General features: G+C 31.3%; 2 protein-coding genes across 2 annotated transcripts; both read left to right on the forward strand.

The window, feature by feature from the left end:
- The first annotated feature begins 19,849 nt into the window (after window positions 1-19,849).
- Window positions 19,850-24,877, forward strand: LOC123214426 (bifunctional riboflavin biosynthesis protein RIBA 1, chloroplastic-like). The gene is made up of 7 exons (XM_044634181.1): window positions 19,850-20,052; window positions 20,984-21,335; window positions 21,456-21,677; window positions 21,892-22,214; window positions 22,956-23,085; window positions 23,677-23,973; window positions 24,319-24,877. Exons 1-7 carry the CDS (start codon window positions 20,012-20,014, stop codon window positions 24,592-24,594), a joined length of 1,641 nt encoding a protein of 546 aa, XP_044490116.1. The 5' UTR covers window positions 19,850-20,011; the 3' UTR covers window positions 24,595-24,877.
- A 1,991-nt stretch (window positions 24,878-26,868) lies between these two features.
- On the forward strand, window positions 26,869-27,504 carry LOC123214775 (alpha carbonic anhydrase 8-like). The gene has a single exon (XM_044634752.1). The coding sequence runs from the start codon at window positions 26,972-26,974 to the stop codon at window positions 27,362-27,364; it is 393 nt and encodes a 130-aa protein (XP_044490687.1). The 5' UTR covers window positions 26,869-26,971; the 3' UTR covers window positions 27,365-27,504.
- Window positions 27,505-72,089: the final 44,585 nt, after the last annotated feature.

Genomic DNA, 72,089 nt, shown 5'->3' on the forward strand with positions numbered 1-72,089 from the left:
ACAAGCCCTAGTCAACCTTTCCCCAATAGAGTCTCATTTTTAATCATGCCCTGAGTGCAACGTTTGAACACTCATCTCAAGTGTCTCTTATAGGCATCTGTCTCAGATACACATCAAATTGAGCATCCATCTAAAGTACCTCTTATATCCATAATCGAGATGGACACCCGCCTCAGATGTTGCTTTCCTCCTATTAAATAACGAATTATTCTCATTCCACCTCCAAAGACCAAGATGTCTCAACAATCGGCTCATTCATTCTCAATATCAGGATGTCTCATCAATTGACCTTAGATGCAACTCACCCATAGTTATATACAGTTATACCACATTCTCGAACTTGACCCCTTACGATCCCCTTATAAATACCCTCAATGGAGTCTCACTGTCTCACACATCCTTGACGCATCCGATTGGACATCTATCTCAAATGCCTCCTAGGCCTTTGTATTGGATGGGACATCTATCTCAGATACCTTTTACATCCATATTCATCAACTTAGAACACCTGTCTTAGGTGTCGCTCACATCATTATCACATATTGAATTAATTTCTCTTTCCTCTTATTCAAAATCGAGACATCTCATCAATCGGTTTGAGCATTCTCAAGACCAAGTCATCTTATCAACTGACCTCCAATATGACTTATAATGACCTACACTTGTAATTAGGACTATGTTTTTTAGCCCAATCCTTTGCAAACTCTTATAGACACTAAATCCAACCCCTCGCGTATGAATGAAGCAAAAATTACTTTCTCAAGATCTAACACGAGCACGACATGCTTAGCATGAGTGTATTAGGGTTGTAAGAATGTGTTTTAAGTGGTGCAAGTGTACCTTAATTCAAGTGGGTGTGCACACAATATACCAGCCTATGAAAGTGTTATTTAAATGGTGCAGGTGCACCTTGATTCATGCGGGTGCGCACAAAATATAACAGCCTATGATCTTTCTTTCCTTTAATTCATGGCATGCAGTGTTTTTCTTTTCTTTAAAAACGATGGGGACTTCGCCTTCCTTAATAGCGACAGATGTTTGCCCCGTACCAAGCACACAACGGCACATCGGCCCAGAGATTTGGCACATTTGGCGTTCATGGCGCACGTCAAGTGTTCACAGCGTACATCCAGCATGCGCTCTATGTAGTTGCTATGTGTGCTGCTCACAACGGCAGTGCTCCTGCAGGTGCATGTCCGGCGGTCCGGTAAACTCCAGATGTGCTTAGGCTACCAGCCTGGCTCTCAGCAGCGCACAACTACGCAATTCTCATGCGCTTGTGTCCTGCTGTCGACCATCGACTTTCAACGATCTAAAATTCTAAGGGTCCTAACGTCTCTAACCCTCTATTACAAATCCCTATCTATAAGTTCCCATGCTCACACGAATTCCATTAATAACAAATTGCCAAACTCCCTTCCAATACACACACACACACGATATTTCTCTGGTTTTCGTAATCCACACAAACAGCATAAACACATACAATTTCTCACATATAAGGACTAAGCACACACACCACAATATACATAATATGCACTCCCTAGAAATGTACAAAGCACAACATACAAAGATCCTAATTACGAGACTTGGGTGCAAGAAAATTAAGGATTGATGGCCAACCTCTCCTTCAGCGATCATGATGGTCTTCCCGTGGCAAAGGTTTCCATAACAATTTCCTTCCCTGATTAGTGCACAACAGGTTCTCCTCTCTCCCTCTCTCTTTGTATGGATGCTGAGTAAATCCAACAAAATTTGTTAATCTCTTCTTTTTCTTTTTCCAGTGTCGTGGCTTTTGCATATAGGCTGGAGATGGTACCCTTCATGGAAACTCTCCCATATCCACGCTCATCTTTCATGTATGTTTTGGCAATCGTGATCATCATGGGATCATGATTTTAATTCTCAAATCAAATAGGCAATACATGGATAATTTTCCAAATCCAATATTATATATATATATATATATATATATATATATATATATATATATATATATATATATATATATATATATATATATATATATATATATATATATATATATATATATATACACACATATAAATGTAGAAAGATATTTATAAATATATAAATATTCCAATAAATATACGACATAGACAATCCTTGGATATAGAAGCATACACACAATTTAAAACCAAAAAATTTGAATAATAAAAATGTAGTACAGAATAATAGAGAAGTGTCCGAATTGTCCTTTACACTACGTAGGGGCATTGCATCCTGAAATGCACGGTTCAAGGTTACTAGTTTCTCCATGGGGAGTCCATGCCTGGTCAACTAGTTCTGATTTCACCAACAATCAAAAGTTACACGAGAAATTATAGAGCAAACTGCTTCCAGGGAGTTGGGAAAATCTATCCAGCTTTCAATCAAATAATTGTAGCTGATAGCCACTGGCCAATACATGTCTCCATCCCCAAGAAATATTGGAAACAAGATATGCATTGAGAATAGCTAGTTCTTGGCAAACATAAGTTATTTGGAATGGTTCAAGGATTTTGCAAGTAGTCGAAATAACCCATAATTTGCATGCTAGAAATAAATAAAACAAAATATTCAATATAATCTATAATAGGTGTTATCCACTTCAATGAAATAATGGAGGGATCACTGGTCTAAACTTTTCTCATTTCTTTTACACATTGTTCCCAAAAAGGGAGTTAAGCACATATTAGAGTATCTCTCTAATAACTTTGCTGTATAGATTTTATTTTGACCCCAGGTGAACTAAAAATATCAACCTTACAAAGAATCTGGGACCTGCCGATCACTCTAGGCTCTAGCTAGCGCAAAAGATGAGTTAGAGGCATCATCAATTAACCATGAGAAAAAGGATTTACAAGAGGAAAAACTTGACCAACCCAACATCCAGTGTATCCCATTTATGCTCATTAATAAACACATTATCCATCATAACCAAGATATAAGCATACAAGAGCCAAAAAGGATAATATAGTCCTTCATTAACATAAGATTTATATCAAATTATTAATTATTAATAGACATACATAAATCTGAAGCATAACGAAATCGATTGAGGATCTTACCAATAAGTCAATGAAGGTGAGCGAAAGAAAGAGACGACTGTATTCGAAATCCAGTTAGTGATGCTGCTTGCTTTGCTTGAAAGAGTGTTTGAATTTAAATTTCAAACTTCATGTGACATATGGCTATCCAGCTTATGTAGCAGTTTTAGATGTAGTGTATAAGTTTTGAAGATAAGGATTGTTGTTTTGCATGAGGATTAGAAAGATCAACTATATACTTCTTCAGTGACAATCAGATGAGTGGAGGCTACGGGATGTGGTTGGCAACATCATAAGTGGAGAGAGACAATAATATTATTTTAAACATATTTTCTGCTTAATTGATGTTTTATCTTTTCGTATCGAAATATATTACATTTATAAATGTAAAGATCGAAGCTCATATTATATAAAATTAATCGGTTTATGTTAAAATTTAATCTATCATACTTATATACTACTCACTTTACTAACTTTTGTTAGGTATAAGACTTTTTTTTTGTTTAGTCTCTAATACCCTTCATCAAGCGCAACCATTAAAGATTATTAGACTTACTGTTTAGTTGAGTCCGTTTTGGATATATATATTGTCACTTGTATTTAGGAACATTTTAAACTGTTACATCTATCGTCTGACTTATGCTCTGATATCATATCAAAATATATTTGACCTATAAGTGTAGATAATAAAACTCATATTACATAAAATCAATTGACTTATGTTAAAATCTAATTCATCGTACTTATATACCATTCACTTTTATTAAATGTGAGAGTTTTTTCTCCTTTAATCTCCAATATTATTCATAGACAAACAAATATAAGAAGTTTTAATAAACGTTACGTTGGAAAACATTTTCAAACGCTTTCAGAGTTGATTTCAACAACTTTAATTTAATTGCTATTAAATGAGATGAGTTACCTTTAGATATTTGAATGTTTCACATTTTCATTTTAATTGAATTTTAAGTCATGTATGTTTTTAAACACCAACTCTCTCGGAATAAATTTTTTAACTTCTCCTCAGTGGATACTTTACTAAAGAGAGCTTTTACAATTTATATTCCAACATTCATTTTCCTCAAACAATATTTACTTAATCAGTTGATGTCCAATACCCAAACCCCATATTCTATGCCCATAAACTTAATACCTTGAGTCTTTTTAATAACAATAAACTTGAACTTCTTTTTCAAAGCCTAAGGGGCATTTGGTTGAGGATACGTTAAAATATTATTTTAATAATTTATATTTTATTACTGAAATTATTTTATTTAATTGATAGATAATAAAAGATTCTAATATTTTTTTATTATCAATGATAATGTGATAAATAATATAAAAATTACCATCTTTATTTTAAATATTAAAAAATTATCAAAATAATTTTAATTTTGTTATAATTTTATTTTTATTTATTAATTTTTTATAACAAAAATATTTTTTTTTAATTGATATAATAAGTAATATGAAAAATATTTTACAATAATTATACCCAAAGATATTGAAGTAAAATAATATTTTAATAGTTTTTTATTACATCCAATCAAATACAATAATTATTTATACTTATTAATTTATATCAAATATAGCAATAATTTATATCAAATAATTTTGTAAATAATATTTTACTTATAGTAATAAAAGATTATTAGAAACAAACAGACCCTCAAAATATTTTCCCAATTATGCGGATAAACATAGCTAGGCAAGCAATTTTGAGATCTTCTTCTCTTAATTATAAGAGAAAAAAAAAAAAAAACATTTCACGCCCTTAAAACTTTTTAAGGTTTTCTCAAGAGAATATATATGTTTTTTTTTTTGGTTGAAAAAAGCAAATTTAGATGTTTGGGGGAGGAAAGAAGACCATAAAGAAGGAGTGAGTAAAAGTAAAATAATGATTAAGAGAAGACAAGTGAAGGTCCAAACTCAGGCATGGGAACAAGCAGCAAAACAATATAAAAAGCTTGTGAGGGATATATGAAGTCACTGTTTTTAGATGGTTTAAATCAATGAGATGTCATTGTTATGGAGCAAGAGCATTTTCGAATAGGGAAAAATAGGATGGCATAAGTTATTCTTCTATAAATTAATCATGCATCAGTTTGGGGGAAGCAAGAATTGTTTTCTAAGTCGAACGTAAAGACACTCAAAACGGAATCAATAGAATTAGAAACTAAATATAAGATATGAGTTATGAGTTAAAAGTGAGTAATGAAAACCTTTTTCGTTATATTTGAAAAATATTAATAAATTTAACAAAAGTAGTGAAAAAATTGATTTTTTAAATTTAAAAAATAAAAAATTACCGTTCACCAAACTATGAAAAATGTTATATTAATTTGATGTGTATAATAAATGTTTAAATTCTTTAGAAATATGGCATCTCTTGACTTGCTTATGATTTATGTATTTTAATTTGATTTGTCAAATTAATCATGCTGTGGATGGAGGTCAACTTACGACAGTTATGGTCAAAGTCAAAGTAGATGGAGCAAGCCAAAGAGAAATGAAATTGTAAACAACGGTTATCTTATGGTTCAATGAAAGGAGACACTTTTATTATTATTATTATTATTATTATTTTTAAATAAAACGCGGGAGTTTGTGGACCATGCCTCCTCTCCTCTCGCCTCTTACTTCTAGCACATGGTTTCTTTTCTCTCATCCCTTCCTTTCCAACGGCAATTTGTTTTTATATTCTCCACCCGGGGTTTGGCTAAAAATCTTTTTCACCCATTAATAACATAAATAATATTTTTCCACCCAAAATCAAACTTAGTTTTAAAATAACTAAAATCCTTAGTGTAAAATAGTAATTTTATCATTCAAAATTTTAAAAAAAATTAAAAGATGATCCTTTTACATATCCTAACATTTAAATTATAACATTTTAACATTTTGATAAGTTTAAAAACTTGCAATTCACCTTGCAAAAGTTTGAAAACTCTAAACCTGGTTGTTGATTGAAATATCAAAAGTATTCTTCTTGTCGTAATCAATTTCTCATCATCTTTACTGGTTATTGTAATTATCATAGTTTTGTCTCTTTGTCATCGTCATTGATTCTTGTCATCATTTCCACTCGATTTGGCCATCATCATCAACATTTTGCTTGTCTCTTCCTATTGTTATCAACACTTCTACTTGTCATCATTATTTTATCTCATCATTGTCTCTTGTTGCTCCATTCATAATCATCATCGATTCTATTGGACTCTTGTAATACCAATAAGTGTATATTAAGGTTATTTTAGTAATTTCATATCTTTTGGTGATTGGATTGAGTATTATGTACATGTGGGTGATGAACAAAACAGTTGTTCTATATTAGAAATTTTGAAAAAATGACATATGATAATGATTGTCCAAGAGCACAAAAAGCTTGTTCCAATGCTATAGAGGGAGAACTAACATTCCATGGTATTGAACATTTTGTTTCATAAACAAGTAAATGACAGTTGTTTTAAATTTATAAAACATGGTCCAACAAGTTGTTCTATAAGTTTAAAAGAACGTTATAAGTACCTAGAAGACAAAACACGTCAAAGTTAATACATGAAGTGAGGACATGAGTCTTGTGTAAAATTCACAAGAGTTAAAAGCGTAGGCAAACCACATGAGAAATTTAATAAAAGGCTTGAGCATGTATTCATATTACACAAAAACATATCAAGTTTTTTATGCATGAGATAAGTTAGAATATTTTATATGTTTTCTAAGTTCATTAGGGTGTTTGAGCCATGAGGAGTTTATTCCCATAGTCAAGTATGCGGGACTCGATCCCATGAGTTTTATAGTTTTATGAACACTCACGAAAGTATGTTTTATCATTAATTTTAGAATATGTTTTCTAGATAGTTATTACGAGGTGGCACCCATGAGATTCTCCTTATACATGTTTGTAATAGGGCACACCTACAGTAGAGGTGTTATGTAATCCACTTATAAAAACCCATAGTAGAAGTGTTATGATAATCCACTTATATACACTTACAGTAGAGGTGTTAAGACAATTCAATTAGTTTGTGTGATTGTGAAAGCTTATGATACTCATACAGTTAGAATGCCAAATCTTTGTCGTAACCTAATCTAATTGACCTAGTCAATACAATTTTCACAAATATATTTATGAGAATTTTCATTGATTTTAAATATGTTTTATCTCATCGATTGCATCTCATGTCATTGTAGTTATGGTCAACATACATACCCTAGATGACGAGTTCATGAAAAATGATATGTAAAATGATAAATAAAGAAAGGAATGTAAAGAGAAAAAAAATATAAGTGTTTAGCAATGTTTTGCTTATTGAGTTTTTAGTATTCACTTGTTTCCTTATATATTTTGGTAGTAATAGATTATCGGTGGTTGTTAAGTTACTGGTCAGTTAAGGACAATCATAAGCAGATTTACTAATATATTATACTTTATGGTTGTTATATTTTACCCCACACACATGATGTTATTGTTTTGTTTGGTAGTTAGACATATTCTGCATGCTTGTTTATGGATGATTAGTTATCATTATTGTTATGATAGATTTTATGTTAGCAGTAGTGAGTTTATATGAGGTTTTTATATTCCACAATGTTGAGCTATTATCATGTTGAGTAGTCAATAGTTAAACATTAACATCTCTCCTTAGTTGCATGTTCTCCTCTAAGAGTAGTTGTAATACCCTCAGGTATATTCCAGGGGTAATTATGTCTTTTGACCATGTTTTGAGATTTTTCTTATTTTAAATATATATATGTAAGGGTGTGCTTTATATATATATATATATATATATATATATATATATATATATATATATATATATATATATATATATATATATATATATATATATATATATATAAATAAATATATATATATATATATATATGTATATGGCAAAAAGGGCAAAAAGGGAAAAGAAAAAAGGGAAAGAGATAAAGCTTTAGATATAAAGAGAAAGAGAAGACTTTTCCATCATTTTACATCTTCTTCCGTAAGAAACTCCAGCAGCCACCATTTTTCATGATTTTCCTTTGCTTTCTTGAAGAAAAAGGAAGGATTTGAGGGAGTTGGAAGATAAGAAAAGAAAAGAAAAGAAAAGGAAGCACTTGAAAGCTTTGGTAACCAAAGATCTCCTTCCTTCTTCTTTTATCTATGTTTATATGCATGTTATGTGAATATGTTAGAATGTTTTGGTATTGATTTAAAGTGATTTTGGTGATAAAGGAAGCAAAACAAAGAGGAGGAAGCCAACTTTCAAAGATTTGGCTTAAAGCAAGGTAAGGGGTTTCCTCCTTGATATGTGATATGTTTTAGGGTTTTGGTTCCTTAGATCTATATTATATATGTTGATTTTGATGTTGAAGAATGTTGTTTTGCCATTTGGGATGTCTATGTATGTGATTTTGTTCATGGCAGAAAGTTACAGAATATTTACAGTTTTTGCCACTGAGTTCGTCCCATGTTTTGGCTGCCTTATTGAATGAATTATGAGTGCTATTATATCTTGTTGGAAAGCTCTTTGAATCCTCTTTCCAATGATATATAGCTTGTATGAATTAGAGATCATTTGGACTGTTAAAGATTGTATAAACCGAAAGGACTGTTTTACTAAAGAAAAACAGGGGAGGCAGTTTTTGCCACTGACTTTATCTGCTGTTTTGACTGCCTGATTGAATGAATTATGAGTGCTATTATAGGTCGTTGGAAAGATCTTTGAATCCTCTTTTCAACGATATATAGCTTGTATGAATTAGAAACCGTTTGGGATGTTAAATTGTATGAAAAAGAAGGTTGCCCTGTTAAATGACTGTTCTGTGAACAGTGTTTCGCAATTCTGGGCAAGAAAGGAAGAAAGAAAGAAAGAAAGAAAGAAGAAGAAGAAGAGAAAGGAAAGAAAGGAAAGAAAGGAAAGAAAAGAAGGAAAGAAAAAGAAAGAAAAATAAGAAAAAGAATTTGGGACTTAAGATTTAGGGGTTGTCCCAAGAGTAATGTCTGGTGAGTTATGAATAAAATTAAATGGAAGCAAATTTAGTAAAATATAAGACCCGTATGTATGCTATAAACTATGAGAGGGCACTTTACACTACACCGCCTGCAGTAGGGCACGTCCGTAGTAGGACACGTCCGTAGTAGGACATAGACCCCCAGTAGGGTCCGCTCGCAGTAGAGCATGCTCGCAGTAGAGCTTAATTCAGAGTCAGAAATAGTGTAGTGAAAGAAAAAGAGCTTGAGCTTAAAAAAAAAAAGTGTCAAATCCCTATAGTTAGCTTCCAGAAAGTATTAAATAGAAACCAGATGGGACAAAGTATAACCCAAATAGTAAAGAGTGAACTAAATTACCCTCACAATCTCTTATAGAGGTTAGGATGTGGGGTTGAGTCCCAAAAGTGAGTTTGAACAAGAAAAAAAGATAGTTTACTTAATTTTTCCCCTTACTGAGTGTTCTTATCACTCACTCCCTTTTCTTTCCTGACTACAGGTACAGGTGATCGAGGTAGCTGCGAGGCAGGGTCAGGTCAGCGTAGGTAGATCCAGCTAGAGCAAGTTATCTCTGGTTTTTATTACATGCATACAGTAGCATGATCTTATAGACTTTTGACTTTTGAGATTATGGTACAGTTACATATGATTACTCCCTATTTTCAGATACTTTCAGATGAGTCTTCATATGAGTATATACATCTTTTGTTCGCTTCTAGATTTTTAGTTTTCTTGGAATACTTCCTAAACACTTTTAATGATGCGTTTATTTTAAAGTATTTTTAAAAAGAAAAAAAAAATAGACGCTACGAATATTAATTCGTAACATTCCTCCTTCGGTGGGTAGTACTTCTAGGGAGGGATGTTACAGTTGGTATCAGAGCATGATTTTGGAACCCAAAAGATGTTTTCTAAAACAAAATGGAGTAATCAAAGTAACACAGAGATGAAATACCCTTCAGCCACGCTGACCACCCTCGCAGCCGATCACTATAAGTTAAGTTTTCATTTATACCTGCTGAGTTTTATGAAACTAATATGTTCATTTTCAGGACCTATGAGTCAAACACCGGTAGATCCCTCTCAGAGGGGCCAAAATGAAGGAGCAACCCCTCAGGTACCCTAGGGGGCACTCAGTGCACATGATGTGCGAGAGATTTTCAGAGAAATGATGAGAGAGCACAAAGGTGCTCCTACACAGGGAAGTGAGACGGCTCATACACCGCCAATCCAGGGGCATGATATGAGGGAGGTTACTTCAGCATCTACAGCAACCCCAGTGAGGACTCAATTACATCCTATTTTCAACCTCCCTAGTATGCACCAACCTCAAAAATTTGATGGTGCAAGGGACCCAATAGCAGCTGAAGAGTGGTTAGAATCAGTAGAGAGTGCCATGGCCTTGTTTGACATGACTGACCAAGAAAGAGTGAGATATGCCACTTATCTTTTCAAGTCAGGGGCAAGAATATGGTGGAACTTAGTCAGGGAGACGGTCAATGTCTCAGAAATGACATGGACAGAGTTTAGGCGTCGATTCGAGGCAGAGTACAGGGGCGTCGATGTTACTTGTATCAGGGCCCAGGAGTTTATCAGTCTAGTGCAAGGGACAGACTCTGTAAAAGAATATTCCACAAAGTTTAATCAATTGTCCCAGTATGCCCCTGAGATAGCTAGCACAGAAATGGGCCGTATGCAGAAGTTTGTGTACGAGCTGGATCCAAAGATAGCTCAAGACGTTATGACCGGGGCACAGCCACCCAGAACTTATACAGAGGCCCTTGATAGAGCTTTGAGGGCAGAGGTTTTTGTTAGGAGGAGGTTTGGTCAGACTACAGGGCAAAAGGTTACACCTCCTACTACCATGCCAGCTCCCCTGGTGAGTAGTGATTCAGCTTCAGCACAAAGAGACCCTCCGCCAGAGCGAGACAGGAAGGGTAAACGACCTCTCCAGTTCAGAGGCATGAAAAAGAACTGGAAGAGTGGAAAGAAACAAAGAGGACCTGAGATACCAGCTTGCCAGAAATGTGGGAAGCACCATAGAGGAGAGTGTTTGACAGGTCAGGCAGTTTGTTTCAGATGTCGTCAGCCTGGACATATTGCTCGTTTCTGTACAGCTGCCCCAGTGAGAGTAGAGCAACAACAGCCTATAGGAGGGGCCACAGCCAGAGTTTATACGATCACCCAAGGCCCAGCAGAGGCTAACCCATCAGCAGTCACGGGTCAGATTCTCTATCTTGATACTCCTATTTATGTTTTAATTGATTGTGGGGCTACTCATTGTTTTATAGCCAAAGGTTTGCTTGAGAGGTTAAAGTTGCAACCTGTTAGAATAGCCCAGAGGATTATGATTGAATTGCCTGATGGAGGGTCAGTCATTAGTGAGATGATGCTACTAGGACAGAGTATTATGATTCAGGGTTGACAGTTACTGGTGGACCTGATTGTGTTTGAAATGCCAGATTTTGACATGATTTTAGGGATGAACTTTTTGGGGAGATACGGAGCTGAAATTGATTGTAAAAAGAAGAAAGTGAGATTTAACCTAGACTCTGAAGATCAATTCGAGTTCGGTGAGGGTCATATCCGGAGTTTAATGATCAGTATGTTAAAAGCTAGTAAAATGTTGAAAAAATGGTGTATAGGATATTTGGCTCATATAGTGAGCAAGGTTGAGTCAAGCCCAACTATTGAGGAAACACCAGTGGTACGTGAGTTTCCAGATGTGTTTCCAAGTGAGCTACCGGGATTAGCTCCTGAGAGAGAGATTGAGTTTAGCATAGAGTTGGCACCTGGCACAGCACCTATTTCAAGAGCACCCTATCGAATGGCCCCTGCCGAGTTACAAGAATTGAAAAAGCAGCTTCAAGAGTTATTAGAACATGGTTTTATCAGACCGAGCCATTCTCCTTGGGGAGCTCCCATCCTATTTGTGAAAAAGAAAGACGGGTCTATGAGAATGTGCATTGATTACAGAGAGCTAAATAAGGCCACAGTTAAGAACAAGTACCCGTTACCCAGGATTGATGATTTATTTGATCAGTTGAAGGGATCTGTGGTCTTCTCCAAGATAGATTTGAGATCTGGTTATCACCAAGTGAGAGTGACAGAGAAGGATATACCCAAGACAACTTTCCGAACGAGGTATGGCCACTTTGAGTTTGTAGTGATGCCATTCGGATTGACAAATGCCCCTGCAGTATTTATGGATTTGATGAATAGGGTATTTCATGACTGCCTGGATAAATTTATTGTGGTATTCATTGATGATATCTTAGTATATTCTTGCAGTCGAGAGGAGCATGAACAACACTTGAGGTTTACCCTCCAGAGATTGAGAGAAAAACAACTGTATGCCAAATTCTCGAAATGTGAATTTTGGCTAGATAGAGTTACCTTTTTGGGGCATGTGATTTCAGCAGAGGGTATATCAGTGGATCCCAGTAAGATTGAGGCAATAGTTGAATGGCAGAGACCAAAGACAGTCAAAGAGGTTCGTAGTTTCCTGGGTTTGGCAGGGTATTATCGAAGGTTTGTGGAAGGATTTGCCAAATTAGCTAGACCTCTTACAACCCTCACGAAGAAAGCAATGCCATTTCAGTGGTCAGATGCCTGTGAGACAAGCTTCCAAGAATTGAAAAGAAGATTGACTACTGCTCCTGTGTTAGCACTTCCAGAGGAGGGAGTTGAGTATGATTTATACACGGATGCCTCACACGGTGGCTTAGGAGCAGTGTTGATGCAGCGAGGCAAGGTGATAGCATATGTCTCAAGACAATTGAAAGAATTTGAAACTCGATACCCCACTCATGATTTGGAGTTAGCAGCGGTGGTTTTTGCTTTAAAAATCTGGAGACACTATTTGTATGGGGTAAAATGTAATATTTATACTGACCATAAGAGTCTCAGATATTTCTTCACTCAGAAGGAGTTAAATATGAGACAGAGGCGATGGCTCGAGTTAGTAAAAGACTATGACTGTGATATTAAGTACCATCCAGGCAAGGCTAATGTAGTTGCAGATGCCCTCAGTAGAAATGTAATGATATCACAATTGACGGTCCAGAGAGAAATTCAGAGAGAGATGGACCGAGAGCAGATTGAGCTTGTGATTGGGGCCCTCGCCAAGTTAGAGATTCAACCCACTCTCCTAGATGAGATTCGAGAGGCTCAGACACAAGATGAATGGTGTCAACAGAAACTTCAAAAGGTTCAAGAGGGTCTTGAGACAGATTTTCAAGTATCGAATAAAATTCTCAAATTCAGAGATCGAGTATATATTCCCCAGATAACTGATTTGAGACAGAAAATTCTTACAGAGGCTCATAGTTCTCTTTACACTGCCCACCCTGGGGGTGTAAAGATGTATCAAGATTTAAAAAGACATTTTTGGTGGTCAGGCATGAAAAAGGATATAGGTGAGTTTGTTACTAGATGTCTCACCTGTCAGCAAATTAAGGCCGAACACCAGAGACCTGCAGGGTTACTTCAGCCTCTACCTATTCCAGAATGGAAATGGGAGCATATCTCCATGGACTTCATTAGTGGACTCCCTAGAGCTCAGAATGGATGTAATGCTATTTGGGTGATTGTTGATAGATTAACCAAGTCAGCTCATTTCCTGTCCATCAAAGATACTACTACCACAGATCAGTTGGGGAGATTATATGTTAGGGAGATTATTAGATTACATGGTGTACCCAGGACCATAGTATCTGATCGTGATACAAGATTTGTATCAGCTTTCTGGAAGAGTCTCCAAAGATCCTTGGGTACTAATTTGGCATTTAGTACAGCCTATCATCCTCAGACAGATGGTCAGACGGAGAGGGTTAATCAGATTTTGGAAGACATGTTGAGAGCTTGTTGCCTAGATCATAAAGCCACGTGGGTAGAAATGTTGCCCTTGGTGGAGTTTGCTTACAATAATAGCTACCAGACAACTATTCAGATGGCACCTTATGAGGCATTATATGGTAGGAGGTGTCGTTCTCCTCTTCACTGGGATGAGATAGGAGAGAGAGATGTGTTATCCCGATCCCTTGGGCCCGAATTGACCCAGAAAATGATTGATGATGTCCAACTGATCAGGCAGAGAATAAAACAGGCTCAAGATCGACAGAAAAGCTATGCAGATCATCGACGCCGAGACTTGGAATTCAATGTAGGTGAATTTGTATTTGTAAAGGTTGTTCCATTCAAGCATTTGATGAGATTTGGAAAGAAGGGAAAGCTAGCTCCCAGATTTATTGGTCCATATGAGATACTTGATAGAGTTGGTAAAGTGGCTTACAGATTAGCCTTACCAGCGAGTATGGACCGGATTCATGATGTATTTCATGTCTCATCGTTAAGAAAATGTCTTGGTGATCATTCCCAGGTTGTGAATACAAAAGATATTAAGTTATCAGAAGACCTTAGTTATGAAGAAAAACCGATTCAGATACTTGACAGAAGAATTAAACAACTAGGGAACTGACAGATTCCTTTAGTAAAAGTCTTATGGACAAACCAGAAGACAGAGGAGGCTACCTGGGAAATGGAGCAAACCATGAAGGAGAAGTATCCAGAGTTGTTTTTGTGAATTCCGAGGACGGAATTTTTGTGAGGAGGGAAGAGTTGTAATACCCTCAGGTATATTCCAGGGGTAATTATGTCTTTTGACCATGTTTTGAGATTTTTCTTATTTTAAATATATATATGTAGGGGTGTGTTTTATATATATATATATATATATATATATATATATATATATATAAATGCAAAAAAGGGCAAAAAGGGAAAAGAGAAAAAGAGAAAGAGATAAAGCTTTTGATATAAAGAGAAAGAGAAGACTTTTCCATCATTTTACATCTTCTCCCGTAAGAAACTCCAGCAGCCACCATTTTTCATGATTTTCCTTTGCTTTCTTGAAGAAAAAGGAAGGATTTGAGGGAGTTGGAAGATAAGAAAAGAAAAGAAAAGAAAAGGAAGCACTTGGAAGCTTTGGTAACCAAAGATCTCCTTCCTTCTTCTTTTATCTATGTTTATATGCATGTTATGTGAATATGTTAGAATGTTTTGGTATTGATTTAAAGTGATTTTGGTGATAAAGGAAGCAAAACAAAGAGGAGGAAGCCAACTTTCAAAGATTTGGCTTAAAGCAAGGTAAGGGGTTTCCTCCTTGATATGTGATATGTTTTAGGGTTTTGGTTCCTTAGATCTATATTATATATGTTGATTTTGATGTTGAAGAATGTTGTTTTGCCATTTGGGATGTCTATGTATGTGATTTTGTTCATGGCAGAAAGTTACAGAATATTTACAGTTTTTGCCACTGAGTTCGTCCCATGTTTTGGCTGCCTTATTGAATGAATTATGAGTGCTATTATATCTTGTTGGAAAGCTCTTTGAATCCTCTTTCCAATGATATATAGCTTGTATGAATTAGAGATCATTTGGACTGTTAAAGATTGTATAAACCGAAAGGACTGTTTTACTAAAGAAAAACAGGGGAGGCAGTTTTTGCCACTGACTTTATCTGCTGTTTTGACTGCCTGATTGAATGAATTATGAGTGCTATTATAGGTCGTTGGAAAGATCTTTGAATCCTCTTTCCAATGATATATAGCTTGTATGAATTAGAGATCATTTGGACTGTTAAAGATTGTATAAACCGAAAGGACTGTTTTACTAAAGAAAAACAGGGGAGGCAGTTTTTGCCACTGACTTTATCTGCTGTTTTGACTGCCTGATTGAATGAATTATGAGTGCTATTATAGGTCGTTGGAAAGATCTTTGAATCCTCTTTTCAACGATATATAGCTTGTATGAATTAGAAACCGTTTGGGATGTTAAATTGTATGAAAAAGAAGGTTGCCCTGTTAAATGACTGTTTTGTGAACAGTGTTTCGCAATTCTGGGCAAGAAAGGAAGAAAGAAAGAAAGAAAGAAAGAAAAGGAAGAAGAAAGGAAAGAAAGGAAAGGAAAGGAAAGAAAAGAAGGAAAGAAAAAGAAAGAAAAATAAGAAAAAGAATTTGGGACTTAAGATTTAGGGGTCGTCCCAAAAGTAATGTCTGGTGAGTTATGAATAAAATTAAATGGAAGCAAATTTAGTAAAATATAAGACCCGTATGTATGCTATAAACTATGAGGGGGCACTTTACACTACACCGCCCGCAGTAGGGCACGTCCGCAGTAGGACACGTCCGTAGTAGGACATAGACCCCCAGTAGGGTCCGCTCGCAGTAGAGCATGCTCGCAGTAGAGCTTAATTCAGAGTCAGAAATAGTGTAGTGAAAGAAAAAGAGCTTGAGCTTAAAAAAAAAAGTGCCAAATCCCTATAGTTAGCTTCCAGAAAGTATTAAATAGAAACCAGATGGGACAAAGTATAACCCAAATAGTAAAGAGTGAACTAAATTACCCTCTCAATCTCTTATAGAGGTTAGGATGTGGGGTTGAGTCCCAAAAGTGAGTTTGAACAGGAAAAAAGGATAGTTTACTTAATTTTTCCCCTTACTGAGTGTTCTTATCACTCACTCCCTTTTCTTTCCTGACTGCAGGTACAGGTGATCGAGGTAGCTGCGAGGCAGGGTCAGGTCAGCATAGGTAGATCCAGCTGGAGCAGGTTATCTCTGGTTTTTATTACATGCATACAGTAGCATGATCTTATGGACTTTTGACTTTTGAGATTATGGTACAGTTACATATGATTACTCCCTATTTTCAGATACTTTCAGATGAGTCTTCATATGAGTATATACATCTTTTGTTCGCTTCTAGATTTTTAGTTTTCTTGGAATACTTCCTAAACACTTTTAATGATGCGTTTATTTTAAAGTATTTTTAAAAAGAAAAAAAAAATAGACGCTACGAATATTAATTCGTAACATTCCTCCTTCGGTGGGTAGTACTTCTAGGGAGGGATGTTACAGTTGTCTTTTAGATAAGAATATTATATTAGTTGGTATCAGAGCATAATTTAGGAATATAAAAGTTATCTATGTGCAAAGTATGTTGTGTTGTGTAGTAAGTTAAGTAAATCTCTAATGCAATGTTGGCCGCTCTTGTAAGTCAACCATTGTAAGTACTTTCTTAGCTATAAGTTGAGTTTCGTGAGTTGATATGTGTTGGTTTTATAGGTTCAATGAGGTGTTGAAAGAGAATTAACAAAGACACCCAATAGATTAACCCATTGAAGGTTGACTATTTAGAGAATTCTACCCCAACATCGTAGGGATTCAATGCCAGCGAGATTTGAAACATAGTTTAGTGTTCAAACATTCATCATACTCCTTCATTAAGAGTCGTAATCCTAATTTAACTTCAACAGCTAGTTTAAATTTCATAGTATGGCTGTACTTCATTTCCAAAGAGTTATATCCTTGCGTATAAAGTTACAATAAAACTATATAAACCCATTTTAGATACACAAATATGTATACATTTATATGTATCATAATGTAAATAGATTATTTTGAATTAAGAATAAAATAACATCCAATCATGTGATAACACATAAAAGTGTGTACGTATTTATATACTCAAAATAGATATACCTAGTATTACTCATCAAGTTATTCCTCTTCATATAATATAAATATGATTGTTTAGTATTAAGTGTATAAAATTTTATTATCTCCCTGAGAAAACTTTCCATACTTCATCCTTTGCATGTAGCTATGCATTATTTAATCACATATATATATTATTATAATGACATTATTCTTTTGAAAAAAGCACATTAGGTGACATGTTACTGATATAAACAATATTTTATAGAAAATAGAAATAAAATAAATTAAAAAATAAAAATAGAGATAATAAAAAAATTAAAGTAAAATTACTTTTACACTCTTTTACAATTTAAGTTAACAAAAAAAAAAAAAAGATAAAAGTTTTATACGGAAAACATTATTCTGAAAATGAAAATACTTCTATTAAAGTTTGATTATGTATATAGATAAGATAACATCATTATGAAAATATATATTTACATTATAGTGTGCTGTCTTGCTAATTTTTTATAAATAGTTTATATGGAATATATTATTCTGAATGAAAGCTTCCTTTAAGGGGGTGTTTGGTTTGGGTAATATTTTATTATCAAAATAGAAAAATTACCTTAAAAATAAATTACTGAAAAGATTACTGTGTATAAATAATTACTATGTTTGATAAAATTTGGTAAAAATGGATGATATAAATAATTAATATGTTTGTTTAACAGTAATAAAAGAATACCAGTAAATTATTTTATTTAAATGTTCTTGAATATAATTATTTTTAAATATTTTTATATTATTTGTTATATTAATTAAAAATAAATTTATTTTTATCTTAAAAATTTAATAAATAATAATATAATTATAATAAAATTAAGATTATCTTGGTAATTTTTTAATACTTAAGGTAAATATGGTAATCAGATAACCACTTATATTATTTATCACGTCAGCATTGGTAATAGAAGATTATCGTAATATTTTATTATTGACAAACCAAAAAAGGTAATGTAAGTAATAAAAGATAGATTACCAATGTACTCTTTAAAACACTATAACCAAACGACCCCTAAAGTGTTGTTATTTATACTATGTGTCATCAAATCGTGTCAATTTAACCTGATTTAAATTATTATTATATCAAAATTTTTTTAATCTTATTCTACTATATTTATATTTGTTTAAAAATTTGGATTGGTTTCATGTCAAATTAAATACAATCTAATTTAGTTTTGAATCATATCAAATTGATAAAAAATATTGAGAGAAAGAGAAAATATCGAGAGAGAGATCATCGATAATGACACCAAAAATTAAAGAGTAAATCTTTGGGGGAAAAATATTGTTTTTTTAAATTTGAATTAGAAAAAAATTATTATTGTTTAAAGTTTTATGAGAAAAGAGAGAAAAAATTTTAGTTTATTTTTAATATTATAATTTTATTTTTTAAATTAATAGATTAAATATTTCCTAAGTGATTAAAAAAAAAAATTTCAAAAAAAAAAAGTAACAACAATGTTTTGGTGGGAATAAGCCCTTTGGCCCTTTTTGTTTTAAACAACCGTCGATCACCGGATCTTGTAGATCGTTCATCAGGGTTTGGCATGACATAGCTGCTCAAGTCATGAATGACTCAATATCATTTCATGCCTAAGGTCTCGAGAAAAATCATTTGACCCAGTAAAATCTGAAAAAAGTCATTATAGTCCTTATCTAGTTATTATAGTTCGAACAATGAAATAGTATTAAGTTATGTTGTCAATTTACCCTTTTTAAAAACAATAAATGAAATTTAGAAAAACAAATTTGATTTATAAAATTATGAAGTAAAATATAATAAAGTGATAATATTAGAAAATAAAATTTGATTTAAGAACTTGTTTATTTTTGTTTTAAATAAAGGTTTTTGAATTTTAAGTAATTAATTTTAATTGCAAAAAAATTTTGAATTATTTATAAATTCTATTAAATTATATTATATTTTCATTGTTATTGTAGTTTTATTATATCAACTTCTAAAGTCCTAAGTCTTTTGTGTGTGTATATATATATATATATATATATGTGTGTGTGTGTGTGTTTTTTTGGGGGGGGGGGGATAAAGATTATAAATATACTTTTTTGATTAAGTCAGACTGTTATCTTAGGATATTAAACTAAGTAAATTAAAAATTTGATTTTAAAATATTATTAAAAGGTATTTAAACTCATATTATTTTATGTATAAAATCTTCTCATTTTGTCATCTGGGCTGCCCTGGGGGGCTGGTAGAGAATTTTTCGCATTTTGTTGTGACCAAAGTGTACTCTATTCAATCCGTACGGATGAACATGTGATTGCGTCGATTCGCCGTTACTTCGCATCTGCTTCCTTCTTTCTTCCAATTTGCCTCCTCTCATTTTTCATAAACTAGTATAAAAACGACGCCCACCCATCTTCATTTTGCTTCATCTCCGACAATTCACAAGCATAACACCATTCAACATTTCGCTACAATGGCTTCCATGAATCCTTCTTCAGCTCTCTCCCGTCCTTTGTAAGTCCCCTTTCGCGCTCTTTTCATTATTTTACAATTTCCCCCTTAATCTTCTTTGACTTTAAGCTCTCTTTGGTTGGTTGTAGTCAATGGGTTCTCTTTGCTATATTTTGTCGTTTGGATCGCAATTTTAATGTTGAAATCGGGAAACTGGTTTTTGAGATTTAATTAGATCAAACTTTCTTAGACAAGATTTTTTCCATTTTATTTATCAATGAATTGCCCTTTTTGTTTGATTTGTTTATAAAACTAGTCAAATATAGTTTTAAGTCACGATTGTGTTTCAAGTTTCTCTTACAAAAGTTGGTAACTGCGAGAGGCAAAAGTTGGTCTCTTCTGGTTTTGTTTATTCCTTTCTGCTTTTTCTTAACAACCCTTTGGAGTGAATAAATGTGTATAGGTGGAAAGATTGATCGGCTCTTTCTTGCTTTAAATTAAGTTGTGTCGAATGCAAAATTTGCCGCTCAAGTATGGCTTCGCAATTGTTTTTTGTGAGAAACTTTGTGTTAATTGGATATATGAGTTCCTGGTTCAGTTTCTGACATCATTTTGACTTACAGAATTAAACTTTCCACTTCAAAAAGGTCAATAATATGTTGATGGACCGCTTAGTTATGCATAAACGATCTTATTCTCGTAAATCTTACTTGCCAACCTCTCTTAATCTTCAAAAATTTGCAGAATGTTCTTAACTTACTGTATTCTTAGTCCAACTATCCGTATTGCCTTGGGCTTGATAGCTTAAAAACATTTACTCATAGCTTGCCCAGCATAGGTGTTGAAAATTTGTTTCTTCTTGTGAAAAGACTTCGGAGATATTTTGTTAATGTGTAGTGTGAAAAATTCTTCTGAATTAGCATGCAGATTTTTGTACTGGGTGCATTCTCTTTTCGAGTGTATGAAGATCTTATTGACTTTTACTTCTTTGCAGGGCATGCAAAAACTTCAAACTTTTCAATGCAACTCCCTTGATACAGCTAGCTGGTAAATCATCCATTAGTATCAAGGGTATTGGCAAGAGTAGAGCTATGCTGGTATCAGGAAAAGGTGGCCTCTTCTCTTATCCCATTGGCCATGACCTTGCAACCAATAGTGCTTTAGTTGATGATCAATCAGTTGGGATTGAGGTACAGCCTGATGTGATAGCATTGGAAGCCCTTGCTGCAGATACTGCCCCCACAACTATTGGGTTTCCTATTGATACTGATGAATTTGATTTGGATTCTCCCACAGAAGGTTTTTCTTCTATACCTGAGGCCATTGAAGACATTCGCCAAGGAAAGGTCTGTTGTTTGAGTTTAAAATAGTGAATGTGAATCTAAAGATATTTAGGTTTTTTTTTTTCTTTTACCATCACACTTTTATATTCATTTTTCCTTTACTAATTTGAATTAGCATTACAGCTTGTTGTGGTTGTTGATGATGAAGATAGAGAAAATGAAGGAGATCTAATAATGGCAGCTCAATTGGCAACACCTGAAGCTATGGCATTTATTGTAAAACATGGAACTGGAATAGTTTGTGTCAGCATGAAAGGAGAAGATTTGGAGAGGTTAAACCTTCCTCTGATGGTATCACAAAAAGAAAATGAGGAGAAGCTTTGTACTGCATTTACTGTCACTGTGGTATGTTTACTTTCACTTCAGGTTTATTCATTTGGAATAAATAATTATTATACTATTTGAGGACTTGCCATTTTTTATGCTACTGCCTTTATGATTAAGTTTTAGGAAAATCAGGCCTCTTTCTAGTTGGCTCTTGTTTTAGTTACTTGATCTAGATATTTCTTAGTCTTTTCTTATGATTCTGATGTTGTCTACCTGTACATAAATTTTGAAGGATGCAAAACATGGAACAACCACAGGGGTGTCAGCTCATGATAGGGCAACAACTGTATTAGCTCTTGCTTCTGGGGACTCAAAACCTGAGGATTTCAACAGGCCAGGCCATATTTTTCCTCTGAAATACAGGGAGGGAGGTGTTTTAAAAAGAGCTGGACATACAGAAGCTTCTGTTGATCTCACCATGCTAGCTGGATTAGACCCTGTCGGAGTTCTGTGTGAGGTTGTGGATGATGATGGTTCTATGGCTAGATTACCAAAGCTTCGTGAATTTGCAAGGCAGGAAAACTTGAAAATTATATCGATTGCTGATTTAGTAAGGTAACTTGGAGGGCTTTGTATTTTTTTATCTTACAAGACTCTGTGGGGTTGGTTGGATGTGTGTGTGTGTGTGTGTGTGTGTTTTATATATATCTAATCTAAATATATAGTGAAAGAGATCCTATGGGGTTGGTTATTGTGCTAATTGGGTTTGTTTTCTTATAATAATTTTTTTAGTTAGTAGTGCATTAAATTGAATCTAATTGCCACAAAATGTTGCATCTGTTTGTAAAAGTGAATGCAAAAATGCTCATTTTTTTCCTCTACTAGCTGTGTAAAATCTATGAAATATTTTACATTTCAACGTTAAGTTTTGAACTATAAATATGAATTAGACGCTCAACTCCCTTAGGGTTGGTTTAATGGATCCAGATTGCTTAAATATGCATTGGTTACTTATAAAATTCTGAGCTAACTAGTGTCTTTTGTCCAATATAAGTTATCGGTATGGATGTTGTAGCTGATGGTCCAATCAGAGGGATTAATGGCGGTCTTGACCACCTGAATGTGTTTGTTTCTGGGCACCAATTAACTTTAGCTCTTTATTTTTACTGTGGTTGTCAATAACAATTTGTTACCTTCCATTTGATGTGGTCCTGTACAAGATGAAACCCAATTTAAGTTTTTAAGTCCTTTTGTATTTATTTGTTAATTTGTAAAGTCTCCTACATTTCTTTTTCTTTTTTTTATTTGAATTTGTTATGTTCTACTGACTGTTCCAATATGGTTAATGGTTGGCAGGTATAGGAGGAAGAGAGATAAATTAGTAGACCGTTCTTCAGCTGCAAGGATACCTACAATGTGGGGGCCATTTACAGCTTACTGTTATAGATCAATCTTAGATGGAATTGAGCATATTGCAATGGTGAAGGTGAGGAATATTTAGTTTTATACTCAACTACAAGTTACCAAGATTAATGTAGCTATGTTCCTGTAGGGTAGGCTGTTAAGTACAGCTTAAAAATCAGTGGGGAGTCAGTGTCACGATCCCATTTTTGCCTGATCTTAAACTGGGGACTTGTAGTTTTGTTTGCATTCTGCTTTAAAAGACTGAGATTGCAAATATATTTCGTGAAACGTGTTTTAGAAAGTTGACTTAGTTGAATGAATATGATATTCCATTTCACCTCCAACACATTCTCTTTCCCTTATTAAAACTTATGCAAAGGATAAAATTCATACATCTTTAGACATATACGCACAATTGAAAATTCATTTTATATTATTGATATTATTAGTCCTTCATTCTACTATTTTCTTATGCCTAAAATCTTGGGTACAAGATGAACAATATGATAGCTAGTTTGTATTTTCATTTATGTGGAGGTCTGTCTGGGGTTTAAAAGTCAAATTGATAGAATAATAACTCATCACCACTATTGAATACTATGTTTTTATCCGAACTTAGATTTGTTGTTTAATACTTTCTCTTATGAGTAACTGAAGCATGTGATTTCAACAGGGTGATATTGGGGATGGTCAAGATATTCTTGTAAGGGTACATTCTGAATGCCTTACTGGAGATATATTTGGGTCAGCCAGATGTGATTGTGGTAATCAACTTGCACTTGCAATGCAGCAGATTGAGGCTGCTGGTCGGGGTGTCTTAGTTTACCTCCGTGGGCATGAGGGAAGGGGCATTGGCTTAGGTCATAAGCTTCGTGCTTATAACTTACAGGATGATGGGCGTGATACAGTAGAAGCAAATGAAGAACTGGGGTTGCCTGTTGATTCACGAGAATACGGCATTGGTGCACAGGTAATTCTAACTTGTATTATTGTATTGATTTGTTTGAAAGTTGTAGTAAGACGGAAACTATCATTATGCTTTACCAAGCGTTCCATATCTCTTTCTCTCTCTTTTCTTTTCTTTTTTTTTTTCTGGGCTGCTGCTTTCTTTCGGGCAACCTCCAAATGTTCTAAAATTTACATCAGGTTGTGGGGATGAAGCTTTTCTCTGCATGGTTTTATAACACCTTTATAATATTTTAATTTTAACGCTGTAATACAACAGCTGAGCCTGCCATAATGCATTAGAGCAATGAAAACTCAATATATCTTATAAAACTGATGGGATGTTGACTATTTATGCCTATGTTTGCAGATACTAAGGGATCTGGGTGTTCGAACAATGAAGCTGATGACGAACAACCCTGCAAAGTACATTGGACTCAAGGGTTATGGGTTAGCTATTGTGGGAAGGGTTCCCCTGATAACTCCCATCACATCAGAGAATAAGAGATATCTGGAGACTAAACGAGCTAAAATGGGGCATGTGTATGGATTACAATTGAATGGCCCCTTAAACAGTCTCATTAGCAGTGGTGGTAATGATAAACCAAGCTGTGCTTCATCATCTGATACTGTGTCCAACTCATAGGCCAGTCTTATTGTTTCCAACCCAATAGTTGGATTGTGAAACGAGGATGAACTCTGACACGAAAGAAGGCAGAATAGCATTTTAAACTGATTAAAGTTGCAAAGATTCGTTCATCTCTGTTATTTTTTAGTCCAGATTCAATATTGTATTGATAATACTGTAATAGTGTTGTTGAGATTACTGAAGAAGAGCGATTCATTCATTTTCTCTATTAATGTAGACTGGATACAAGAAATCAAATTTGTTGAATTTGGGTTATCCCTGATGGGGGCATATTTCGTCACTTAAAGTGCAGTTGTGTGTGTATAATTTGCCACTATTCTATTTCCCTTTGAAACCTCATAATTCTGTCTGATGGGTCATGTAAAGTTGAAGAAGTTGTGTCCGTGACATGTAATTTTTAACAGGAAGTTACATGCATTATTATATATGATTTTGTTGGTCACATCACATTTGTTCATTGTATGCTGGAGCAGCTGTGCGTTATCAGGATTCTTTCACGGGAGATGAGTTTAAAACGTCAATGAATATGATAAAATTATCAATCCCCCCTAACATTATATATTACCACTGTTCATATATAATATTTTGTTAAAATCTCTAATTATGGTTTTATGTATTTCACTGATATAATTTATTCTTCTGCTTCATTTAATAAGAAATATTATGAAAACTATCAAGTGACTAATTATAGTGAAGACTATTCTGATCCGAACTTAGAGTCTTCGGCCTCTTCAGTGACCTTTTTATTTTAGTCATTTATGTTAAATTGTTTTGAGACCATCATTCATAATTATGCTTTTGTAAACTATTGATTTCACATTTTATTTAATAAATTTATTGAGGTATTTCATGAAATTAACTTGTTATGTATTTATATGAGAATAATTTCTATATACATGACACGTTATTCCAATAAATTACTCTTGGAAGTATGATTTGGATATATATATATTAGATTTGGGTATTAACTATTTTTATAGTTTAATATATTAAATTTAATAAATTATATATCAAGTTGTCTTGAATGGAGTGTATGCATATATAATACTGTTAAAAACTGTGAAAAAGAATGTATATGCATATGTCATATTAAAATTATTTAATTATATTATAATATATTATTATTTATATATATAATATTTTTATTAAAATATTATTAAATAATTTTGATTTTATTATAATTTTATTCTCATTTATTAATATTTTAAATAAAAATATTCTTATTTTTAATTGATATACAAGTAATATAAATAATATTATAAAATAATTATATTTAAGAATGTTAAATAAAATAATATTTTATTATATTTTTATTATATTCAAACAAATAAAATAATTATTAATTTTTATCAAACATACAAATAATTTATACCAACCAATCACATAAGTAATCTATTTTTACTAATAAAAGATTACAAACCAAATGCTTCCCCATCTAACTAGATGTTAAAAGAGAATTAAACTCACTTTAATAGATTGATTAGTAACAGCAACACGTCACAATACTAAAAAAAACTTCATATTTAATTCACAGGGAGCTTTGATGTATGTATTAATGATGTTTAAATTTGAGCGTTTTGATTTGACTTCGCTCCTCTAAATTAATTTTACACCTACACCTACACCTACACCTACACCACACACTCTCACAGTTTCCGTTACACGTAATTGCTGCAAATACACTTTTACATAAATTATGCTTACTTGTGTGGTTATTATTTTATTTTTAATTAAAAATTATTTAATCAAATAATAATATATTATTTATATATTTAAATTATATATAAAAAATATGTATATATAATTTTATTGTAAAATAAATCTAATTATATAAATATATATCATCTGTATACTTAAATTATATAACAAAATTATATAAATTTGACATTGTTTTTTATCCTCTAAATAATATTATTACGTAATTTTATATATAAATAATGATAAGTTATAGTATGATTAAATAATTAAAAATTAATAATAAAATAATTTTTAATTATATAATAATATATTATTATTATTTATTTAGAAAATTATTCGTACACTTTTATGGTTACCCCTTTGGTTGGCATTTACAGTGTTTTCTCTCTTTCCTTTGTTTTTTTTTTTTTTTTTTGGCATGTTTAATTTCCCATGAATTTTCCAGATTCTATGATTTAAACGCGTACCTAAAGACCCCGTCTAGACGCGTACTACTTTTTGTTAATATGGTAATTAATAATGACAAATGACTAACAGATTTTACTTCCAAATGTATAACCGTTTTCTTCAAAAAGAAGTATACATACATACCCTTTACCCTTTCGCCTTGCCTTCTATATATACTCTTCCGCTCCTCTACAACCAACAATTCTTTGTATCTCTTTCTGCAACTGCAATGTTTAACTCACCAACATCTCTCATTTCTTTTATTCTAATCTCATTCCTCTTTGCCTCCTCCATCGCTCTGTCTCCAGCTTCTGCTCCGGCTCCTGCCATGACTCTTCCAGCTCCCGTTCCGGCTCCTATCCAGACTCATCCAACTCCCGCTCCGGCTCCTGCCCAGACTTATCCAGCGCCATCTCCGTCCGAGATTACACCGGCCCTTGCTCCTTCTCCTGACGTCTCTACCTCACCGACTCCAGCAACTCCTCCTTCTTCGATCTTCTTCCCACCCTCTCAAGCTCCTGCTCCTGCTCCTGCAGCAGAAGAGAGCGTTGCCGTTTCGAAGAGCTTTGCTGTTTCTGGATCTTTGGCCATTGCCTTGCTCGCTGCCATTTTGATCGTGTAGACGACGACGGGCCATGTCGGGCCGGATAAGCCTGATTTAGTGAGGCCTGTCTCAATGCTATGGCTAGCCCATAGTATTGCCTTGTTTGTATTTCATATTAGTTGATCTAATGGTTATGCATTTAATTATTGGTTTTATTATTTTATATATTCAAATAATATCTTGTTTTAATTAAATTAACCTTAATTTTATTTATTAAATTTTTAGAAAATAAGCGGTTTTAATTTCAATTAAAATAAAGAACATTTAATTTTATTATTTAACAAAACGAAAAAAAGCTAATATACTATTAACATAAAAATATTTTACAGCATACATGAAAAAAGTTAATTTAAAATATGTTAATTTAACTAAACACAATATTAATTTATAATCTCAATATTATTTTATTATTATTAATAATAAAATGTAATAATGATTTATTTTGATATTAATTTATATTAAATAATTTATCTTGATAGTACTCTTTAAAACAAACTAGTAGGACTGAGATAACTTTATTCAGCACTTGTGAGTTTTTAAGCACATGAATATATTCTAGTTTAGTTTTGTGCCGAACTATAGATGCAGAAAATTTTGTTGTTAAGACAAGAATGAGTAAATCTCATGCATGATCCACACCTATGGCAGTGGGTACTAAGCTCTTTATACACTACAATGCATAGAAGTATTATAGGGGTTTTGCAAAATATCACAGTGACTAGACCTGATTTGTCATTACGAACTGAGCTAATTTCTCAAGGATCCTACTCAATTACAATGACAAGCTTACAAAAGATTTCTAAGAGGCATTAAGGGAACTCTAGATTATATTATGGCTTAATGTTTAGAAGAACACCATAATGTTTCAAAGTAGAAGCCCATATACGCTAATGCTGATTAGGTAGAAAATATAGGAGACACAAGGTCCACAAATGACTATTGTGTTTGTTTTGGCAAAAAAAATGGTGCAATAGATTTGTAGAAAACAAAGAGTAGTAGCTTTGTCTTCCATAGAGTAAATCTATATCTTTTAGTTGGACTTCTACTGTAATTGCTTGGTTGAATAGCCCTTTTAGTGAATTACATATTAGTCGTCTTCAACAAGCTGTTATCTAGTGTGATAATAGCTTGCTAGACGTTAAACTCTAATTCTGAGTTTTATGAAAGAACAAAAACACAAAGAATTTGATTTACATTTTCTTAGAGAAAATTCGGCAAAATCAGAGTGATTAATGATACATCGGAGTAAATTATTGAGAAAAATAATCGTGAAAAAAAGGGAATAAATTTTTGAAGATATAAGTAATAATTTGAACTTTGAAGGGACGATTGTGAATCGTAAAATATAGAAACCCTATAAATCTTAAATGGTTGGGATGAAAAATTATCTTTTTAAACTCAAGTTATAAAAAAAATTATTTATTTTCAAAATTAAAGTAAAAAATGAGAATAAATTATTATTATCTTAAAAAAAATTTTAAAATAACGATTTTATTTTTAACAAAAACAACAAAATTTAATAGATAAATGGTGTTTTGATTTGGAAAAAAATTTGGGTGGGAACAAGTCCTGTGGCATTCAATTTATGAACTACTGCGTATGGCCAATGAAAATGTTATTATTGGTTGGTTTTCTGTAGATGGTTCCAATTTGATACAGTGTAAGTAGACCGACTGACTTTATTTAAAAATTACAATTGAATACGTTGGTTGTATGGTTTAGTGGCCTCCCAGTAGCGCAAAATCATCAAGACGTGGATTCACATTCTAACACTGTGTTTAGCAGGTCAACACTTATTCATTCTCACACACCATCCAACGGTTCACATTTAATCAAGTAATTTTACTGAGATTTATTAGCAACAATATTAATTTGAATAAATATTATATAGGAGGATTGAATAATTTAAATTTCAGAATCATCTAAACAATTTAATCTAGAAAAATTAAAATATTAATTTTTATTTCATCAGGTTTTATTATTTGAAAGTCTGAGACATTAATTATATACACCTAAGAGTTTTACAAAGTAACAAAGGAAACCCAAAATTTGATTGTTCTACCTATAAACGCTATAATGCTGTCCTTCAAATTTTGTATTTTAACTATATAAATAACATGTATTAACCAGTTTTTTATAATAAAAATTATTAATGAATTTTATACAATTATTTAAAATAAAATAAAACTTAAATATAATTAAATCATATACTTAAGAAATAAATAAAATAAAATAAAACAGAACAGAACAAAGAAGTATAACTACATAAAAGATGATAAAGTTTTTTTGAGATAAAATTTTATTTTTTTAATTTTTAATTCTTCAATCTTTATATAGTAAAATTATAAAATTGAATAAATAGAAAAAATATATATATAATTCAATAAAAGGGTATAATAATCTTTATCTGATGAGGTAGACAATTGTTTGGGTTAATTCTTACTTTTTGAAATCTTCAGGTGCATTTGAATTTTACCTAAACTTTGAGGAGAATATTATCAAAAACCCTTTCTTCTCTATATAAATTCTCATTTCCACTCCCATGGCAAGTTGTGCTTCCTAGTCGTTTCAATTCATCTCCCTCTTCCACAGAGAGCTTTACGCCGCAACAATGGCTCGGTCAGTCACTGCCCTCTTAACCCTCATGCCACTCCTCCTGGTTCTTTCAACAATGGCTCAATCTCCTTCACCGTCACCTTCTCCTACAAGACCACCGCCCGTGATTTTACTACCACCGCCTCCACACTTTCCTCTCAGAAAAACTCCACCTACTCCGGCTCCTTCTCCGTCCACTGTGATACCCTCACCTCCTGCGCCTGCTCTGTCTCCTCCTTTGGCTCCTTTGTCTCCTCCTTTGACTCCTTTGTCTCCTCCTTCGACTTCTCCTCCTACTCCCTCTCTAATCTCCACGCCACCAGCCGGGGCTCCTGCGCCCTCTGTCAATGCCGCAGCTTTCAGCAGGTTTTCTGTGGGGGATCGTTAGCCGCCGGGCTCTTTGCAGCGTTTTTTATGATGTAGAGTGTTGCTTTGCTGTTATTTTTGACTATATTTTCCTTGTTTATTAACTGTGGTGTGGCCGTTGTTGTTTCTTGCCTTGGTTTGACACTATTATTAATGTTATTGTTTCTATTTCTGCATATATATTTTTATTTGTCTTGTAAATTATGGTGGATAAAATCAACAAAATAGGAAAAATATCTTATTAACAAAAAAATAGTCTGCAAGTGTGACTTCATAAAATCTTCGAAAATACGATCAACGAACTCATATGGGTAAATGGCATAATAATTTATCATAACATATATACTAGATTGGAAAAATTATTTATTTATTTATTTTTTTCATAAATTAAAGTAACGCATTTTACCTTAAAATCTAAATTTTCCTCATATAAGTTACCACACTGAACTGAAGTAGGATACCCAATGGTTTCAGTTTGGGAATTTTGCTCACCCCTACTAACTCCAACTCGTATTATGCTATCCTCTGAATAACGTTAAAGAGATTTCTGCTGATGTTTGTGTTGTGCACTATTGACCGAGTCCAATAAAAGATTTATTAAGAAATAGATTTGTACGTTAAGTTGCTTTTACTTTATATATTTTTAACTTTAGCTTTTCGTTTTTCCAAAGACTGGAGCATGTTGTCCATGACCCATGTGACATCCCTCTCCCTCTCCCTCTCTCAAACTGGGAAACAATAAATCACATACCAATTTTAAATGTATAAATAATTCTAATCATATAATAACACTCATCAAATATATACACATAATATTGTACTATTTTTAATTACATCCTTGCTTTTTCTACATATGTAGTTTTAGAAGACTTGGTCCAACAAAAGTGCTCCTCGTCCATTGCTAAATTGAAAGGGGATAAAAAAAAATATATATTTATTATATCAGAAACGTATGGAATGCTGCACTATATTACAATTAGTTAAGCCAATTGAATTAACAGTCTTGAAACTGGACTGTTTAGCCATCAAGGCACCAGCAAGAAGAGAGCTTGAAATGCACTAAAATGATGAAAAATATTTCTCAATTCCATTTTCACTTGATCTAAAAAACAGTATGCTAATTGTCATACAATTTTCAGTCATTTTGTTCAGCAGATCAGGAAACAAATTGCAAGAGTCCAAGAGCGTAAGATAGTAAAGTCAAAAGTGAGAGATGAATTGGCGACAAATGCTCGTTTTATTAATAAGGTAAAGCAAAAAAGTGCTAAACCATGATATACAATAGAGGAATTTGAATCCTCTTTTTTTTTTTTAATGTTTTTATTCCTTTTTTGACTTAAAAATTTAAAATTTAGAAAAGTTATCATCAGAGCCCCATACACGCCAAAAAAAAAAAAAATCTTATACTATTATAAAGGTCATTATTTTGCAGACAATGTATAAGGGATAAACAATTTTCTGTATAATATGCTCTATTTATATTTAATTTTTAATGTCTCTTCGTTCAAACTCCATAGTTTTTAATGGAATACTAATAACAAGAAGTATAACAGCTTTTGAGCTTTGTTTAGATGCTTGCACTGTATTAATTTTATGAATTAATCGGAAATAACACTGATTAGTTATTGATTCTTTCTTTTAATTAATTATTGATAAATGTGACGTTCAATTTATTTTCTTCTAACTACTAATTTTTTTTGCCTAGCTAGTATTTTGTTTGTAATTTATAATTATATGAGAAACAGATACATGAGAATTTATACTGTTGAAGAAATACATAAATAACATAATATATTTCAACAGCTACAATGAACGTACGTCCGAATAAACAAACTAAACATAGAGGAAAACCAGTAAATGCCTAAATCTCATAAAAAACAAAGCTGTGAAGAATGAAGTCTTTGATTATTTCTTACACTCAAGGAAGTTTTGTTGTTTTTGTTAAATGAGCTAAGAATGTTAACAATGGAATTAATGGAGGACGTTAGTTTGTAAGAAAAAATGTCATCATTTCATATACAACTACTAATCAAGACAAAAAAGGATCGAGCAAGTGTGTTAGGGTGTCTACTTTATAACAAGTTGTACTCTTTAACAAGTTGTCCTTTTGCTATTTTTGGATAAAAGGACAGTCTTTCAATGATAATAAAAATCTTTCTAGGGTTCATGTTTTTTTTATTTGTCTAATTCAGTTCTCATAGGATTTTTCATGATACCATAACTGTTTGACAAACGTCTAATGACTACTTTTCTAGGACACTCAAATTTGTTTGAAGGAGTCAATTCGCTGAGTCAAATTAGGGTTTTGTTGCCTTAAATTTGCAAGTTGTGAATCTAAAATTGAACGAAAAAAATTATTGTTACCGGCAACCTCAAATTTTGTTTATGGTAAAAGCCTGTGGATTAAAGGGACATCTCACAAGTTTTTCTTTATGTCCGGTCCTTTTGTATTAATAACTAAATTGATGATGAAATTAGTGGAACTAGAGAAATTAATCCTCAATATAGTTTGTGGGAACAATTTGATAAATAGAGTATGGAAAACATACCCTATATTGGCGTGCATGCGATAATACACAACCATACATAATGTGATTGCACGGTGTATGCCCATCTAATTCCTCTCGTGACACACCATGTACGGTCAATCACTTTTGGTGTATACTAGTACATAGGCAAAAATTTACAAGTGTATATTTTTGTACATTTGTTTGTTCATAAGCCTAGAATTTTGTTGAAAACTACAATAACAGGAAACCACGATTGTCATTGTGGATGATGAGGATCAAACAGTGACTCCTATGAACTCTTTACCAAGTTCATATACAACTTTATAGTGTTATTGAGTACAGGAGACATACTTTGAAGCTCAAGGAGGTCACCATTGCTATCATGGGTTAAGACACATTTGTTATACCTGTAGGTATGTCCAAGTTTACTTCTGTTATTTGGCTCCTTTGTGTGATTTATTATGTTTGAATAATATTATAGGTGATTTTGGGGTTGCATGATCATGTGGGTATGCCACATGCCCATGTATGTAATGGTAAGGGTAAAATAATCTTTTCTCATATGATGCGTGTGAATTTGACTAAGTTTGATTAACATACACACCTATGTATACTGATATATATGCCCATGTATGGTCAATGCATTTGAATATTAGATAAGGATTCATTTTGTGGTGATTTTAAAATTTGTTATTAATAGGTAATGACATTTACGCCTGTGTATAAGAGTATACACGAGTATGTATGACATTTTTCTATAGGAATAAAAAAAACCAAGATGCATTTGTCTCATTATTCATCCACCATTTTCAAATCATTTAGAGTGAATTGGAGAGAGTTTAGAGTCTCTGAGGCTGGAAAATGTAAAAGGGAATCAATAAGAACCAATCAATGCCACTTGAAAATTTGCTTTGGCCTTAAGAAGAAACGTAAGTATTGTGGCTTCCCAACTCTTATCTTATTTGATTGATTTTAAATTACGTGGTATGGTTTAAAGGATTTTAGAATAAGCATGATTAGGTTTAGAGATCATGTTGATTGATTGAGTATATGTTTTATATTATGTTCATATCTAATTATATATGTTAACTTGATTTCATATGAAAGGGAGGTAGATGTCGATTATTTACATTATGCACTTGAAGAGATGCCTATGTGTTTATATTCTAACATACAATTTTAGTATTAGGTTTGTTCTGGATGTTTAGTGGAAGAGAATAAATTGAAAGATTGAACTTTGATCATGTGTTGACATATGTATGTTATGATGAATGGCCGAATTTCATTAGTGACATAACTACTAGTTAGTTTTGATGAGTTTCATGATCATAGGTGTAGAAAAGGTTGTCAAAATGCTTAGAAATTGTTTTGGAGGGATTGGATATTTGATTTGTAACAATTCTGGAAGCATATGATGAAAATGGGATTATAGGAAAACATAGGAAACTCAATTCGTTGTCTATAATAAACATGCTGCACGCCCACATGTTGCTTAACCCACGGTTGTGTATATTTGGAGGAAATTCTCCCCATGTTAGGATTAAACCATAGGAGTGTTAATTTAAGAATGGATAAATATCGGTATGGTATGGGACACATGATTATATATGTCATTTTGGATTACACCTCTTGGTATGATAGATGCATAACCTATGTGCGCATAATTTTTTTGAAAACACATACAACCCTATGTATGAAAGACACACCTTCATGTATAGTCAGGGAAAATAGAAAAGAAAGTTTTAAAGATTGGTGATGATTATGGATGAACATAGAAATGACTATTTTACCTTTAAAAGGGATAAATATAAGGAAAACAAATAATAAGATCCTAATAAAGGCAGTATATAATGGAAATCATTATGGGTGTGTTTGATTATATGAATGATGACATAGACCTCAATTAAGCTATTCTAAGTCAAAAACTGAGAATGATATATAATATTAGTTTGAGCCATCGAATTGTGTATAGTGTGGTAATGAAAGCATCAGGGCTAGTCTATATGACTTTAATACCTTTGGATGATTATGCATTGATGTTGGGCACCTTAGCATTTGGGATGCTCGTGCACGCATCAACATTAGGCATCTTAACATATGAGATGTATGTGCAATTTTGAGAAAGGCTTAGGCCTTACTCCCTTTGTGATATGGTATCTAGAACTTGAAGCCTAGTCGACATGTGTATAAGATACACCTTATGATTTACATTTGAGATATCTCATGCTTTTATCAAACATTTGGATTGTCGACTTACATCATTTGACACTAGTCATTTGGGATAACATCACCATTAAGGATAGGGTGCTGGGTGCTGAGGTGATTTAGACAGGTATCTATGATGTTGGAAAAATATATGTGATACCACAATGACATTAGTAAAAGACAAAAGACTTTATGAATTATTATGATGTCTATGTATACATATGGGATGATGTGAGATCACCTACTTATTGATTGTGTTTCACTCATGCGCTCTTTTATGTGGTGTTACATGTAGGATTTTGGTGCACTGAAACGACAATGAGTGAGCCAACTAGTTAGCTTGTGGCAATGCATAAGGGTAAAGACATTTTTTTTTCATTTTCATATTAGACTGTATTTACATATTTTGACCTATGACATGTTATTATACACCATGAGGGTAAACGAGAGAATTGAACGTTGGACATAATACATATATACACGATTGTGCATTGCTAGAGTGCATAACCCTAACACCATTTGAATTAGAATATTATTTATAAACATGAACTAAGATTTTTGCATGATCATGTTAAAACTATCCTTATCATTTTGAGAAAATAAGAGATTCTTGGAGAGGGGAGAAACGTCTAATGACCTTGGTGTTGATTTGCAACATGAGTAAGAGGTTTCCAATGATTAAGAAATGAAGGAGAACCTACTACAACTTTTTCTTGCTGGACAAACAAGGTAAGTAGGAGTCTAGTTATGTTAATTGATTGTTAATCTAAATTCATGATGAGATTGGGAGCTGTTAACCTATTTAACAACATGTTAAAGAGGATTTTGAAAGTCTGATGATGATATCTTGAATATGCTGTATGTTGTTGTTAAAGTATGTCACAGCCTTATTGAAATATTTGTATATGTCTATGGAACGATGTAGTATGTGTAAGATTTATAAATATGAGATGATTACGTGATTCTTGAATGTGAATACTTACTATCAAACCAAATAAAGAATGTTATTCATGAAAGTATAAGTGTTGTATGTTAACTCAAGGAGTCATTATGCTCTTATTTTGATGATAACAAACTAATATATCCCTATGCATATTAACTAATGATTTTACTTGAGTGTGAGTTTAGATTGCAAGAATTTATCTAATGCACTTGAAGGAGTTTCAAGATGGAAATGAAAGATAAGACTCAAGTGAAGAATTCTTGAAGATTTGAAGAAAAACTCAAGTTTAGGTAGATATATTTGTAATTTGGAGCATTCATTTTGATTAGAATATTTATTTGTATGTAATAGCTTACTTGAAAATTTATTCTCATATCTTTTACATTTTGTGTTAAAATGTTGTTTTTCAAACTTATTAGGTTAAGCCAATTTTTTCACTAAAGTTTATTAATTCATTTAAAATGATGAACTTTTGTGAACTACATTTTCATAACTTAAAGTTGGTTTTGAAAGAATTTTCAAAAATGGGTTAAATTGTCACTTTTCAAAGTTTTAGGTGTCAAATTGTAATTTTTAAAATTTAAGGGATAAAATGCAATAAAATTTGGTCAACCAAATTTTACCAGTCGAATTCTTCGATGGCAGCTTCCGAATTATCTAGAAGCCTTGCATTTTGGCTTTCAGAAATTTGGTTGACCGAATTAAATCCGATCGACTAAATTTTGGTTTGAACTTTCTAATAACTAATGCCATGTAGGCACCACGGGGTGCCATGTCACATCCGATCAATCGAATTTTACGTTTTTTGAAAAAATTAAAATGACTAGTCTTTGTGTATAATGGTAACTTTCCTCATTTTCTCCTATATAAACTCAATCAAATTCATTCGAAAATAACTTTTGCCACAAAAAACTTTCATATTTTTGAGAGCAAATTAATTTTGAGCTATTCACTTGCAATTTCTCTTCTCTAATCAAAACCTTTGCTCATATACTTTGTAATTTCATTTGTATTGGATTATACTAAGCTTAATCTTTCATATACACTCTTTGAGAGAGATCATACTTCGAATTCATACTAAAATTCGTACTATAAAAGAATAAGGTTTACTTTTTGAGAGATTAAAAAATTTTTAGTGAGAGAAATTGAGCTTTAACACTTGTAAAGGTTAATAACACCTTGGAAGCTATTTTGTTGTAAAGAAAAGCTTGGTTAAGTTTTTGGTCAACCAAGGATTAGTGGAATACTCTAAAGGAGAAAGCTTGGAGGAGTGGACGTAGGCCGGATTGAGCCAAACCACTATATATCGCGTGTTTGATTTTCTCTTCCTTTAAACTCATACTTTATGTTATGTTATTTTGATTGTATTGATTATTTGAAATATTTTTGTTATTATCATAAATTAGATTAAAAATAGGCAATATTAATTGATTTGAATAAATTGTTTTAATTCTCTAATTTGGGAACGATTGTTTTAAATTGCCTAATTCATCCCCTTCTTAGGCTATTCGATCCTTCAATTGGTATTATAGCGAGATTGCTCATTCTCATAAACTTAACCGTTTAGAGCAATGACCATGAACCTAAGAAAATCTCATACCGTTAGTGAAGGGTTTGCCTCTAATAGACCGCCATTATTTGATGGCACCGAATATGCCTATTGGAAAAATCGTATGTTGATTTTCCTTTAAAGCGATTATGAATTGTGGGATGTAGTGCAAGATGAACCTTTTGTTCCTATGAAAGAAGTAGATGAAAAACAAGTGCCCAAAACTAAGGAAGAAATGACTCCTTAAGATAAGAAAAATATTACCATTATTGCTAGAGTTATGAATGTGTTATATTGTGCATTAAATAAATATAACTTTAACAAGGTAAAAGCTTGTACCTCAGCTAAAGAAATTTAGGAATTATTAATGGTGTCAAATAAGGGGACTTCATAAGTCAAGAAAACTAAAATTAGCATGCTCACACACTCATACGAGTTATTTAAGATGAATGAAGATGAAACTATTAGTGACATGTTTGATAGATTTATTACTATTGTGAATGAATTGAAAATTCTTGGTAAAGTTTATACTAACCAAGAAAATGTCAAGAAACTTCTTAGGTGTTTGCCTTCCTCTTGGGATCCTAAAGTGATGACAATCAAAGAAGCAAAAGATGTTAAGACTCTACCTCTTGAAGAGCTTTTAGGTTCACTTCTCACTCATGAGCTTACTATGAAGCAACGACAAATTGAAGAAGTGGAGAAGAAGAAAAAGAGCATCGCTTCAAATCATCCATCAAAGAGAATGAAAAGTTTCTAGAAGAAGAAGAGGAGACATCAAATGATGAAGATGAAGACATTGCACTCTTGACTAGAAAGATTGGAAAGTTTCTAAGGAATAGAAAGCTAAAAAGAAATGGAAACTTTACAAAAAGGAAAGCTTCTAAAGGTGAAAGGGGAGAAAGACAAAGGAGAGAACAAGTTGTGTGCTATAAATGCAAGAAGCCAAGACATATAAAATATGATTGTCTTTTCCTCAAAATTAATAGATCGAAAAAGAAAGCAATGAAGACTACGTGGGATGATAGTGACGAAAGTGAATCTGAAAAGAAGGATAATGAAGTACCCAACATGTGTTTCATAACAATTACTAATAATGAGATAATTAACTCTAACTCATCTGATACTTGTGATGATTTAGATGATATAGATGATGAGATAGATGAAAACTCCTCATATAAAGAGTTATATAATACATTTGAAGAGATGAATGAAAAACTTGCTCTTTGTATGTCCAAAAATGCAACTCTTAGAAAGAAAAATTCTAACTTGGAAAAGGAAAATAAGTCTTTAAAGAAAGAAAATAAAACTCTTAACCAAAAAATCTTTAAGCTTAAAGGAAAAGAAAATGAAGAAAACAAGTGCTCTATTTTTGAAAAAGAAAAACAAAAGTTTGAAAATGATCTTTGCATAGCTAAAAAAGAAAATGAAATTATAGAAAATGAAATTGAAGTTTTAAAAAAGGAGCAAATGATTTAAGTGAAATAATTTTAAAATTTACAAAGGAGAGTTTTAAACAAAAGAAGACTTGGTTATAAACCTTTTATCAAGGTAAAATACTTAAAAAATTATTTTGTTAAAGCCTCAACTTCAAGTGAATCAAATATAACTTGCAATTATTGTGAAAATAAAGGTCATATCTCATCATTTTGCCCAATTTAAAAGAAACATTATATAAGCACTAAAAAAGTGTGGGTTCCTAAAGGGAACAAAAACTAACCACCAAAGACCCAACATGATTTGGGTACCTACGACAAATTCTTTAATCTCCTATTATGTTTAGAAACCAAAAAACAAAAGGAAGAAAAACAAATGGTTCCTCGATAGTGCTTGCTCAAGACACATGATCAGAGATATTTCACTTTTCTTGACAATAAGCAAGAAAGATGGAGGACATGTCACCTTTGTAGACAACACAAAGGGTAAAATTATTGGTATTGGAAATATTGGTAACAACTCTCATATTATCATTGAAAATGTTCTTTTGGTAGATAGTCTTAAGCATAATCTCCTTAGCATTATTCAACTATGTGATAAAAGATTTAAAGTTATTTTTGAGCCAAATAGTTGCATTATAGAAAATATGAATGATGAAAAAACAATTTGTATAGGAAATAAAGATGGAAATGTTTACACTATAGATGTAGAAAATGCATCTCATGAAAATCTATATTTCTCCGTATTGTATAAAAATAGTTGGTTATGACATAGAAGATTAGGTCATGCTAGCATGGACTTGATTTCAAAAATCTCTAAGAAAGAGTTTGTAAAAGGTTTTGTTAAAGATAAAATTTGTGATGCATAACAAAAAATTCTTTTAAAAGTAAATCTCATATTTCCACATCTAGACCTTTACAACTTCTTCATATTAATCTTTTTGGTCCTTCAAAAACCGTAAACCTAAGTGGAAAATATTATGCTTTTGTTATTATTGATGATTTTCCTAGATTCAAAAGATGAACCCTTCATGCATTTTCAAAATTTGTCAAGAAAATACAAAAAGAAAAAGAAATGCATATTTCTTGCATTAGAAGTGATCATGGAGGAGAATTTGAAAATCATTTATTTGAAAACTTTTATGATGAGCATGGTATTGAACATCAATTCTCTTGTCTTAGAACTCCTCAGTAAAATGGTGTTGTTGAAAGAAATAATAGAACAATTCAAGAGATGGCAAGAACCATGTTAAATGAAAAAATTTTACCTCAATATTTTTGGGCGGAAGTCATAAACACCGTATGTTATGTTCTAAATCATGTTTTAATAAGACCATCTTTAGATAAAACTCTATATGAACTTTGGAAAAACAAAAAACCAAATATTGGTTATTTTAAAGTTTTTTGATGCAAATACTTTATTTTGAACACAAAAGAAAACTTAGGAAATTTGATTCAAAATCGGACATTGCATTTTTCTTGGATATTCATCATCTAGCAAAACATATAGAGTATTTAACAAAAGGATACTAGTAGTTGAGGAATCCATGCATGTCATTTTTTATGAATCTCATCCTTCAACTAGTGTGCAAGTTAATATTGATGATGATCAAGTTAAAAATAAAGACCAAACAAAAATTCATGATTCACCAAATGATGTTAAGGATAAAGCAAAACAAGAGCTAAAACATGAAGAAGATAGAGATAAAGATTTTCCTAAGGCTTGGAGGTATGCAAATGCTCATCCTAAAAAATTAATTATTAGTAAGGAAAATCAAGGTGTTAAAACTAGATCATCCTTTAATCTTTGTAATAATTTAGCATTTCTTTCACAATTTGAACCAAAAACATTTCATGATGCATTAAATGATGAATTTTAGATTTTAGCCATGCAAGAGGAACTAACTCAATTCGAAAGAAATAATGTTTGGGAACTAGTCCCTCATCTGGATCATCAATCCATTATTGGCACAAAATGGGTTTTTAGAAACAAAATGGATGAGTCCGGAGTGGTTGTTAGAACTAAAGCTAAATTAGTGGCTCAAGGCTACAACCAAGAAAGAGGAATAGATTTTGAAGAAACTTTTGCATCGGTAGCTAACTAGAATCCATTAGATGCTTTTGACACTTGCTTGTTCTAAAAATTTTATTTTATATCAAATGGATGTCAAAAGTGCTTTCTTAAATGGATTTATCATGAAGGAAGCTTATGTTGAATAACCTTCGGGTTTAAAAGTCATGATTTTCCAAACCATGTTTTTAAACTTCAAAAAGCTCTTTATGGTTTAAAACAATCACCTCGAGCATGTTATGACTGTTTGAGTAAATTCTTGCTTGAAAAAAGCTTTTTCATTGGAAAAGTAGATACTACATTGTTTATTAAGAAAAAATAATAATATACTTTTGGTTCAAATTTATGTTGATGATATCATTTTTGGATCTAATAATGTCTCTTTATATGAAGAATTTTCTAATCTCATGAGCAAAGAATTTGAAATGAGCATGATGGGAGAACTTAAGTATTTTCTCAGACTTAATATCAAGCAAAGCAAAGAGGGTATCTTTATTAACCAATCTTCATATATCAAGGACTTATTAAAGAAGTTTGTCATGGAAGGATTAAAAGCCTCAAGCATACCAATGAGTTTAACTATCAAGCTTACCAAAAATGAAAGTGGGCCAAACATTGATGTTAAAATGTATAGAGGTATGATTGACTCTCTTTTATATTTAACCGTTAATAGACCTGATATTATGTTTAATGTGTGCTTATATGCTCGATTCCAATCATGTCCCAAGGAATCTTATTTAAAAGCCCTTAAAAGAATCTTCAAATGTTTACACGGTACTAAATTTTTAGGCTTGTGGTATTCTAGAGAAATGTCTTTTAACCTAGTGAGCTATTCAGATGCCGACTTTGCCAGAAGCCAAGTAGATAGAAAAAGTACTAGTGGTACTTGTTATTTTCGAGGTCATGCATTAGTTTCATGGTTTTTAAGAAAACAAAACTCTGTCGTTTTATTGACCATGGAAGCGGAATATACTATCGTTGGTAGTTGTTGTGCTCAAGCCTTGTGGATGCAACAAACCCTTAGGGATTATGGAGTTAGCCTATCTAAAACTCCAATTTTGTGTGACAACATAAGTGCTATTAACTTATCCAAAAATCTCATTCAACACTCTTAAACCAAGGATATAGAAATGAGATATCATTTTATTCGAGAACATGTTCAAAAAGGTGATATTTGGCTTGACTTCATATCCATCGAAAATTAACTTGTAGATATTTTTACAAAACCTCTTGGGGAAGAACGTTTTTTGCAAAATTAGAGGTGAGCTTGGGATCATGGAATCACCACATTAGCATTTGCACTTACATATCATTGTGGTTGTGGTGTTTTGGTTGAATTGAAAATGTCAATATATGTTTTATGCTTCATTTTAATGTTTGATCATATTTGATGTTTCTTCTTGTATCCATTATTTTTGCATTTTTTTAAATGTGTTTGATTTAATTTTCATCATATTTTTGTATCAAATCATATTGTATTACATGCATTTTGAATCAACATTGCGTAGTTGAATCATTTAGACTCATTTATGTTCAAACTAAAATCACTAAGTGTATAAAAGGATTGACTGGATTTTGCAAATTCGGCTGCAGAATTGTGAAATTCGATCAACTGAATTTTCTGAAAAATTCAGTCGATCGAATTTGTCAGAATTCGGTCAATCGAATTGGTCAAATTCCAACATATAAGGGCAGCCATCTTTCATTTTTTTCTCACAAAAACTCCAGCCCTCTTCTGTTTTCTCTCAACCAATTTGCTCCAATCTTGCTTTAATCTGCTTAAACTCCAAATTTTTTGCATTAACTCAACTAAAAACCTTGTTTCTACTTTTTTTAAGCAAAAAGCCCCTTCCAAAAACCCCACATTTTGCCCTAAATCATTCCAAATTTAATTAAACCTTAAACCCTAGCTTTTTAAATTCAATCCAAAATCACCCAAATTTTGTTGATTTTCATCAAATTGACCACAAAATCATCACTCCTAGCATCATTCTTCCAAGTTCCAAGCATCAATTTTTACATATTGACTTCACATAAAAAACCCCTAAAATTCCATACCTATTTTAGTTTTCTTCACAAAACACTCTTTACAGTCGACCGTTTTTACTTCCAAATATACCACTGTCATCCTATCATCATTTCCAACTGTGGTGTGCACTTAGTTTTCCAATTCGGGGTCATTTGTGCAAAATTATGATTCTGGCCTTGTATGTACATTTGACGTAGGGTTCCATTTCGTCACATTTCATCGTGTTTTGTGTGGTGTTTCCTCTCTTGCTTTTTGTATTATTTTTTAAAATTTTTAGTTTGTAATTTGTTAGCATAAGTTATTAGATTTTGTGTGTTTATTGTGTATACTCTCATATTTTGCAATTATAGTTAACACTCGTCATAGTAGTGCTAGGCGTGCCCTTAGGTCATCTAGAAATGTCAGAACTAGATCTTTAACACCTATCGATCAAGTTGAGCCTTTAGAGGCTCCATTTGATGAGACTCGTTTTTGTTCTGCCCAAGCTGCTATGACTTATGTTGGTCACTATAGTTGTCATGGTTTGTGTAAAACTCGTCGAGTTGATTTTAATTTGTTAGCCAATTCCACATTAGGACTCTTTTTGATAGATTCAGATGGACTCATTTTGTCACCTTAGGTGGTTATGTTTATCCTACCCTTGTTCGTGAATTTTATGCGAACATGGAGTTTGATTGGCTTCATAACGAAGCCATTTCTTTTGTTCGAGGCCATGATATTTATTTCTCTCCTGTCAACCTTCGTGTCACCTTGGGTTTTTCTGTTGTTCATGACCATTTTCTTCCTCCTTAAGGGTGGCATTTCACTGACCCATTATATCTTGATGCCCTTCGAGCTATGATAGGTAATCTTGACCATGATATAGTTACTTGTCTGCCCCATAGGCATCTCACTTCATCTGCTCGTCTCCTTTATAACATTATCGGCTATACTCTTGTATCGAAATCTAGTCATTTCATTGAAGTTAACACGATTGACTTCTATCTCCTCTCGCATCTCCTTCAAAGGTCTCTTATAGACCTTTTCATGTCATTTTTTATTTGATTGTCTCTACTCTCTCTCATCGTACCCATCTTTTACCTTATGCACCCATCATCATAATGATTCTTTCGGAGGTGGGAGTTTCCTTCCTCGAGGAGTAGGATGTCGAGCCAACTACTGATCTATATACTACTTCAAACCTCTATGCTATAGGCTTCCGTCAGCATAATAATATATGGTGTCACATTTCTAAGATAGTACCTGGTGGAGGTAAGGTTGTCGACAATCTAGGCGTTGATATTGATGCTGAGCCCCAAGCACCTGATGTTCTAGCTAATGACCCTGATATTGATGACGATGATGTTGAGGCAGATGAGGACCAAGATTCATTCAAGTTACAGACGTGTCCTTTTAGCAAGAGATCTCGGATGACTACTAGTGTGAGTTCATTTGCTGAGCCGACCACTGCCTCAGCTGTTGATTATATCTCTCTTTTATCTGTTGAGCTTATTGATCTTCGTGTTGAGGTTCGCTCTGATTTTGCTATTGTTCGTGCTAGCACTGTCGTTTTCCTCTGCCTCATTCTTAGTTTATCTCTGTTTTTTTTTTTTCATTATGTTTTTGCTATGTATGGATTTTCTTTATATACTCTTATTTTGATGATCATATTTAGACATTGTCTTCATGCATTGATGTGATTATGAACAATTATGGCTATATTTAGACATTATCTTGATGCTTATGTTTGGGACATTTTAGTGATCATTTGTTTTTACATTATTTATACATGTTAGTCTTCTTTTGTCTCATTGATTATCATTTTTATACATTGCCTTATTCTTTTTGATAATGACAAAAAGAGAGAAAAGTTTAATTGACGATTGACGTTGTGGATACTTTGATATGGTTATGGAAGATTATGAGGATATATATTTGATTATGATGTAATATTTTATTCATGTTGTGGATATTATGGATATTTTGATGAGGATATATTTGATTAATGAGATTAATGTTAGATATATTATTATTTGCATATATTCAGGGGGAGGAAACTTGATTTTTTAAGGTGAACTCTTGTAAAATTTTTTAAAAAAATCAAGTGTTTCTTAACTTCAAGGAAATACATTTATTGATATATTTTATAAAATTCTTTGAAATACATATATGTTTGTCATCATAAAAAATGAGGAGATTGTTGACTCAAAGAGTCATTATGCTCTTATTTTGATGATAACAAACTAATATATTCCTAAGCATATTAACTAATGATTTTACTTGAGTGTGATTTTAGATTGCAAGAATTTATCTAATGCACTTGAAGGAATTTCAAGATGGAAATGAAAGACAAGACTCAAGTAAAGAATTCTTGAAGATTTGAATAAAAACTCAAGTTTAGGTAGATATATTTGTAATTTGGAGTACTCGTTTTAATTAGAATATTTATTTTCATGTGATAGCTCACTTGAAAATTTATTCTCATATCTTTTACATTTTGGGTTAAAATGTTGTTTTTCAAACTTATTGGGTTAAGCCAATTTTTTCACTAAAGTTTATTAATTCATTTAAAATGATGAAGTTTTGTGAACTACTCATATCTTAAAGTTGGTTTTTAAAGAATTTTCAAAAATTGGTTAAATTGTCACTTTTCAAAGTTTTAAGGGTCAAATATAATTTTTGAAAATTCAAGGGGTAAAATGCAATAAAATTTGGTTGACCAAATTTGACTAGTCGAATTCTTCAATGGCAGCTTCCGAATTGTACAGAAGCCATGCATTTTGGCTTTCAGAAATTTGGTTGACCGAATTAAATCTGGTCGACTAAATTTTAGTTTGAATTTTCTAATGGCTAGTGCCACGTAAGCATCACAGGAGTGCCACGTCATATTCGGTTAACTGAATTATATCCGATCGATCGAATTTTACGTTTTCTGGAAAATTAAAACGGCTAGTCTTTGTACATAATGGTAACTTTCCTCATTTTCCCTATATAAACCCAATCAAATTCATTTGAAAATAATTTTTGCCACCAAGAACTTTCATATTTTTGAGAGCAAATTAGTTTTGAGCTATTCACTTGCAAATTCTCTTCTCTAATCAAAACCCTTGCTCATATACTTTGTAATTTCATTTGTATTAGGTTGTACTAAACTTAATCTTTCATATACACTCTTTAAGAGAGATTATACTTCGAATTCATACTATAAAAGAGTGAGGTTCACTCTTTGAGAGATTAGAAAATTTATAGTAAGAGAAATTGAGCTTTAACACTTGTAAAGGTTAATAACACCTTGGAAGCTATTTTGTTGTGAAGAAAAGCTTGGTTGAGTTTTTGGTCAACCAATGATTAGTGTAATACTCCAAGGGAGAAAACTTGGAGGGTGGACGTAGGTCGGGTTGAGCTGAACCACTATATATCGCGTGTTTAATTTTCTTTTCCCTTAAACTCATACTTTATGTTATGTTATTTTGATTGTATTGATTATTTGAAATATTTTTGTTATTCTCATAAATTAGATTAAAAATAGGCAATATTCATTGATTTAAATAAATTGTTTTAATTCTCTAATTTGATAAAAATTGTTTTAAATTACCTAATTCACCCCCCCTCTTAGGTCATTCGATCCTTCATTGTGGACTGTCTTTTTCTTGAATCACTTGGTTTGATTAATTTTGGTGTTGTTAGAGCCATAGATGATAGCCACGCATAAATTTATTTTAGTTTGTAAGCATAATGTTTAATGATATAATTATTTGAAATCTCCAAGAGGAAAGTGGGGTTAGGTTGTTCAAGCTCAACCCAAATTTTAAAATTAAAAAAAAATGAAGAGATAGAAATTTTTCTATAAATAAATAGTAGTAGACTTAGGGTGCCTTATATCTTAGTAATCCCATCGTTATCCTAAAAAATCCAATTATAGTACTCTAGATGTAATCTTTGAACTTTGAACTTTTGCTTTTATTCCATTTGCTAAATGACTATGTCCTTCCCTAGGTTTGATAAAATTAAAAATTTTCATTTTTAAGTTTGAAAAAGTTATTTTTCATCTGTTTATATAAATTGGTTAAAATTTTTATGGAATTATTGAAAAGATTTAAAAAACCTCAAAATATATGACACTCCGCGTCCAAAATTTTATTAAATAATTTTGTATTCCTAATTTATATTAATTTTATTTAAAAATAATTAATACCTACAAAATATAGATAAGGGGTGTTAATGACTTATAATTTTATATTTGGAGGTAAGGATAATTTTTTAAAATGTTAGTGGTGTAAACAAAATTTTTTAAGGGTTTGGAAATTCAAAAAAAAAAGTTTGGTTTTTCTTTTTAATTTAAAATTTTAATATGCCCTTCGTAAGTTTCTTTACACAGTTAAAGAATTAAATAAAATAAAATATATTAGAGATGCAAATATCATATTACAAATTATTGTAGAAATAATTATATTTTCAAAATATATGAACATGAATATGATAATGTCTTAAACAAGAAAGGGTAAATAATTTATCTTTAATAAGTTTTAAAAAATGATACGTAAAACCTCACAATATTGCTCACAATTTAATTTGACATTGGTGTTATTGTAGTATTTTAAACCTTAAAGTCAATGTAATTATTTTCACTCTCATTATAATATTTAAATAAAATAATATAAATAATTTTATAATATTAATACTAACAATTGACTTTGACATAATCATGGAAAGATGGTTTTTTCAAACTTAGAGGTTAAATATGCATCCTTCTTCCAAACCTTGAGTGAGAAATATTTATATTGTTTGTTTTAAAGCATGATGAAATATTAACACACAAAATTAAAATTTTAAATTGACAGCTTACAAATACAGTGTTTGATGTTTATATATTTAATAAAACTTTGTGTATTTGTTTTGATATACAAATAAGTATATTTCATGTGATGAGGTGATTTTGAATTAAAGATAATATAATATTCAATTATATGATAACACACAGAAATATGTATTAATTTATTACTCAAAATAGATATTCATAGTATTATTCTTTTAATTAGTCATTAATTTGAGGAATATCAAATTCTCAAATTAAAGTTTCCAAAAAGAACCCAAGAGTTTGAAAGCATACCAAACACCCCCAAACGTTAGCAATTTAAATAATAATTATCAAATGCGAATACTATATTTTACCCTTGAAACGATTCACACCATCACTCAATACCATCTCTAGGTTTTTTTTTTTTATTCCATGGGAGTAAAACATCTCTTTCTCTCTCTTTATTTCAAAGTAAATACCTAGTGATGAAAATAAAATATTTATTGCTAAATACTTTAGTTAAATAAAATTTAAATATTTTACAATTAATCCAAAAATAATAGCTATATACTATATGCCATAAAATAATATTTTTATAGCTAATTACCTTAATTAGCTACTATGGTTTACTATTGTTAAAACATTATGTCTAAAAGACTAGTTATTATATCTATTGAAATAAGTTAGAGTTGAATATTAGCTTCAAGTGAGAAATTTTCAACATTAAATTGATTTGAATTAGTTATAAATATAAATTTTCGAAGTTGCAGCTATAATTATGTATTTGTTATTACTTTACATGCAATAACTAATTTTGGGAGCTACATGTTTATGTTGTTGTAGTTTAAGATTGTATGTAACATTTTAATTTTTTATTTGTATCTTGAAACAATTTGGAAACAAACATAATTTATAGTTCAAAAGGTGACGTGCTCAACCAAACAAGATACAATTCAAGATCAAACTTCTTTTCTTCCATGAGCTTTCTAACTTTGATCAACAAAGTTTGATGTGCATTCATAAAAAAGAAATAACATAATATGAAGTAAAATTTAGTTGGTAAATTGTATCAAAGCTAGCAATTAAATACATGACTAAATTTTGTTTAAAATCATTGGAGCACCATATTGTGGTTTTATAGTTAGGGCATGAACAGGTGCATGCATATAAGTTGAAGAAAGTTGAAAAGGGAAATTTTGTAGAATCATTGCTAAAACTAGTTTTGCTTCTAGTAGTGCAAAGAATGATAAAACCTCATCATTTTTTGATGCTGTTGACATTCCTTAGGAAAATCTATTTGGATTAAACTTTTTTGCATCATCTCCCCAATATTCTTCATCCCGATGAACCAAAATTATAGGCACCGAAAGTTTTACTCATATGGTAGAATGATTTCTCTCAATTTGCACTCTGTAGTAGTAGCTCTAGAAATTTGAGTTGTTGGTGGATATAGCCTTAAAGCCTCTTAAAGAATTTTGTGCAACTATAAAAAACAAAATATTCGAGAAATTATTTTGTATAAACCAAGTTAATGAAGATCATTGATCAATTAAGAAGGAATATATATACTTACTTCTTTCAAGTGGTTCAGCTCATCAAATCGCAACTCTTTATTGCCAAAAACTTGTAAAACTTCTTCTCTTGCATGCTTCTGCCAATTTTTATGTATGCATGATAGAATACAAGGATTTATAGCATTTGTTTGTAACTAAAAACCAAATGAATCAGGAAACCAACTCATTTTACACCCTTCATTAAAAACTAAACTATAACAAAATTGAAAAACTCATTTTTAGTCGTTGGATCCACTAATTTAAGTTGAAGTTGTAGTAGATCAATACAATGAAGATAAAGTGAAAGTGCCCTAGACTTCAGATGCAAAGTACAAATGAAAGAGGAGAGCTTATTTTTGTTATTTGAAAAGTGAAACGATGCGTTTTGAGTTAACACAAAAATACACCATTTCCTTTACTCCTCAACATCCTCTTTCAAGCCAAACATGATAGAATGTCATTATAAGCTTGCATACATAAAAAAAACCTACATCTATACTTCATTCTTAGCACCAAAATAACAACAACCACAAACCAAAACCAAAATCAATAAGCAAGTAAGAATTTGATACAATGCACTCCTTATCATTGCCTCAATAGATATTCATCATAACCATAACTTTAGCATTCAACTATCCTGCTTTAAACACAATTGGTACCATAGACCAATTATACTAACTATACTGCCTTAGTACAATTGAACTCTACAACTGTCCTCCCTTACACAAACTTTCGCTAGTAACAATTTTCAATAACCAATCAACTATCCTCTCTCAACATACACAACTACTTCACCTATATCTTTTTCATACATATTCCTCATTTAACTTGAACACTTGTAACCAAGTATTGTTCACTCAAAATTCATAATTTTCAGATCAACTATAGAAGCACAAACAAGAATTGAGAAAGAAGTAGAGACCAAAAAATAAACAAATAAGATAACAAGGGTAGTAGATTTGCATACCACATATATTTTACTGCTCACTTTGCATGCTATCCAACTTCTTCTTGTTCACCACAGTACAAAATAGAGTTTGTAAAGTCTTTGATTGGTTACACCATCAACACCAATACCTTACTATCATCATCATGTTCAGAAGTAATTTTAGATGACATACCACTACAATTCTTCCCTATGCAATTCTTATTATTTAAATTTTCCTTTCTACACATAACTTCCTCCTTAATTCTTCAAATTTGGATACCGATAATACCTTTGTGAGGATATCTACTATATGATACTAAGTAGGCACATACTGAACTTTCAATTTTTTGGTTGTGACCTACCCTTTGATAAAGAGTATGTCAATCTCAATATGTTTGGTTCTACTATGAAGAACAACATTTGATGTTAGGGAACCAGCACTAGTGTTGTCACACCAGATCATAGGAATACTAGAACAAGGTATTTTTATTTTAGTCAAAAGACTTCTTAGCCAGGCTATCTCAATAGATACCTAATTGATGGCTTTATATTCAACCTTTGTAGATGATAGTGTAACCTTTTTTGCTTCCTTTAACCCCGTTGCACCAAATTTGATCTGAAGCATAGAGCCAAGCTATTAGTTAACCTACTGTTACACAAGTAACCAACCTAGTCTGTATCCATAAAAGCTTTTATACTCAAGCACTATGCAAGTCTAATAAGTAATTCATATGATTGAGTCCCTTTGATGTACCTCAACAACCTCTTACAAACTTGCCATTGTAGCTTAGTTGGCTCATTTAGAAACTAACTAAACTTGTTTATAGCAAATGAGATATCTAGTCTAGTCATGTTTAGATATTGTAGAGCTCTAATGGTGCTTTTGTATTGAGTTAGACTTACGTAAGTGTCACTATCTCCTGTGAACAGTTTGGTTCCAATAGCTATTAGGGTCTTGTATGACTTGGATTCTAGCCTTTGAGTTCTTTGGAGTAATTTTGTAGTATACTTGGATTGTGTCAAGAGCAAACCTATCTAACTTTTAGATACCTCTATCCCTAAGAAAAAACTTAGTTCTCCTAAATCTTTCAAACAAAATTAAGAGTTCAAATCTTGAGTTAAAGAGCTAATATAAGCTGAATCAGGCCCTGTTAAGAGAATTTCATCTACATAAATTAACACAAACACCTTACTTATACACTACTAAAAATAAACAAACTTGAGTCTGATATCACACCTATAAAACTCCTCATTAATAAGTCATTTTTCAATCTCTCAAACTATGTTATCGGGGCTTGCTTTAGGCCATAGAGAGTTTTCCTGAGGTTTACTAGCATAAAAAAATCCTTGATACTGCTATATATAAACTTCTTTTATCAAATTACCATTAAGAAAAGCATTATTTGTCTATTTTATGAATAGGTCATGCAAAGATCACTATTAGAGTCAAAACAACTCTAATTGTTATAGACTTTACAACTAGGCTAAAGTTGTCTAGGAAATCCCCTGGTGTTTGTTGAAAGCCTTTGGCCACTAATCTAGCCTTGAGTCTTTACATTATACCATTAACATTTAACTTGGTCTTATAAACCCACTTGTGACCGATAACATTTTGGCCTTGACTTGGTGGAACAAGCTCTTATATATTATTTTTTCTAAAGGCTTTAAACTCTTCTTGCATAGCTCTAAACCATTTTAGATAAGCTAAAGCTTCTACTACACTATTAGGCTCCTTAGGGGTAGATGTAGTGATGAGAGACAACTTACTTAGGGTTGTTAGGGCTGGTAAATGTCCAAATTTAGCTCTGGTAATCAGGGGATAATAAGGTTAGAGTTTTCCAGCCACTACAATGGGAACATCTGGGAGTATAATATCCACAGGTAAGTAGTAATAGTATCTAAAGAGTCATATACCAATGTTTCATTATTAAAAGGTGTAGATATACTTGAAGAAGAAGTTGGCGATGAGTAAGGTGTAGGTATATTTTGAAGGTTTGTGTTTGAATGTCTAGAAAGTGGATCTATAGATGAGAAAAAATTTGGTTCAGTGTCTACAAGGTTTGGGTCCTGGTGAACTATATGAGGAATTTCTAAGTTATTGATAGGTATTGAAGGCTTAAGTGTATGAGAATTTTTTTCAATCTTAAGTGAATGTTATGAGTGACTTTTTTGTGAACTCTAAGTAGTCGCATTAGTTGATAGAACTCCTATAATAGATGAATCAGCAGGACATCAAGATTGTTGAACATATACATAAAGTGTGGGATTGAATGAAATGAAAGAAGACTCATTTGATAGTAGATATGACTTGAAATCAAAATCAGATGAGAAAGAAAAATCTGATTCATCAAAGGTTATAGAAGTAGATATATAAATCCTACCTGTTTTACTCAACCAATTATAACCTTTATGTACAAGACTGTAACCAAAGAAAACACACTTTTGAGTATGATATGCAAACTTATGTTTGTTGTACGGTGTTAGGTAAGGGTAACAAGCACATCTAAAGGTTTTCAAAAACTTATAATCTGGTTCTTTATTAAACAACAACTTATAGGGTGAATTTTGTGACAAGATAGGTAAGAACAACCTGTTTATCAAGTATACAGAGGTTTAAAAGGTTTCCACCAATAGCTAATGGGCATACTAGATTGAGAAAGTAAAACAAGGCCAAGTTCAACAATGTGTCTATCTTTCCTTTTTACTCTCTTATTTTGTTAGTGTGTATATGGGCATGAATGTCTAAAGACAATACCTTGAGTGTCTAAATAAGGGCTTAAAGACTTGTGCTTCCTTCCTCAATCTGTTTATAAGACTTTTACTTTTCTATCAAATTGCCTTTCAAGATATTTGTAAAAGTTCTAAAATAGGGGAAGTACCTCAACCTTAGATCTAAAAGGAAATATCTAAGTAAACTTGGTACAATTATCTATGAAGTGTATGTAGTATTTATAACCTAAATGGAAAGATGTAGGAGTTGGTCTCCACACATCACTGTGGATCAATTTTAAAGGTTGAGTGGCTCTTGATTCAGAGTTAGGGAAATAGTGTTGGTGGTGTCTTCCATACTCACAGTCTTTACAAAAAGGTAATGTTGTAAAACCGAGAGAAAGATGCGATTTTTGGAAGAGAGACTTTAAGGTTTTTTCACATGGATGACCAAAACATTTATGCCACACTAAACCATCTACTTTATTGATATAAAAGGTTTTACAACTAGAACATAACAAAGAATTCATAGCTCAGTTCTCTTTAGAATTTACCACAGAATTTTCAAAAAGACTATTGATAAAAGCTTTACAAGCAGAATAAAGCAAAGAATACACAGTTGACACATCACAGGAATTGAATGTTGAATTGTTAGATACAAACTTTTTTGATACAAAATTTTTATATGTTTTCAGAGAGTCAAAAGAATACACAGTTGACACATCACAGGAATTGAATGTTGAATTGTTAGATACAAACTTTTTTGATACAAAATTTTTATATGTTTTCAGAGAGTCAAAAGAAGACAACAGTTGATACATCCTATCTTTAAAAATCCCTTGGAGTAGCACAACTCTTGAGTCCATGTCCTTAACAAAACAAGAGTCACTCATAAATTCAACTATAACATTGTTGGCTTTTGTGAATTTAGAGACACTAAGTAAACTTTTGGTAATTTATGGAACACATAATATTTTTAAGCTTGAGACATCTATTGAGCTAAAAGAAGGAAGAAGTGAAAAACCAATATGAGAAATCTTTAAGCACTCGCCATTACCTACTTGTAATTGTTGTCTTCCAGTATAATTCTTCTTTACAAAGAGTGATCCGCTCTAGAAGTGACATGGTCTATTGCCCCTAAGTCCATATACCAGCTAACATCTTTAACTATCTTAGGAGTGGCCTTTTGAGTAGTCTGTATACTCTTATGATTGGTAAGAGAAAAATCAGGCAATAGGTTATATGTCTGAGTGAAATCAGTTGTGTTGTTGGGAAAGGCAGCTAGTGATTATGGAGTATAACAGACTATATTGGGATTATAGTGTGGTTGTGGTTATGGTTATGGAGTTTAGAGAGTTATATTAGGGTTATAATATGGTTGTGGAAGTATATTGTATTGAGGTGACATTATGGTTGTGTAATATGCAGAGTTTGGTGATTATGTTTGAAGTTGAGGTGTACAGGTAGGCTATTATGGTTAAGGTTGATTTGTGTAAAAATTTGGCTCTGATGGTAGAGAAAAGGCTGGTGGTGGAGGAGTATAATTTGGTGATTGTGGTGTGTAGGTAGTAGAAGTATTAGTATGTTGAGTAGGGTTTGTATAATGTATGTCAAATCTGTGGTAGTATTGAATTACAACTGTATAATGTATGTCAAATCTATGGTAGCATTGCAATACAACATGACCAGGTTTCCTACAGAGTTGACATACAACCCTAGACCTGTTAGAAACCTTTCTATGCCTTTACCTTGACCATTTCCACCAACTTTGCTCTGATAAAACCTGGAGGATTTTTGCCCTATATTTTCTCCTTTACCAAATTGCTCCTGACTTGCATAAAGCATACTGTTATTCTCTCTCATGACACCAGACCTCATATTCTCATGACTTATTCCTAAGCTATTTGTTTGTTTTACTAGATTAACATTTATATTGAAGTTAGAAGACATTCCTAAGGTTTTGCCCAACCTTTGTTTACACTTTTGCAAAATAGATTTAACCTCTGCTAAACTTAGCTTTTCTGACTCCATTCCACTTATTATACGAACCATCATAAGTTCAAACTCAACTCTTATACCATCAAGAATGTGATCTATTAATTCCTCCTCTATTAGAATATAACCACTAGCTATAAGTGTATCAAAAATATTCTTCATTTCACGCATATACTCCTCGACTGTCAAGTTTCCCTTCTTAAAGGTTTGTAAAGTATTTTTAAGGTTGGCAACCCTAACCTTAGACTCTGAAATGAAATATGTCTCCAAAGATTCCCACATTGCACTAGTTGTGCTACACTCTGACACTAAACTAAACAAATCTCCAAAAATGGATGAAACTAACCATCCCATAAACAATTTGTCAAATCTTTTCCATACAGTGAACTTACTATTAACAACTTTAGTCTCACTTATATCATCTAATTTTACCAGTAAGAAAGGCTTGGGACAAGGAATTAAACCCATCAAGTGCTCTTCAAGGTCATGTGCTCTTACTGCCAATAAGGTTTGAACTCTCCAACAATGATAGTTCTGATCAATCAACTTTGGATTCATTGGTTGAAATGTTGAAACTGGAAAAGAGCTTGGTTGACTTGACTACTCACTAGATTGGTTTAACTTTTCACCAGATCCCATAGATTTTGACCTCACCGAAGTACCTGAGGCATCAACAGCTTTGATACCATGAAAGACTGCACCTTTTGCAAGAAAAGTGTAAAGAAACAAAAAACAGAAAATCACTGAATATGCTTTTTCTCTACTTCATTCATTACTTTTCTAATTATACATAATACAAGGATTTATAACATTTGTTTGTAACTAAAAACTAATTGAATCAACAAAACAACTCATCTTACACCTTTCATAAAAAACTGAACTATAACAGAATTAAAAGACTTATCTGTAGTCGTTAGATCCATTAATTTCAATTGAAATTGAAACAGATCAATGCAATGAAGATAAAGTGAAAGTGCCCTAGACTTCATATGCAAAGTACAAATGAAAGAGGAGAGCCTGTTTTTGTTATTTGAAAAGTGAAACGGTGCGTTTTGAGTTAACACCAAAACGCACCATTTCTTTACTCCACAACATGATAGCTTTGATCAGCTCTGAGATTTTATTATGATTACTTTTTAGTTTTCTATTTGCTTTAGTGGGCAAAAACCTACTAATAATAAACTATTTGTTTTATATTAACTACAGGAGTCCTATGAAAATGTGATTTCCAATACAGTTGGATAAATTACCCCCATCCTGGGATGAGACCTAAGTGGAAATTTTCAAATATAGTATTAAGTTGTTCGCTTATGAGTTCAAATATTTTTCTCTCATCTTCATAACTACTATAAAATACTGTCCGACAAATTACATCTCTTATTAAAGCTTTAATGTGAGGCCACATATCTAATTCATACTAGTCTTCATTTGAAGTTGAGATTTTCCTTTTCCTTATCATGTCGTTGCAACACAAATAAAATTTAGGTAGCATATCCTATAAAGAAAAAAAAAAGTTAAGTAATAAATTTTAATATAAAGTTCAATACTATTTACGATTTTTAGAAGGCAGAATGACACATTCAACTTATCACGGTGGCAGGCTGGATTGACAATCCTTCTGACTTTAACCCATTATTCACCTCCGTACGGCAACATCCCACTCAGAACCAACTTAGCAAGTTGGGTGCTCTTGGGTTTACGAAAAATTTCATACTTGTACAAGATTTCTCTTATCAATTTGGGGTCTATGGTGTTTATAGCTGGAGTTGGACCTTCCCATGTCATTGAATTTTTTTCCTAAAATATAAGATTATAGTTCGACAAGATTTCCCTTATAAATTAGTTGTTAAATTAAAACTCTTAAAATTGATATGAAATTCACATAATAGAATCGAGTGAGAAGAGAATTTTGGATTCGATGACAAGTATATATTTAGAAATCATTGATATAAATATTCCAGACGTAATTTTATTAACTAAATTTAATTATGTAATTATACTTCTATGTCAATGTTAATAAATGCAAATTAACATATCATACAGTGAAAAAGAATGTGACTGTATATATAAAGGTTAGCTTGATTAAAGCGGATGAATATTGAGACAGTAAATGAATAATATTATGTCAATTTATATTCATAATTTCATATAGAAATATTTAATAAAATAATAGAGCGTACAATTACCTTTGTTTAATACATTTTGATTAGTCAAAATCACTGATAGAACAATTGAAGCTTATACTATTGCGCCATTATCTTGTGTACACCGACTCATAGAATTTTCCTTCGTGTACGTTTAACTTGCATAAAAAAGAAGGTTAAATTATGGATGGTCAACTGTGTACGTGACAAACCATGTAATGACAATGCTATATTGTTATTATGAAGATCACCCTTAACCCTTATTAATGTTAAATCTTCGTGTATATCATTTATATATAATCCCTAAGTCAAGCTACATTGTTTTATGATTACAATGTTATTAGTTTAAAATATTAATGTGGCGGGCAATACCAAAAGATAGAATAAATTATGTAAATTTATCAATACACACACACAAATGACTTGGATTCTATTTAGATTTTGAATTAAGAGTTTTCAAATTTTAAAAAGTCTTTAGATCTGAAAATATTTTTGATAACACTTAAAAACTAAAATGAAATAATCTTAAATTATTAAGATTCTATGTAATAAAGTATAGGATTAGATTGAATTTATTTAATTAGATAAATTTAAACCTAATTCATAATTTCACATGACCATGAATTTAACAAAGTAAAATAAACAAATAATATATATATAAGAGAGAGAGAGAGAGAGAGAGAGACAAAGCGAGGGCTGCAAGCATATATAGGAAAAAGGGCTGGCACTGTCTTCTCACGGAAGAAAGACGCGAGTCACAGATTATGTGACTGACCCTAGCCGCCTGTTCTTGATGAATATTTTTCCCTTACGGTGACTTTCATCAAGAATTACACAAATCATTCTCATGATTCTAGCAGATTTTTTAGCGTCTGTTCAACTCCAATCTTATTTACACTCTGTATAAATATTGAAGTTTAGACCTACACTTGATTTCCCATTGTCTTCAATATGAAATATAAATAAATATAGTTATATATATTTATTTTAAAAAATACGGTTTACAATTTGATTCAATTTGAAAATCATTAAAACTATAACCCAAACTGAAAAAAAAAAAGTTTGGAAAATTTCTAACTTGGTTCAAACCAAACTATTTTATAAACTAAACTAAATTAAATAATAATTTATAAGTAATTTAACTCAATTTTATACTTTAAACTGAATTATGCATACTGCTAGTGCCCACTGCATGACCCAACATTTCATAATTAAGTTTCAGAAGGCCGCTTCATTTATGTTTCATAATTTTTATTTACAATTTTTCCATTATCAATAACATCAAGTTTCATCTTATTCGTCTATGTTTTTACAATTATAAGAAGTCTTTCATATAATTTTCACAATTGAAAAATGTACTCCAACTGTTAGTACAAAACTTGATTGAAAATAAATTTAGAACAAAACAAGTTATCATTCATCCTAGACAAATGAAAAAAGAGAAACGCAAATACACAGGTTTTATACTAAAAATTTTCTTGTCAAAAGACTTAAAACATACGAAAGAAAATCTCTGTATCAGAGGTTTGCTGGACAATGAAAAAATTGAGAAAATCTATCATAAGAGAAGAGATTTTGTCAAGGCAGCCAAGGATAACGGCATACTGAATTGAACCAATCAAAAAGGCCTCTTATGCTTTGTTGTTAATTAGAAGCTCTGGGCAACTCACCCTTGGCTACTGAATCTTTATCCTTTTCACCATTAAACTTTATATTACATTGTTCATGAAGCTGCTCGCTGCTGGAGGAGAGTAGGCCTAGCATGATTGAAAAAAGCCACTCAAATTAGCCAAGGTGACTCCCTGAAACCCATGAAGTTGCTTAATCTTTTGAAAATGAAACAGTCAAAATATTGTGTTAAATTTTCTTTTTCAAAACAATATTTACTATAATTATACTACTAATATTTTTATTCATAAAAATATCAAAATTTGGAAAAAAAAAAAAAAGCAAAAATTGTAACGAACCCTAGCCTTATAAGGGTTTCAAGCTTCTTGATAAGAGCAGGAAGTCATCCTTGGCTAATAAACTGACTCTCTTCTTCATGCTAGATCTCATCTTCATGCTAGATCTTCGTATAGACTGACTCATTTGAATGGTATTCCATTGAAACGCCCGCAGTCTCTATTTATAGCCAATGAAGGGAAAAAGATGTATACTAGAATCCCCAAGTAAAATATTATTAATTCCTCTATAATAGAATCAATTATTTCCTTGTTTATTAAATTCAATTTCGGCTGTAATTTCCTCTCTATTATTTGAGAGCATTATTTAGCTGCCCATTATATATGGAATATATTCTCATCAGTTGCAAGCTGGATACAGAATGTTGCCATGCAAGGAAAGTACACCTCTACATTTTGATCTTTACTAATTCACCAGGTAAATTGTATCTGACCTTGGATTTGAAGATAGAACCAAATTCTCTGCGTGCTCTCCTTGTATGGCAGCATCCTGTATCCAGCCGGCAAATGATGAGAATATATTCCGCAAGGGGAAGTTAAATAATGCACTCGAATAATAGAAAGGAAATCACAGCAAAGATCAAATTTAATAAACAAAGAAATAATTGAATACAGAGGAATTAATAATATTTTACATGGGGATTCTAGTATATAAAGTTCATTTGTCCGGTTGGTGGTTAAAAATGAAAGCATGAGTTTTTAACAATGATCCATTGTCTAAAAATTGGTAATAAGGTTGTTCAATGACAATATCGTTGACAGCACAAGGCATGTTCAATGCGTGTCTTGAGACTGGGAACAGGTTCACCGAGTGCGTATATCGATAATTGACATCACCGGTCCTAAGGCTCAATTCAAGTTCCGAACTCGGTAACAAGGGAGCCTAGCGCTTCTATCGATAATATCACAGATCATGCACAATTTAGTAATCCTCCAACTGGTGGAAATAACTTGCAAAGAAATAATTAATTCAATAAAAAGCAGTAACAACAAAATTAAAAAGAAAGCCATAAATCGATATATAGAGGAAAGAGTTTAGATTTGCATGTGGATTGAAGCATGCTAAAGCTCCATCCTTAAAGAAATGGTCCTACTGCACCAAGAACTTTTATTCACGTTATTCTCTAGAATTACAACAATCTGCTAAACCTGTTAATGTGTCGCTAAGAGAAAGGCAAACCAAATAATTTAGGGAAATTGAAAATTTTGCCACTTTTAGGTTATGCCGGTCAAATTCACCACACTTATTATATACTAAACATTTATACCTGTGAGCATCTTCCTTCGCTAGTCAACGCCGACAATTTGAAAGGTTGCACTAACGCCGACAAAGTCAACTTTTGCCGGACATCGACACTTAGAAGTATACCCAAATGCCAACTTTCTTTTCTCTACCCACCGATGGCGACACACTCGTTTGAAGCCAGGAAAACTGATGCTGACATCGACTGACAGATTACAACGACAGATTAGTTGAGTGAGATATGGATTGTTAATTGTTGATAACTATATTTTTTAGTTAGATTTAGGGTTTAGGTATATGAAAAGTTAGGAATTTTTTTTGTTATAATAAAAGTTTTTAACCCAAAAAAAAACATATAGATGTTAATGCTTGATTTTGGTTGTGATTTGATGGATTTTGGTTAATTTGAAGCTGGTGAAATGTGAAATGTGGAAGATAGGTGGGCGAGGTCGGCTACATGTACTGTTCACAGAATTAAGCATATTTTGGCTGGATTTAATAATTGATGTTTTTGTCTTTTTCCAAGAATTTGGAATCAATCACCAAAAGGGCCTACAAGTTTCACGAGACATTCGTAGTTTATGTACAAATGACGCTCCGCATAAAAATGGATACAGTAAGCATCATAAAAGACAAACTTACGATGATGCAATGAGTGAGAGATGTTTTAGACTATCTGTTTTGACCACTTCTTTGGATTGGAAGAGACTCAGTTTAGCATCGTTCTTATGCATTCAATGCTATTTCGTTTAATTAATCATAGAGATCCCATGAGAAATCTACGAAGGAAAACTCATTCCACAAGAACTCCAAATCGTTTTGGCTTACCCGTTATTCAGGTAAAATTTCACCACATTTTCAGGCAAACTCAATCCACATAATCAATTTTTATGAAATATCAGTATTCTAACTACTTTAGTTAATAAATAATAATACTGAACAATAGATTAAATTTTTTCATAAATCACCTACTTTGTCTAGTATAAATTTTTTAGTTTTCAATTGTTAAATAAAAATATATATAAGATAAAAGATATGAATCAACATTGATAAAATTTATTTTTTAGTGTTCAAAAGCAAACTTTTCCTTTTGTTTATAAGGATGTACAGGGGCAAAATTTTCAATTTCCCAATAATTTATCTGGAAAGCTCACCAAAAGGTTTTTTTAAAGAAAAAAATAAACATAGAGAGGTAATTTGGTTGCTTTTTTAAATTCAAAACAAAACACAAATACCAAGGTTGCGTTTGGTTTACATAATTATTTATTAACAAAAATAAAACTTTATTACAAAGATAGTTTATTAATAAAATTATTAAACATAAATTATTATTATATTTGATAAAATTTAATAAATATAAATAATTAATGTATTAAGTTATATGTAATAAAAGAATACTAAAATATTATAGATTTAATTATTTTAAAATAATTTTTAAGTTACTTATTATATTAATTGAAAATTAGATTATTTTTGTCTTTAAAAAATTAAAAAATTATAATAAAATCAATATTACTTTGTTAATTTTTTAGTACTTAAAGTAAAATCTCTTGTATTATCTATTATATCACTTTTAGTAATAAAAGATAATAAAATTTTTTATTACATGATAAATTAAATAAGGTAATGTAAATAAAATAAATAAATTACTAGGGTAATTTTTAAATCTTCCAATCAAATACCCCTTAAAAGTATTTTTTTTTTCCAATGGTAAAGACCTAAAAGATACGAGTGAGAGGTTTTATAAAATTTGTTGTTGAGGAAAACATAATGAGATTTGTTCTCATTGCAAAATGATAGATTTCTTTTACCTATTCCAAAAAAATTGTAAATCGAAAAATTTCAACACTAACTGGATGAGAAGGTCATTGAGTGCCTTCATCCATTTCAACACTAATGAAGAAAAATGATCGTTGAAAATTTACTTTTCATCCATTTGCTGAAGGTTACAATTTTACTCCGTTAGCACAAGTTTTCTTCTTTTTTTTTTTTTTACATAGCATTCTCAATGATTTATGAAATAACAAAAATTCTTTTATTGTTTATTTTTCTGAAATTTTAGGAGAAGCACTTCTGCTTTGGCCCAAAATATGTGCGAATAGGCATTTCACATTGCCATGAAAATTCCAATCGTTTTATACATAGATTGGCCGTGATCATTTCATAACCGCACATCAAATCAAGTGCGTTTTGCATAAGAGAAGCCATTCATGTATACTTAATCAACACAATTTAAGGATCTACTTGTTAGAGTTCATCTATAAGGGGAGTAATATATCAAGGTTAATTATTGATTTTAGCAGATGTCATTTACTTATGGAAAAGGGGAAAAAATTGTAAAATAAGCCATGGCAATGGGCTGGGCCTACTCCAACTCGGCACATCGGGCTTATGAGCCGAGCCGGGGCCAAGGCCCATATAGTGATAGACCTTCAGGTTGGGTCGGCCCATATATTTTTGAAGGTCCAAACCCAATTTTATATATATAAGAGCAGACAGACCTTAAGTGGGTCGGGTTGTTAAACAATTTTTTTAAATTTAATTAAAATTTGTAAATACAAATTATTTTTTAATTATTAAAACCAAAAACAATACCTCGAACATTTTATTTATAATTTCTCATTTGTAACAGAAAAATATTGTGGTTACGTGATGAAAAATATTATAAGTTTATAATATAGTGTAAATAAATTAATTTATATATTGTATAAATTATAAATATAAATAAAATATATATACTATATTATTTATCTACTTATTTTTAGCATCTAAATCTTTGAATTTTTTTGACATTGGAGTCATTTGTAATATTTTGTAATAATAAAATTGAAATGAAAATGAAATTATAAACACAAAGAATTATTATTTACGAATTTAGATAATTTCCAAAAAAGAGTTGATGAAAGAAAATAAAATTGAAAATATAATAAAAGAATTTAGATTGAAAAAAACTGAAATTGAAGAAAAGTTGAATTGGTTTATACGGAGAAAAGTAAATAAATAAATAAATAAACTTAAAAGGTTTCTGCCTTTGTGGCAGAAGCAGAAGGGCAAAAGCCCTTTTGCTATCTGGTCTTTGATTTTTTTTAATTTCTTTTTTTTTAAATAGTAATATCTCTGGTTAGGTTGGCCCATGGGCTTAATATTAAAGTCTATGACTCGATTTGAAAGGCTTATGAACCAGATTTGGCATGCTACAGTATCAAACCAAATCTTATCAAATTGGGCTTCAAATTTGTGATTCGGATTGGGCCTCCATTTGACCCGGCCCAATTAACATGTCTAAAAATAATTATAAAATTTAGGAAATTTGTTTTAATGTTACTATTTTCATTATTATTTTGCTCTTTAGAACTTTCAACATGAATAATAAATGACTATTAAAGTAGCCAAACTGATTTTATTGATAAAAATTTAATGTTATTATATGTTTAAAATGATTTAATTATATGATAATATATTATTTTTATTTGATATAATATATTGAGTAATATTATGTGTATACATTTTTAAATATACAATAAAATAAATAATTGATATATTATTAAGTGAATAAGTGTCATTTTATCATTAATTTAAAATTATCTAATCACATGATGATACATTAATTATATCATAAAAAAATATACATATAGCAATAAAATATTCTTTGAGAATCATTAAATTCATCTAAAAGTATATAAAAGAAATTCATTGATAAAAAGAAAGGAATATGAACGTTCTTGAGGAAGAAATATTAAATATTTTTAATATTCTTCATATGAAGATATATAGCATTTGATGTGATATCAATTTTTTCATGCCACCCATTTCTAAAAAGTGATAAGTTTTTTATGCAAAATGTTGCACCTACTTTAAATTTTGAATCACGATTTTTCACAAATAAAGACATTCTGTAATGTTTTAAACTCATCGCAAATTTTGTGATTTGAAAAAATGAATGATATTGAATTTATAAAGAGTTAATAATAGATTATACAAGCAAACTTATGTAATGAGTAGGGTGAACATAAGGAGGGATCGCTTAAAAAAAAAAAAATTTAACAAATGCACTCTTGTTTCACATGTTTATAACACACTATTCTATATAACATGTTGCCTTAATAGATAAAGGGAAATTAAATTAAATGATCATTTTATCTTTTTATTAAGTGAAAATACCCATTTTTTCTATTTATAAGTAAAAATGCCCTAAATTTTTTTAAAATATTAAAATTATCCTTCACCACATCTATATAAACTCTCTCACTTTCACTCTCATTACATACACTTTTTGTATCACTTAATATCAATTACTATAGGTTCGTTTGGAAAGAAGAAGTTTGTATTTTTAAATTCAAGACGAAAAAAATCAATTCGTGAAAAAAAATATTTATATGAATCTTCACTCAAAACTTAATTTTATTTGTTAAATTTAGTTTGTATGTCATGTAAAAGGGGCATTTGGATATTTGATAATAATTTAGGGGTTAAATAAAATTTTAAAAAAATATGGAGGTATTTTGATATTACACAATATATAAAGGATTTAAAAACATGTTAAAAATAAATAGATATATTAAAATACCCTAGAATGTTAATAATCAAAAAATCATTCAAAAATCTGAAAAAACAAATCTAAATTTCGAAAACTACACGTTCTTAGGAACAAGAAAACCAAAAAATCGATCTAAAATTTCTTAATTACATCATAAAACATGTCTAAAAAAGCACAAAACTAAAGAGATAGATATCAAATTTGAAAACTATATATCAAAAAAGTCTATCCCGGTCACAAACAACTCAAAATCATAAAAATCGAAAATTCTAAATTTGGTAAAACAAAAAAACTACATAATACGTACTGAAACAGTTTTATTTGGGCCTCTAAATTGGGCGCTGTTAGAATATGCCCTAAAAACCAATCGCTTTAATTGGTTTTAAGGGTTGTATATCTTGCATATACATTATTAATAAAATAAGAGTTTTGTCATACTTCACATGTTTTCTACGTGACTTTTATATCTATATTGTAGTTGTATATTACATCCATATTAGCTACATGCATACAACATGTGAAAGGTCCCGATGAGTTTTAATAAATGTCATCAAATCGTTCCCTGCATAGGCAATCTGTTTGGGCAATAGTATTGCATAGTGGGTGTGTGTTATATCACCACAATATATCAATGGATGATATTAGACATGGTGGATATACACATGGGTAAACAATGGAATCATTTGATGGTTAGAAACTGATCAAAGTTTATTATATTATATTGTTTATCGAATGTGACTGCTGAACGATGATCACATGGCATTAATGTGTAGTCAATGATACATCGTAAATCATACTAGTGTATAGATCCTTTGACTTAAAATATCATAGTTGTGCTTCGTTTCGGAATGTATGGGTCATACGATGTATACCACGAGGCTAATCATGTCTCATTTAGAAGCCACTTTGATCATATGTTGCTTGAGCGAGAGGACAAGTGATGATCATACAGGGATCTATCAGCTCAATTGCTCCTAAGTTCTCATACGAATATCGAGAAATATGAAAATCTAAGACACTAGTCAGTGTAAATAAAATACCACATGAAGAGAGTTTCGATGTGACAAATTATGATGTATGACTTGATATTCGAAAAGATTAAATATTGAAATTTGACATTCCATAAATCCAAGTTTAATCGGGATGTAATGACGGAAGGATTGGACTACATGGTAAGTGTGAGTAAGAAAGGTTCATTTGACAGTATGTGAAGCTTGTACTTCATCGTGATATAGGGGTCATGGGACATTGCTAGATGACACCACATGATCAGTGGGAGCTTTGTTTTGTAGCGGAAAACAAAGCATATTGGTTAAACACAGTTTTGAGTTATACAATAATATAATGAAATGTATCATCTGATATGGGGTTTACGGGTACATCACTATAAACCCTAAAGGTCACACCCATATTTCAAGGAAGAAAATGGTGTTATGAAGCTGAAAATATTTATCCATAGTTGGCTAGCACTTTCTGAGGATAAAAAATTGTGTTTTTCGAATAAGATTCGAAAAAGGGGCAAAATTATCATTTTACACCTTTTAAATTGTTTAGAAAGTTAGAATGAATAATTTTGGGCACAAATTATTCAATATGTGTCAAATTCTAATTTCTCTTAATTATCAACTAATAAAAATTGAACACATGCTTTAACTTAATAAATATCAAGTTTTAGTTTAATAAAAGAGAGAAAAATGTAGAAAAATATTACATTTTTCTCTTCTTCTTCTTCTTTTGCCGAGAAAAGCACCATTTTTCTTCCATTTTTCTTCCTTGAACGGTGCAAGTCAAGAGATCATTTATTTTAGTGATTCAAGCTTCTAAACTTTAAATCAACTTACAAGGTACAAGGTAGTTTATATGTTTATATGTTTTATTTTTTGAAACAATATGTAAATTTTATATTATCATTGTTACATATGATGTGAACATGATCTAAAAATTTTAATTTTTTTGCCAAAATCCTTCAGGTGCAACTAGAAAAGTTGGTTGTCATTATAGAGCTCGAAACGAGCTTCGTGTTGATATATCACAGGCCTCGTAACTCCTATTGGATCAAAAGTTATGATCGTTTAAAGTCTGCCTTCTATAGGCCCTATAGTTTAAAAAAAGTCAATTTCCACCCAACCCACGGTTTTCACGGACTGCCCCACGGTTTAGTGTAAAATTTTTCACAGACCCCCGTGGATCTCCCCCTTTTCCCCCTCCCCATAAAATTTTGAAAACGTTAAATTTTCTCCCCACCTGATGAGCACTCGTGGGAGATTATTGTAGCGCCAACAGATCTAACCCATTTTTCGATCAAAAATCGTCATTTCAACCTCTAATTTCAACACAAATCAAATCTACATATCTAATAACACAAAACCCCTCAAGAAATTTAAGCAAAACAACCAAGAATCAAAACATTTTATACATTATTCAAAATTTGAACCTTAAACATTCAAACCTCAAAATCTCCCTCTAATCTCAATACTCCTAACAATAAATTGATTCAAACAAGAAGTGAGATGATGTACTATTCTTATTTGTCATTTTTGGTTGTCAAAAAATACGAAAAGTCGACGAAAAAGATGAAAACTCGTTGCACCCGTGAGAGACCCATGACAGATCTAAATTTTTCTTTGAATTTGAATTGTAAATTGGTGGGAAATGTGAGGTTTATATATAATGACAGTTTAGTTATTTCCAAATTGAGGGTATTTTTGCTTAATCATTAGAGTTTTGGACAATTTCACTTAACACCTTTTAGTTTTAGACATTTATTATAATTTTCTATAGATAAATGACTATTATAATTTAATTTTTAATGGTATTCAAAATCTAATACATTTTGAAATCATACGTGTGAAATCAGACGTTTATGATATACTTTACATGTAATATATATATTTCATTAACAAGTGATAAATGCATGATTAAAATTTTCTTGTAAAGCTCATAATTGAAAACTTATCCAAGTTCAAAATGTTATCACATGATTTTATTACGATAAATTGCTTATATGAAAGTTTTTCTGGTAACTAAAAAGCAGAATATTTATGATTTAACCTTTATACATAACATATTTTGCTAGTAAAGACATATCATAAACTTTAATATAATTCAAGATTAAAACCTTACTGGTTTTTTTGAAAAAATATTAATTAATTAAATTTATATGATTTCTAAAATAAAAAAATCTTTTATTGTTTATGAATTGTCAGTAAGCATTATCATTTTATTTATGAATGTTTAGGAGAATATTTTTATTATTTTCTAATGTTACAAGAGAATTAATTAACCTTTTTTTTTATACTCTAACTCTTTTATTATTTATATATTACACTTATTCCTAAAAAGAAAAAAGAAAAAATCTCCCAAAATATTGTTATATATTCTTTGTTATTTTATTCATCTAAAATTCATAGTGGTCAAATTTTCTCTTCTAAAACATATTTGAACGATGACTTATGAATAAAATCATTATATTAAAGTTTCAAAGAGTGGATATACTTGACATATAATAGGGAATTATACCCCATCTAAGACCCAATTAACCCTAGAGCCTATGGTATAGTTTTATTAATTGATTACATTAAGTGCATCTATTAACTTTTATTAGACTATTTAATCATCTGATTTTATTAAACTAAACTATAATTAATACAAAGCTTCAATAATTGATTTTCTAACACAATCATTTTAGAATTGGAGGTGATTTTAAAGGAAACTATATATATATATATATATATTATAATTTTTAATGTAAAGTTACCCAATTTTTTTTTTAAACTAATAATAAAGTATTAACATATATATGGCAAATGAGATAGTGTCCTGAGCTCTTTTTACAACTAGGATTTACAATAAGATATATCTCAATGATTTTAGAGTAATTTTTTTGAATTTCATATCAATTAATGTTTTGTATTTGAAATAAATTTTAACTTATATAGTGGGTCTAGGTCTATCCGTGATGGGTCGACCCAATCTGGTTTATTTTAACTACCAAGAGCAATTAGTATAGGGGAGTTATTGGCATTTGAACATCTATTTATATGTCCAAATTGCCTTCCCTAAATAGGAATGCGTTATTTTTTTAACATAAGAAAAGATTTATTCTTTTAACAAAAAGCCATAAACACAGAGATCAAGTCTCCCAAATAAGAATGCAGTACATCAGGTAAATGGAGTTGTGGAAATGACTCACGTTAACACCTCGTGCCATATTTGAAGGGATTTCATTGCAAACTCGAAGCCAGATACATGTATTTATGTTTACTATAATTTACAGAATTTGATTTGGCATGTTTAATTATTTCCAACATTGGTATCAAAGCATAGATTACAAATATGTCATGTGTTTTGTTAATTAAATCATGTATTCTATGGAAATTAGAATTAGAATTTTGCTTTTGCAATTGAAATTATGTTTAAATTCGGTTTTTGGGTATGAATTAAATTCAATCAAATTGTATGAAATTGGTGATGGAAAATATGTTGGATAGTTGCTGGGAATTGTTTTACATGTTTTAAATTAAGAATCTAGTCGAAATCACATTGGAATTGATGAAAACGCTAGAATAATAGTTGTCTGTTGAAATAAACGATTCCAAGTATTATAAAATAACCAAACATATCGACAATAGACATAATGTTGTAAGAGACTCCATTTCCAAGAGGAAAATAAACGTACACTATAATTCTACGCAGTGTATGGTCATTGATCCTTTAACCGAAATTGTTTCAAGAAAAATATATCTTGTATATGTTAAATCTTTTAGATTGTGTAGACTATAATTGATAAGTTGTTGAACTTATATAATGTACTGTGACACAACATGGAAAACCATGAATTTAAGTTTATTTTGTATTTGGTCTTACGTCCCGAAATTCTTAGGTTTTCACTATATATACATTGTTTTTAGCTTAACAAGAATATAATGTCACACAAATTAGAAATTGGCTCACTCACACGAGCAATTGCCTTTAGCGCTGAGAGAATGAGCAAAGATGAGACATTATTCTTGAGAAAAGTGATGCTGAGAGAGCATGCTAATAGGAGACAAATTTCTCAAGAAAAGATTTATCAAATTTAAAATGTCACTTTGATAATCTATCAAGAAGAGGTCATGGATAGATATATTTGAAAAAGACTGATTTGGATTCCTTATGTCCAAACAATTTGTGAATGTTAGATATAAGTTCTTAATATGGATAAGTACCTACAAGTGTGAAAATGATTAAAAACTCAAGTTAGACGTTAGGTGAAACAACTAAATTAAGGTCTGTACAGTGTTGTAAATGAAATTTGAGAAAATATATACTGTAGCACATGATTCATACCATGTGTGTATAAGTAAGACGACCAGTCAAAATAGTAAGAGAATGAATCCCTACTTTTTCACTATGTGAGACTTTATGAAAATTATCTTATATTAGTACCCTTCGACTCTTTGTTGTTATTTGATGTTTAGTCTTAGTGTTGTTATCTTAGCTTGACACCTACGGCTATACATGATTTGGTTATGGAACATAACTAAAAAGACAACTAAGTTTAAATTGAGAATTTTGAGTAGAAGGGAAAGATTTATATATGTTACGTGTGTCCATTGGCTGGTTGATCATGTCACTCATATGAGAGAATCAACTTAATTATGGATATATAAAAAAATAATACAATGATAAATGAGAGATTAAAATTAGCTAGTGTTATTGAGCAAGTTTGAAGTGTTATAAGTGTAACGCTTTATTTTGTTTCATTTGGATTGGAGCAGCTATGTTATTGCTAATAGATGTATAATATTTAACTCCCAAGCGTAGGTTGCTCACGAGGTCATATGATACTTTTGTTAGTACGAAATATACTGCTATATGAGATTTCTGTGATTAAAGTATTTGATTAAGATATTCCGTCATGTGTAAATAGGAGATATTGGGTCTAGGTCCACTCATAATGGGTCGCCCTAATCCAGTTTATTTTAATTGTCAAGGGTGGTTAGTGTAGGAGAGTTATTGACAGTTAGACATCTATTTAAATGTCTAAATTGCCTCTCTTAAATAAGAATGCGTTATTTTTTTTTTTTTACAGAAGAAAATATTTCTTCTTTTAACAAAAAACTATAAACACAAAGATTAAGTCTCCCAAATAAGAATGCAATACATGAGGCAAATGGAGTTGTGGAAATAACTCACGTCAATATCTTGTGTCGTATTCAAATGGATTTCGTCGTAAACTTGAAGTCGGACACATATATTTATGTTTATTATAATTTATAGAATTTGATTTGAAATATTTAATTGTTTTCAACAATATATAATATATGTTCTTTGCTATTTTGATCTTCAATTCGAACTTGTATAATGAAAAGAAAATGACCATTAAACTCATTTTATTGATAACAATTGAACAACATAAACAATTTATTTAAATATGAAAAGACATTATCATCTACATGTTCAATAAACTCATATTAAAATTTCTTCCACATCTTCAGGAAACTCTAAACCTTCCGCAAACAGGCCAATTATCAAAGAACAACAATGTCTCCTCCCTAATCTTGCCCAAAGTCACAAAGCTCAAAACTATGGGCCAAGGGCGGTGGTAAATGCAATCGTTCTCCCTATAATCTGTACCCTCACACTATAAAATCGAATCAAAAATATTACGAGTAATATTATACGTATTTACTTTAAATATGTAAATAAAAACACATTTTTGTATGTTATAATATGATAAAGTGTCAAATTTAATCACTTAAATTTTAAAATTTAATTTTTTATATTTTTAGATTTAAAATTTTATTAATGGCAAAAATCAACTTAATATATCTGATTTTTTTGGGTTATATCTTAGAATTATGTAATAATAGAGAAAAATAAGCAAATTATCATTTTCATACATAAATTCATTGAAGTTTTTTGCTTAATTTACTTTTTTTTGAGTGAGATTTTAATAAGGAGATCGTTAGAACTGAGAATTAGAAGAACTTTGTTAGGAATATCAGAAGTGTTGAAAACAAAAAATTAGGGATAAGGCCAAACTTATCAACATACAAAAAAGTTTATTTACATCCATGTAACCCAAGTTGTTGATTAAAATCGTACCCTTCAATCAATTATTACTATTTTGATTAATTTCCCGCCTTGTGATGGAACTATTTGCTACCCCATTCAACTGCTGTTATCTATGTTTACACCTAGGGGC

The sequence above is a fragment of the Mangifera indica genome, chromosome 4 (assembly GCF_011075055.1).
Source record: "Mangifera indica cultivar Alphonso chromosome 4, CATAS_Mindica_2.1, whole genome shotgun sequence".
NCBI lineage: Eukaryota > Viridiplantae > Streptophyta > Magnoliopsida > Sapindales > Anacardiaceae > Mangifera > Mangifera indica.

Coding starts and splice junctions, on each gene's coding strand:
- LOC123214426 (XM_044634181.1), top strand. CDS start 20,012: ATGGCTTCCATGAATCCTTCTTCAGCTCTCTCCCGTCCTTT. Junction 22,215..22,955: donor TCGATTGCTGATTTAGTAAG/GTAACTTGGAGG, acceptor AATGGTTGGCAG/GTATAGGAGGAAGAGAGATA. Junction 23,974..24,318: donor AATACGGCATTGGTGCACAG/GTAATTCTAACT, acceptor CTATGTTTGCAG/ATACTAAGGGATCTGGGTGT.
- LOC123214775 (XM_044634752.1), top strand. CDS start 26,972: ATGTTTAACTCACCAACATCTCTCATTTCTTTTATTCTAATCTCATTC.